At 34.6% G+C, this 68,420-nt stretch overlaps 4 protein-coding genes across 7 annotated transcripts; 2 read left to right on the plus strand and 2 right to left on the minus strand.

The window, feature by feature from the left end:
• Positions 1–4,208: 4,208 nt before the first annotated feature.
• Positions 4,209–6,521, plus strand: LOC110733639. 2 transcript variants are annotated; one of them, XM_021913714.1, is made up of 2 exons: positions 4,209–4,707; positions 4,810–6,521. In XM_021913714.1, the coding sequence occupies exon 2, from the start codon at positions 5,288–5,290 to the stop codon at positions 5,915–5,917; it is 630 nt and encodes a 209-aa protein (XP_021769406.1). In that variant the 5' UTR covers positions 4,209–4,707; positions 4,810–5,287; the 3' UTR covers positions 5,918–6,521. The 2 variants fall into 2 exon arrangements, with proteins under 2 accessions (XP_021769406.1, XP_021769407.1); XM_021913715.1 differs by having other exon boundaries at positions 4,817–6,521.
• A 7,864-nt stretch (positions 6,522–14,385) lies between these two features.
• LOC110733641 (trafficking protein particle complex II-specific subunit 120 homolog) lies at positions 14,386–27,577 on the minus strand. Of its 2 annotated transcripts, none has more exons than XM_021913717.1 (10): positions 26,955–27,577; positions 24,538–24,744; positions 24,250–24,432; positions 23,596–23,705; positions 21,946–22,005; positions 21,036–21,318; positions 19,275–19,567; positions 17,518–18,389; positions 15,387–16,301; positions 14,386–15,036 (listed from the first exon to the last, which is right to left on the minus strand). In XM_021913717.1, exons 1-10 carry the CDS (start codon positions 27,363–27,365, stop codon positions 14,816–14,818), a joined length of 3,555 nt encoding a protein of 1,184 aa, XP_021769409.1. In that variant the 5' UTR covers positions 27,366–27,577; the 3' UTR covers positions 14,386–14,815. The 2 variants fall into 2 exon arrangements, with proteins under 2 accessions (XP_021769409.1, XP_021769408.1); XM_021913716.1 differs by having other exon boundaries at positions 21,036–21,321; positions 26,955–27,576.
• Positions 27,578–29,123: 1,546 nt separating this feature from the next.
• On the plus strand, positions 29,124–43,728 carry LOC110733642 (aberrant root formation protein 4-like). 2 transcript variants are annotated; one of them, XM_021913720.1, is made up of 15 exons: positions 29,124–29,350; positions 29,446–29,622; positions 30,061–30,210; positions 31,389–31,461; positions 31,658–31,833; positions 31,924–31,983; positions 32,202–32,352; positions 32,453–32,512; positions 32,603–32,868; positions 32,943–33,014; positions 33,919–33,996; positions 34,101–34,277; positions 34,466–34,517; positions 42,162–42,381; positions 42,480–43,728. In XM_021913720.1, the coding sequence occupies exons 1-14, from the start codon at positions 29,258–29,260 to the stop codon at positions 42,359–42,361; spliced, it is 1,785 nt and encodes a 594-aa protein (XP_021769412.1). In that variant the 5' UTR covers positions 29,124–29,257; the 3' UTR covers positions 42,362–42,381; positions 42,480–43,728. The 2 variants fall into 2 exon arrangements, with proteins under 2 accessions (XP_021769412.1, XP_021769411.1); XM_021913719.1 differs by having other exon boundaries at positions 42,162–43,728.
• Positions 43,729–44,924: 1,196 nt separating this feature from the next.
• LOC110733643 lies at positions 44,925–49,520 on the minus strand. The gene is made up of 5 exons (XM_021913721.1): positions 48,961–49,520; positions 46,602–46,661; positions 46,369–46,431; positions 46,209–46,277; positions 44,925–45,672 (listed from the first exon to the last, which is right to left on the minus strand). Exons 1-5 carry the CDS (start codon positions 49,279–49,281, stop codon positions 45,433–45,435), a joined length of 753 nt encoding a protein of 250 aa, XP_021769413.1. The 5' UTR covers positions 49,282–49,520; the 3' UTR covers positions 44,925–45,432.
• Positions 49,521–68,420: the final 18,900 nt, after the last annotated feature.

Consider the following 68,420-nt stretch of genomic DNA (forward strand, 5'->3'; position numbering starts at 1 on the left):
CCACTGGAATAGTAATACCGGAATACCGATAAAATTATCTACTCCTTTCATTTCATAATAATTGATACTCCGTAACATACATGTCAATGAATACAAAGTTTTTATTAGAAATTATTTTACAACATGACTGTTAAGCTAGTGATCTGATCATAGAGTAATCGTTTTATTTTTTTAAACACCATTTGCAGGCAAGTATTAGACTAATAGCATTGTTGCATGCTTTAATGAGATTAAATAATATGTGTAATTTTGACATTAGTCAAAATTAAAGAGCTTTGACCTAAAATTAAATGCCCTACTTCAAGTCTACAACCTTAAAAGTTAAGAGATTCAAGAAGATCTAAAACACCATAAATAAGGAATGTGAGTTTCTTATCTTAAATCCTATGTATTGAATTGATTAAAGACTTACCACTCGGTTGTTGGTGCATAGGTGATTGAGGCTATACTTGGTAGGGACGATCGCGTGTATATCCCCTACAACAACAATTGGAAGGGGATTAGAACCTAACCGCCTAGAACTGAGCCTCGAATCCAAATTATCCCAAGCTAAGGTTGCCCAAAATTGCAGTAAGTTAAAAGTATTGTAATTAATTTATTACTCACTAATGACTTTAAGTTTGATTAGAAAGTGTGAATTTTTTTTATTTTTTATTTTTTATGACAAGAGTTTGGTTATTCATTCTTGTTGATCCATCAACTATTTCTATGTATTTATAGTTTATACCTATGAACTATGATATGATGACATGTATGCCATTTTCTTAGACTTATTGAATTGAGATACTCCTTGTTTATACTCCGTCATTTATTAGTTTTATATGAAAATATTTTTGAGGTATTTATCAACATATGTACCCTGTGCTTCTAATATTAATAAGATGGAAAATTTTCTAATTCCATTTTCTAGTTTATATTTCCATTCTCTGATATATTGTAGCTAATAGGATTGGTTTTTCTTGTGTGATTACCTATAAAATACTAATTATATAATTTAATTGGTTGTTGTAGACATACGAGTACATAACTAACCATAAGCATTATTCTTACTACACGTCCCTTTAGTTAAAAGGGTATAAAAGTAGTTGTACAACATAATCTTCCAGTGAAAAAAAAATAAAGAATAACAAGATTCATAAAATTGACATGCTAAAATTTTCAGCTGACATGAAACAGTATAGGTAGCTTTTTTTCTCTATTTGTATAACTTTGGATGAAGATCGACAACGAACCACCCTAACCCTTTTAGCAGTATTCGGTGGTTAGCAAACAAAAATAAAGTACCCTTTTTCAACATGGATGATTAAAAAGATGCATGTATACTTTTTTTTTTTAATTCAATTTAGTCAATTGAAATAATCGAGCTTGTTTGATTGAAATTTTACACTACATTATTGCTAAGAAACAATCAAATTAGATTTATTTTTAATTTTAAGATATACTTCCTCCATTTCTATTTAGTTGACGCGTTTGATTTAGACACATATATTAAGGAGAGGAGAGAGCGAGAGTGAGAGAGAATGAAAAAGCAAATGGGGTAACTTGTAAATGCAAGGTCAAAATTTACCCTAAAAGGGAACGTGTCAACTAAAAAAAACTATAGTACGTTAAAGATGAAGACAGGATTTGATGAGTTGTGCAGGAGTAAACTATAGTAGGAATATAAAAGGAAGTTAAGCATGCATGCTTAAAACTGTACGTAGGTCAGGCTAGGCAGAGGGCGTCTGATATGAGAATGAGAGTGTGAAAATAGGAGGTGCCCGGCTTTTGCTGAGACCGCCGCCGGCCAAAGTTAAGGCACTCTGCCTTCAATTCTGAATAATGAGATCAACTTTACTAATACGATCGAGTAGCTGAATAAGCTTGGTCCACCTCTTCTTCATCTGTATTTTTGTGTTGGAGGACCATATTAAGCTTTTTTACTGCTTTACTGTGCTTTCAGTGGCAGATTAATAGTAACTATTCTAATTTTTGTGTAATCTTGTCGATCATCTTTTTTAGTGTCATAGATCAGTACAATCTTTTCATGCTAGCTTAGGTTCAGAATTTTGGCATGGTACGTAACTGTTATGGTAATAAGCTAAGAGTAAATTGGTTAATTAGTGGTAAGACAGGGTTAAACGATTTTTGTTCGTATGAACGTAAACTAAATTTTTAAAGGGATATGAATCGAGTGACATGCATGTTGAAACTTGAAAGTATGTTTTTTTTATATCTTGATATGCTCCAACTAACTGTAAAATGATACTCCGTAGTATTTACTATCTCCTCTATATGACTCTCATTTAATTTTATTTAGGTCATAAATTTCAATACGGCTTGATAGAGATAATATTACTCCATACCAACAAATTTTAACCTAATTAAAATCCTTAGTTAAACTTGATTGATGAATTAGAAACACTGGACAACCAAAGCTAAGTAGCTAATTCAAATTCTCACCTAGTTAGCTAATCTCAACCCATGATTATTAATGTGATCCGAGAACTAGATCAATCCAACCAAGATTAAATACATAAGAACTTGGAGACCAACTAATTTTGGTAATCGTACAAGAATAATACAAGCACATAGAAATCAAAAAAGAAAAAATAAAAAGATACAATTGAGTCGTCAATTTTTGGTACATAATATAGGCACACACAAAAACTGAGTTTGACAAAGCCCCATTGCTTTCAAATTTTTACAGTAAAGAATAATACTTGGTACGTAGTAGAATTATATTGAAGAAAACATGGTAAGAGAATAATAAAAGGCGTGAGAATTGAATTACATTACATTACATGGTCCCCTACCCTAATTGGAGCGCAGCGTGCCCTTGTGCCAACGGCAATCTTCCACATTCTCACAGTGGTCACGCACGGCCCCCCTTCATCTAAGGTCCCCTCCCTCCCCCTTTTTTTCTTTGTCATCCTCTTGTGCACGTCAATGCTTATTTAGGTCCATCGATTTGAAATACGGGGGCATTTGTTTGATTCCCTTCGCCAAATGCCCCTCTCGCTAAAGGGTATGTGTATACATAAGTGCGTGTGTCACACATGTCGTAGACTGACTCTGTATAGTTGTATATGGTAAGGTATGTAATCAATGATGAATAATGTATGTACTGTGTATACGTGTATTTACGCTATTAGATTCTTCATATCAATTGCCTTTTATATAATTTAATGTCACATGGAGCGAGGTGACTTCTTGTTCTTGTCATACGGTCTGATTAAATTTTTCCGTTTCAATGTAGTATGTATTTTTGCAACTATTTAACTTATCAAAAGAATTTTAACACAAACTTTTTTCAATTAATAAATGTTACAAGTAGTTTTTACTAATTTTGTGTAATTAATTTTTGTTGCATTTTGTATAAACGAGTATATGTATTGAATGATATAATAGAACACATCACCATATGGTCTTATGAGGATTCTCAAAGTACTTTGACCTTTAATTAAAATTAAAGTTGATAAATTTAGACAAAGTTGGATTACAATGCAAGTTTGATAAGTCCAACGAGTAAGTTAATTATTACAAAACATTCTCCTAAATTACAATTACCTTTGGATGGATTTAATATGATAAAATTATTTTTAAATGTGAATATAGGCCCCAATTTGGAAGTGTGTCTGGTCGTACAAAGTCATGCATCCATCTTGAAGTTTGAAATTTGGCAAGCTAGCTAACTACCAAATAATTGAGTGATTAATCACTGTGGTTGTAGGAAAGGGGAACTTGTAGTCTCATAATATCTGATTGATAGTGAGTCAAAGTTCCACATTCATCATCAGATTTGGTAGAATAATACTATTGTACATAATAATTGATTTGTACTCTTATTATGTTATTACAAGGGGAAAAGGAGTTTAGAAAAATTCACCCAAATTTTAATACTTAATAATCTTTCCCTATAATAGTTCAAAAAAAAAAAAAATAATTTAATTCCAATATTTTTATTATTCTCATCCATTTATATTATGTACAAGTTCTTTGTTAGGGGAATTACATATTCATGTGTAATGTACTCATATTATCATACACGCAAGTCTCATTGAAACAATTAAAATTAAAGTAGATTATAATTAATCATGCTAAGTGGTAACTTAAATATGTATAACTCTTACAATGATGACTGATATTATCAAGGTGAACTAGTTACAATATACTTCATATTTAGAATGGCTTTTCGGATGATACATGTCTCACACAGTCACCTATGATGCACGGACACGCCTGCCAAGTGGCGTGTCCGAGTCGACACGCGTGTCGGACACGGACACGCGTGGGACACGGGGGGATACGTCTTGGACACGCGAAAATCCGTGTCCGTTTTTTTTTTTGAATTTCTTCTGTACGGACACGGGCCGTGTCTCACCCAGACACGGTCCGTTTTGTGATGGACACGCAATTACGGCTTTACAAGCCCAACTTCCTCCATTCTCTCTGACTCTCTCACATTCTCAATTCCTCCATTCACAATTCACAAACCTACTGCCTTACTCAAGCTCCCTGAGTCCCAGACCGTCAGCCACTCACCGTCGCGCCGATAACCGCCGTCGCTTCACCTGCTGCTGCTGGTCCAGACCGTCACTCAGTTCACCGTCGCTTCGTCGCCTACAGCCTACTCTCACAGAGACACAGACTTCACTCGCCGCTCGTTGTTCGTCCTCAGCCACCACCCCAGTGTCGCCAGCCACCAGTCCACCAGACCACCACCAGGTAACTCGCTCAACCTAGGTTTCAGGCCGTGGCTTGACTGGCTTCTGTACTTTGTTTTTTTTTTAAATTCAATTAATTCAGTCGCTAACTCACTCAACCTAGGTTTCAGGCTGTCGTTGTTCGTCCTCAGCCACCAGTCCACCACCCAGTACCGTCCGTCGCCACTCGCCAGCCACCAGTCCACCACCAGGTAAGGGTTATGTGACTTCTGTCTTCTGTACTTTGTTTTCTGAAATTCAATTGCTGAATGCTGATGTTAATTGTGAGGTGGAGCCGTGGAGGCAGTATCACTGTAATTCGCAATTGTTAATTGTTAAATGTGATGTTAATTGTTAATTGTGATGTTAATTGTGAGATGGGTTCAGCTGTCAAATTGTATTGTGCCCTGGTTGCTGAAATTGTATTGTATTGTTGACTCGCTGACTTGCTGGTTGCTGAAATTGTATTGCTGAGTTGCTGACTTGCTGGTTGCTGAAATTGTATTGCTGACTTGCTGGTTGCTGAAATTGTATTGTTGTGTTGCTCACTTTGCTGTGTTGTCTTGCTGAAATGTGCTGTTGTGTTGCTGAAATTGTCAGGAATGTCTTCTAGTTCCTCTGCTTCATGCAATGTCAGTGGTAGTAGTAATTCATCTGAGTCAATGAAAGACCTCTACCCTTTGTGGAAGTTTGTTGTTAAGGGTGATAAAATATCGGGAGGTGGAGGAAATTATAATTGGAAATGTAACTTTTGCGGCGAAGTTAAAAATGGTTCATACACTAGAGTGAAAGCTCATTTGCTAGGTGAACAAGGGAAAGGGATTCAAACTTGTAATAAAGTGAAAATTGATGACCTTGCTAAACTAAGATCGCTTCATCGTGAATCCGAGGATTATAAAAAATCTTTGTTACCAAAAGTTCCACCTTTTTCAAATGAACCCATATCTTCTCACACATCAACTGAAGCTACATCAATGAGACTAGGTTCGTTTGATAATGTAAAGAAGAGGAAATCAAAAAATACAATTTCCGATGCTTTTAATGTGAAATCTCGTGGCCACTTGGATTCTGAAATTGCTAGAATGTTTTACACAGGGGGGTTGCCTTTTAATCTTGCTAGAAACCCTTACTATGTTAGTTCATATACAATGGCTGCCAATTCTAATCTCTCTGGTTATAAGCCTCCCGGATACAACAAACTTAGAACAACTTTGCTTTGTAAAGAGACATAAAATGTGGATAGGTTATTACAACCTATGAAAGCCACATGGAAAACAAAAGGTGTTAGCATTGTTAGTGATGGGTGGAGTGATCCACAAAGAAGGCCTTTGATTAACATTATGATTGCTTCTGAAACGGGTCCTATGTTTATGAAAGCTATTGATTACTCGGGTGAGATTAAGGACAAAGATTTCATTGCTACCTTACTAAGTGAGGTGATTGATGAAATTGGAGATCAAAATGTTGTTCAAATAATCACAGATAATGCAAGTAATTGTAAGGCTGCAGGGGAATTGGTTGAGGGTAGGTATCCTCATATATATTGGACACCATGTGTTGTTCATACACTTAATCTTGCAATGAAAAGCATCTGTGCAGCTAAGAATGTGTTGAATAATGTTGAAGTATATGATGAATGTCATTGGATAACGGAAGTTCATGCAGATGCCTTGTTCATTAAAAATTACATAATGAATCATTCGATGAGGCTTTCAATGTTCAATAAGTTTTCGCCATTAAAACTACTTTGCATTGCCGACACTCGTTTTGCTTCAATTGTGTGCATGCTTAAAAGGTTGAAACTCCTTAAAACATCACTTCAATCAATGGTTATTAGTGAGATCTAAGTTGTGGGATGTGGGTGGAGATGAGCATGACAACCTAGGAGAGGTTGGTATTCTAGAGATGGCCGAGCTCTCACTTGATGAACCCGAGATGGAGAATATGATTTTTGATGATGTACTTGGTGATGGTGAAGAATGAAACTATTAGTACTTTTGTTTATTTTATTTATGATTTGTAAAACTATTATTAAGACATGTATTTGGTTTGATGGTTTCTTGATATGTATGAGACTACGTTCGTACACTTTGTTTATTTACTTGTTTTAACAAAATTGTGTGTTTTGAGGCTAATTATTTAGTGTTTTATTGAATAGGTTGTCAAATTCTCGTTTTTTTGATATATTATATGCCTTGTTATATGCCGTACCCGTGTCCCCTATTTCAGGATTGCCGTTTTCCCGTGTCCGTATCGTGTCCGTGTCCGTGTCGGTATCCGTGCAACATAGACAGTCACACGTAGATTATTCGCACATAAGCCAATACCGACTACTCAGTATCTTTTAAATAAGAACGACGTTAAGGTGACATGATGTCAACATAATTAACAGTAATATGATTGTAATCAAAACATAAACTTTAATTGAAATAGAAAGTCTTAAAGTAATACTAACATAAGTTATCAATTCAAGGAGCTAGTTGATTTCGTAGAGGACCTTCTAGCCATTTCCTTGTATACAAATTCTGTTTATGAAAGGCATCGTCGATCCAATCAAAAAGTGCCAAGTATATATGAATATATCCAGAATTATATAGGCCCCTCCACGTATGTGGTTGCACCCCATATCAAACAACATAAGAACTTTATTATGTTGTTATCTATTCATAAGCTAAATTTCATCTAAATTCATCATTCAATAATTAAATTAAGCATATAGTATCTAATAACTTAAACAAATAATTGGTTAGGTTAAAAGTACATTTAATTTGATTTTAAAAAAGGGTTTGGTACGTCAAGATAAACTATAGTATTATATAATTATATTGTATGGGTCCCATTAATACTAGAAATGAAGAACTAGGATTAAAGAAAAGGAAATACTAGAAATGAGGCTTTGATGGAGGAGAAAGTTCACATCATGCATGTTTGTGGACGATAAAAGTCGTATATGTGAGGCTTTGTCTCCATTTGTGCCTCTTTTTAGGGCAAATCTTAATATTTTAATCCTTTATTAACTAAAAATGGATTAAGTGCTAACATCACACTTAAGCACTAGTTGAAATTTTTTAGGTTTAGCTAGATTTTTTGTATATACATTTCTTTTTCAACATGATGATAATGCAAGTTGGAGTTTTTTCTTATCAAACATAAAATACGTGTATTTTTACCAAACATTTATAAAATCAAACGGGTACTTCAAAATAAGTGTAAGAAAGAAATTGTGAAAATAGACTTTAAGCGCTATCCTCATTCTTTGATGCGAAGTATATATATGTCTAGTTGTCCCGTTTGCCTTTTGTAGGTTCTCATTTAATGCAAAAATTTAATTAATTAGCAATCTTTGGTCACATTCTTTGTACCACATGTCTTGCATGCCATCTTAACTAGCTATAATATATGATCTATTCATCCACATAAATATATTTAAATGTATAATAAAAAATAACATCCAAATTAAAAACAAAATAGACTCATATTACTCTTTGTATTCTCTTCAATATTCAACATTATTATATTCTAAAGTATTAATTATTCGAACAAAAATTTTAACACTTTATTAAAAAAAATTCACTCAAAGTAACATCCCAAGGTAATACCCGGATCACACACTAGTTATATTACAAACATATGCTACTAATAGCCACATATATATCAATATGCTACGTACTGTATATAATAAATACATTTACAACTTTTGTACAAAAGTTAGTTATAAGAGTTATTATTTGTCATAATCAAAATCGAATTGATCCACCATATTAAAAATGATAAGTCCTTTTGTTTTCTTTGACATGGTATATGATGTTACTTGATGTACCATTGATGCACTCAAATATGTACTGTATGTGATGATATTAATTAATGATACTTGTATAATTGCATTGGATGATTAAATTTGTTAAACAAATTGTTATAAAATATGGATCTTTATTATACACTGTTAGTATATCACTTTCATATTCGTAATTTCGTAAAGTTATTGGATTTTCATAGATTGTAATAGTATACTTAAACATCTCACAAAATAACAAAGAGATTACTGCTATTAATTAACATAATGTTGAAAATTTTCTTGATTTGTCGATTACTTCTTACAAGCAAATTCATTGCTTCTCTACTGCCAGTCAACCACCGACCAAGAATGTTCAAATCATCTTCGCTTTCGCATACTCTCTTGTATAATCAAACTTTTCTTTCAATTGGTATTTAATGGCTATTCCAGCTATATATTTTTAAATATTTAATAATATTTTTCTATATGTCGCAATGGACAATCTTGTTTTAAAACTTGTGCATAACCTTAAATGTAAAACAGTTGTAGAAGGGAACATAGAAATTAAGAAGCACTCCGTACATTGTAGATAGAATCGACTCAATGTCTTAACATTCTTCTTTGTAATGAAAGTGTGGGAGAATAAAAATGGTTGAAAACATAAGGATGATATGCCCAATATGCTGGATGACTAGAACAAAGAATCAAATAAAAAAAATTCAAAGGAATCTACGACATACATGATACATCCTTAAATAATTGTACACATCGATTATCCCAAACAAACAAACATCCATTTTCCTTGAAATAGAATCAATCTTGAAAAGGGAGCCATCACTATCAACCATACTCAGAGAGTGATGATAAATAGATGGATAAATACATTTTCAATTATTATGACATGTCTTAAAGCTTCGAAGTTGAAAGTAAGAAAAAAAATTCATCCTCCACTTCTTCCTTCTTTTTTAGTAGTTTTTTCATGTTATTCTACCACTTACTTTTGATGCCCTTTATTACTTAAATTCTCTCTTTAAAAGGTTTTGTATTTTTAATTACCTCCAATTATTTTGCTCTTTGGAAAGGGACATGAGGTTGATAATTTGATATATGATTTATTTCCACTTATACAATTAGATAGGTGTACACGCAAGATATTTAGGGTGTAATGATATTTCCGATTGATATTTTGATTTTTTAGTGTACTTTTTCTAGATTCCCTAGGGAATACATGCACTTAAGAGTAGGGTTTCCAAATTTATAGCCAAAGAAAAAAAAATATGAAATGGTACTCATACGTATTATCTAAGGACGATATAATATATTTATTTGATAATTGATATTGAGGTTGCTAGCAAAAAAAAAAAAAAAAAGGTATAGGAGGTCGCTAGCAAAAAAAGTAAGGTATAGATCAAAAGGATGGAGAGTGGCTTCAATTGGTCTGGCTCCAACTAATACATGTTTTAACTTTTAAGAGAGGTTTTTTTTTTTTTTTTTTTTTTTTTTGTGGAATTATTGTGATATTCATAACAAAACAAAAAAATGATAGAAAATTGTGTGTTCGCTTGATTCTAATGGAGCTTGTACGGAGTACTTGTCATAAAAAATTCAAAAAATCATACCCTACATTTTCGTGCAAATCAATAGTTATACATTTTGCAAGTTAGATTATGAACTATTAGGTTTTAGCCTTTTTATCTTAAAATTCAATTTATAACAATAGTACTTGTAGCTTTACACTATTTAGTTTTTTGTCATGTTGTTTTTGTTGCTATTTATTTTTCTTTTATGGGACATTGTAAAAAAACAAATATATTACTTTTAAGTAATGATTAGTCATTTTATGAATAGAATGACTCTTTAAATAGTATCCTGACCGTACTGTATACGACTAATACGAGAAGTTAGGTATCAACAATAATCATAAAAATAAAGAGAAAAATACATTGTAGATTACAAATAATTCCTATCACCCAATTTTCACTATATACATGAATTATTGGCTGTCAATTCTGACTTGGAATTTGAAGGTTGGTTTCCAAAAAATTTGATGGATTGAAGGCAATTTTGGCATTTTTGGGACTAGCTTTATAATTTAAGTAATGTAGCTAGAATATAAAGTAATAAATAGACCAAAATAAAATAACCTTTTCTCATTCATGCTAACGTATACAAGAAGGAAATTGCTTTATTGGTTCGAATGAATGAATTCATTGTATTTTTAGAGTATTAATCTTCATCACGCGTGACAATTTGTTTGTCCCACTAACTTGACATGATCTATCCTCTTATCCGCATACAAGAAGAATGATATTATCGGGTGATCGTTTAGTTTATATTAAAGTGTATGGAACGAAATTACATTAAAGTATTTTACGTTATAGCAAATATAACTAAGAAATTATGTGTTGATAATCATTTTGATTTATGTCAACTCAACCAAAAAAAATAAGCATTAATTATCGAATTTCTAAAGTTGAAATGGTTTCAAGAATTAAAAAACATTATATGATATTGTTGGATAGGTTGCTTGGGAACCTAGCTCTACCACTACTTAATGGTCATCAAACCTTAACTTGTTAGATAGGTACACCATTATAAGATATCGATTATTAGTGTATTTCAAGACTATGCTAGTTGTTTGATTACAGGTACAACATGCATGTTTAATTAAGGTCGTTCAGGTTGGCATCGGGCCATCAACATCGTCTATAGAAGCGGTTATGTTATATTATTAATTAAGGATAACTATATTATTAGAAGCTAATCAAGTTAGAGTTGAAGATGACAAATTAACGATTATAAACATCTTGTAAGATATTTTTCGTGTTCATATGGATGACCTAGTTGATAATCCAACCCGGTCTACATACATATGTTTACCCTTAACCTTGTACTCAAACGTATATCCGGTATAAAATACACTGGGATCACGCAAGTAGAATCTAATTTGATTCACCAACCCCTACAAAATGTAAAACTCGTATCATAAAACAGTTTGGAGCTCAAACGTGATCAATCATAATTCATTAACAAAATCAAAATCAGATAATAATTTTACATATGCTTATCAATAATCAATGCCATTATTTTGTGATTATAATTTGCTTGAACGTTGAGATACATTACATATATAGTCATAATAGTAGAAAATATCGATATTATTAGTAGGCCAAAAATATTTCATGTGGTACCGTTAATATGCAAATGCACCAGTACTGTATAATATGGTGGACGCAAAATAATAAAGAAGGGTTTTTATTTGAGTTTCAATCATCAAGGGAATTTCTACAAGGTGGGCTCCCAAATTTATGCTCCTTCACCTATGATAATTGACTTTACAATTATTTCTCGCGTAGTTTTTCCGGATTCTTTCATCAACATTTTCTGTCTAATTACCTTTAATTTTTCTATAGATGTCATTGATTGGTTTTTAAGGTTCATAGATAGCCATGGGAACAAATGATTAGACGAGATTTGATTGCAGACATTATATTGGTGCTCTTACATGCAAAATTACGGGATATTTTGCTTGATAAAATGTAAAATATTTAATGAAATATAATGATAATTATGTGTTACTTCTTCGTAGATAAAGAAAAACAAGTGTAGACAAAGTAAATTGCAAAGTAATTTGTATAAAATTACTCAAATTTTTTGGTTAGTGACGACTTATGTATGTATATTACGTTTTTTTCCCTTTTATATTCGCTTTAAGATAATTTAACACAAGATATTTACCTTTAATAGATGGGTTCAACTATTATATATAATACTTTCTCTCCTATTTTTGTTCATTTATTATTAATTATGTGCTCAGATTACCATTTATAATCTTAAAATAAATAATGTAAATCGGCCTTCAATTAATCAGTACAGTATGTACTAAAATTTTATTTCTCGAGAGAAGCGGGGTAAGAATAATACAGAAAAAGCGAAAGGTCGGATTAAATGAAGGAATGCGATAGATTTGGCATTTACTCAAAGGGATAAATTAACATGACAGCTTTAGATTTTTATAGGAAGGAGTATATATATGAGGTTTATAATTGATGAAAATGAAGCTTTAAATTTGTTCGAATGGGTGGGCATTAATATCCATAAACCCAATTGCCCACCTTATGTTCCTTACTTTGCCACCTTGTTTTCTCTTAGGTTGCTTTCCAAAATTTGGACCACTTTACCACTTCTAAATTTAAACCCTTTTTATTCATGGACCACTTTACCACTTTCTCTCTCTTCTTTTACAAGAACCTGAAATCTCAACAGTCTCAATAAGAGCTTCCTGCTCACACACACACACATACACAGTCCAGCTCATAAATCATTGATACCCCATGAGATCATTATGGCCAATACCAAACCAATCCTACCTTTTATTATTCCTCTTTATCTAATTTAATGTTCCACATTTTTATCATAATTATAATATGGTGTGAGTGAATTCGTGCTAATATATTAGTTTGGGTTTATTAGAGAAGAATAATCAATACTGATTGAGATAACGTGTAATACTGATCTAGTTAAGTCTGTCTGGGTAGGTTGTCAAGTCTACTAAAGATATGAACGGTGTGATTAATTTAAGACTTGGGCTTATCACTTAAGTGGGTCATCGTTGGATAAGTGTCGTACACTCGTTTCATCTAACAAGTAATAGAATTTTAGGGTGGGAAAAAAACAGAAATTTTAAATGCATAGGTATATATCAATGTCAAATTCAATCCTTAATACTTGGAAGAATATGGTCTAAATTATGACTATTGAAGTGAAAGGGATAGAACCTTAACCCCACATAAGAAAATCCTTGTATTGTAGGTTAATTGACAAGATAAGCTAAGTTGAAAACATGATGAAAGATAAAATAAAAGAAAAAGGAGGAAGAGATAATGAGCTTTATATGAAATTAGCTAACATGATAATATGTTTCATTTTGCCATTTTATGTGATGTCACACTCTTTTTGTTAATGGACTATGAATTAAAGAGTAGGTAAAACATAAAAATTAAAGTTAAAAACCATAGTCTATAAATTTATATTCCTATTTTATTTTCTTAACTTCCTGTTGGTTGATGTTGATGACTCTTTGTATGGCATGGGAGAATATTTGATATTTCATTGTTTATTGATTTGATGTAACAAAAATTCAAATCGGGCCTTACCATTGGGCAAATTACAACTACTCGTTGTCCTATTAGCCCAATAAGGGACCCAATACATGAATTTGGGCTTTTTATTTATTTATTTTATTTATTTATAATGATTTAAGACTTTATTTTGGATGCTTTCAAAAAGGAAAAAAAAAATAATAATAATCAACTGGCAAGTTCGTCAATAATCCAACAGTTAGGAATTAGGATAATTGGCTTCAAGCAATAGACCTGGGTTCGACTCCCAGCTGATGCATTTTAATTTCTAGTTTTGTCTTTTTAATATTTTAGATTTAGATTCATCATGAAGCTTTAACTAACTGAGAATGACATTAGAGAAGCTTTCATACGATTTTTTGCATTTTCTCTAAGTTCAAAAAGTCATTTAATATTAAAGTGATAAGACATTCTATGGGGATGATAATAAGTGTTTAATACGGAGTATATAAGTTATAGGTATTATTATTCTTTATTCCTTTACAACATTCTAATATATTTAATACAAGTACTCCCTCTATCCCTTTATGTTTACGCCATGTTACTCATAAAGCTCACATAAAGTAAGCCCGTGATGCAAATAAAAGGAGACGGAGAAAATATACCAAGTATGTTAAGTTTTTGTTTTCTTTTAGTAGTGTTATTATTGTGTGCACAAATTATAAACACTATATTTTCTATTAAAAAATATGGCTCAAACTATTAAATTGAGCACCTGTTTTGAATAGTCGGAAAATCATGCACATATCGCATGATTAATTGTGTATCATGATTAATTATCATCTTCAAGTAACAAGTATCTGAATTTTGACTATTATTTCAAATATTGGTGCAGTCTAACAATGAAACATTTCAATTAAAAAAAATGCTCAATCAATTTTTCCAAAAATTTGGAAGATGAGATAGTTATCAGAGTAGCCCAGAGAATTCTAAAAGGAACTACCCAAAAAAAAAAAAAAAAACCCAGAATTCGAATCATAATGATACATGTATACAACCTAATAGGCTTTCACACCTAGCTGTATGCCCATATGCTGATCACCAAAGTTCCAACTCAACAACCCCTAGAGCAGCAAAATTATGCAACAACGGGTACAAACTCAAATGATGTCTGCAACGGGACCCAAAAGCCGGATTTGTATTCAATTACAATGTATAAAGTAACCTGCTAATCTCAGCCTAATTACCGGCAATCAATTTCAGCAAACCACCAATCATGCCGCCCCACAAACATTGATGTGAACAGGAGGTCCTCGACAGAAAATTGGTTCGGTGGGTGAATCACTTCTTGCACGTGCCCTAAGGATCTCGTTAGCATCATTGATCACTGAGGCAGCAACTAAGGTGTATTCACCAGGTACGAGGAAATACAATGAGAATTGGTGCTTAATTTCCTGAAGCGGAGGTACTTCCAAAGTAATTCCAGAGAGAACACCTAAACAAAAGCAGCAATGCAATAAGAATCAGTAATCGGCCTAACAGGCTAACTGGCACAAACTCACCCCTTGTGTTTAGCATTTCATTTAGTACGAAATGCATGTTTACAAACTTACACTAGACCATATACAAGGAGCTTCTATCTTTAAGTAGACAATTAACAGTGGTCATTTTTCAGCAAACAACACATCTGGTTCAATGTAAAGTTGAAATACTAGCATAATTAATTTCCGTAACAGTTAATGACAAATTCACCAAATAAGATTGTACTAGTACTTCTTTGCTCTCCAAAATCACCACCATAAAAAGAAAAATATACGAGAAGAAATGCTCCAAAGTTCTACTTACCAGCCCACAATACAGTAGCGTTGGGACCCTCAAGACAGTTCTCTCCAGCTACGTCTCTGCATGTAATGCTGAGATTCATCTTGATCAATTCCTTGGTATTATTACGAACCAGAACTTCCATAGGAGTCATGTCATGTGCTAACACTGAGCTCTCTGTTGCAGAACTCTGTAGATCATCTCCTAAACCACCCCGAGCAAGCCGAAAGGCAAAAGTCAAGGGATCAGGGAGCAGCACATCCATAACAGATGATTGAAGGGCCGCTCGCATTGCATCCTTGATATTCAGTTCTCCAGTGTTGTTCCTTCCAGATTCCCATCGGACTTTAATCCTTGATATCAAGTTCTTTATACAAGCATTTAGCTCGGCTTTAGCACTCTTCTCTGAATAGCTTGAATTTCTACCACTAGAAGTTCTATCAACCAAACGCTCCTTAATAAAAAAGGAAGCATCAAGAACTGGTAACTTAAAATGTTCCAGTGGTATCAGCACTCTAGCAGAGGAATCCCTATCAATGGTGGTTTTTGGATAGCCAAACTCAGCAGGTTCTTGGTCAGTAGAACTATCCTCGTTACTAGAATTTTCGAGCAGAACAGAAACGCTAATATCAAATACAACATCAGTAGGATTAGACAGCTCAAGTTCAAGGAAACGCAGTCCCCAAGTACCCCTATATGGATCCTTTTTCACCAATCTTTCAATTCTGTTAGAGCCTGAAGATAGCTCAGTATCATTGTCTGCTATAGATGGTTTAGGAATGTTTTTGCCAACATGAGCAGGAATCTCCATTGACAACATACGAGCCTTCACAAAACATAATCCCTGTGAAACACAGACATTCAATGGCACAACTAAGCGTCTTCCAGGAGGTACAATGGTATTGTCTGCTGCAGACTCCATGTCACATCCCGAGGGCCCTGGCAAAGAGATCCATTTGTAAAATAGAATAATAAATCTATTGGATCTTTTCAATTAACACGAAAGGAAGAAAGAAGGGGAGTGGGAAGAGGGGGGGGGGGTTAATAAGAGCTTGTGGCTGGTGTTCCGATTTTTTTTCAAATATTTGGAAAAAACTAAGATGGATAATTTAAAGGAGATTCATGACGAGGCATGTGAATGTGCAGCAATTAAGTCATAACCATACAATACAGACGTGAGCAGAACCATGAACACCAAGGCAACCACTCAAGTACCACACAGAAATAGTAAAGCAAAAGGAAGCATGCAGAGCAGAATTTTGTCTCCACTAAAAAAAAAAAAAAAAAAAAAAAAAAAAAACCCTACAAGCTAAAGCAACAATCTTCATGCACCATAAGCCATTCATGAAGGTTTGCATTGGCTAAAATAATTTATAAAAAGGGGGAGAAGGGTTTGCTGGAGCTAAACAGAAGTTGTTCATTAGAAAATCAACAAACTTGGTTAATAGGGTGAGCAAGTTCAATCATTGATCAAGCAACATTGAAAAATGTGTAAGTTGTTTATAAACAAAAATTCAATATTATGCTGAGACCTAATCAAACACCCAATATGTTTATTAAACATTATCAAGTAACTTATGTAGAAAAGAGAAAATAGAAGAGAGGGAAATGAAAAAAAATTATATATCGATCATGAATGTGAAGAATTTTTTTTATTCTGGATGAAAAGGGAGAACAAAATGTGAAAATGATGCAGAGGAGATCAAAAGGAGGGAAAGGGAAGAATAACTCCTTTATATTTTCTTATTTTTGTGTACAGCGATAGTTGGCCTATGAATTCATAGCTATTTCTCTAGAATTACATACGAGGACATATCTATATACTTATACAGCTGTACTAAAGCAGAGTTTTTTCGGAGAGAATTCTCTCCTAAACTCTTTACTTTTTTTTTTTTTTTAGATGTTAGCAGAATTATTAATTTGCATAGGAACTTTATGATTTAATTATTTATGTTACGCACATTTTTCTAGGCACTTCTATATTTGAATTTCACTTGCCATTAATTTTAAAAACCGAGCATGGCTCAGGAGTTATCTAGTTTAGATTATACTGGAAGAGTAGTGCCAAGTGGTAACTAGACTTGTGTTTAGAATAGAAATGCTGACAAAAATCATGCCAATCTGCAATCTCAATGTCTCATGACTAAATACATACCTGCATAATGAATCATCAACATCGGGCTGGTCCCATCTTTTGACTGTCGTCCAAAACCCCCAGACCTCCCTGCAGCAGTATCAAAGTCCACAGTGGTATGTTGCCAGGCTCTGATCGTCACTGGTAAAGTGATCTCTGCACCTGGTTTAAGTGGAAGGGCAGATTTCAAATTTTCATATGCAATTGAAACAACAGCATCTTGGTTTTTCCCAGACAATGATATATGTGCTTGCTCAACTGGAACTGTCCCTGCATTGGCCAGGCTTATACACACATCACGAATTTCACCTTCATATAAAATGACAGCGCCATCACCACCTACAACATGAGAGACAAGCAATGGCAGAGGTGAAACCACGGAAACATTTGGGACTGATACATTTCTCAAAGTTGGGGAGCCACTGCTGCGGAAAGGATCAGACAAAACAAGCCCTTGTGCTGCACCAAGCAGCAGGTTATCAACGTCTCTAAAAAGATGTTCAGTGATAACTCCAAAGCAGTGAACAATGCATCCTGGAACTGTTATGGGTCCCACAGATGTAGGAATTCCAGATAATGCAATAACTTTTGATGAATTAGAGGAAAGAGTCACACTGATGGGGAAAGCATCAAAGTTTCCAGTAGGAACTGAGAGATAAATACTATCGACAACCAAATCAAAACCACATGGGTTGGCCAATTCAACAAGCACCTGAACTGGTTCACCAACAACCCAAATCAGCTCTTGCTTACTGTTAATATTAGTGTCCCCTTTGCTAAATGGAGTGTAAATAAAAGGTCCTGAAGGAGCAGCACCCGCCCACCAATCTTCTCTTCCAGAAGTGCGCTTCACAATATCCGTCTGAGATGGACTGATTGGGAAAGAATGTAACCTGCATCCAAACAAACACTTCAACATAAACCAAACTTATACTTGATATATATAGATAGGTAGCAAATGTGCAAGCTGTCACTGCAAGGTTTAAATTTTAAGATGATCTAGTACATTCAAAATAGCTTTTAGATTACTATCATACATTGATTGATCCCATCAACTTTACACCGGATGTGGGAGCAATAGTTCTTCACCAACCTCCACCTTAAAGGTAGACAGCAGATTGAGAGCATCAAGATAAATGAGAACAAGTCATCAACACGTCCAACTTAAGCTAAAACATGTAGCCTATTCCTACGTAAGATGCTAGATATGTGTTCAATAAAGGTTCTGCAACTGAAACATAGGGGCAGGCGATGTAAAAGTAAATGAACAAGTTGTGGCAATTAGCATAGAGATAAACATATAGAAGCATACAATGTAACAATAGCACAAAAAGCTACAGAGTAACTTAAGTTGGCTTAACATTTAACAGTCCAACAGCTAAAACATGAAGCAAATAAAGAACACAGAAAAAATAATCATAAAAAAATTTAAATAACGTGATGGGTTTCTGAGATTGCCATGGTTGTAATTACTATTTTTATAAAAGCAACTCAAAATTTTACAAAAGAACAAGAAACTACATGAGATCACACAGATTGATTCAGAAAACATATACAATTATACAATGAATAATATTGCTGTAACATCCATATTAGTGTCAAGGTTTATTTTCTTATTTTTAGAGTATGGCACGATACTGAAATCACTTTGCAGATTAAAAACACATTTGGCACCACTTCTGCAGGCTGGGCTAACTATCAAGTTTCACAGGAATCTGAAGATGCCAATTCTGCCATGCATAAACAAAATGAAAAAGACAATTATGGCCAGAATTTACCGAATGAAAGGCAAAGCAGGGTCAGCAGAGCGAGTCCCTGAAGGAAGCCTAGCTGCTGAGTTCGTTAGAGCAGTTGCAAGACCATCTTGACCAGCTGGTGTAATAAGAGGATAGTAACTTCTCAACAGTCGCGCAGCCGCACTCCATGCAGCAAGAGGATCACCTGCTCGCACAGAAGATTGAAGAATTTCTCTAAGCACAACCATCTGTAGAGTGCTCCACTGGGACTCGAATAGTGAAACTATAGAATTGAGATTCATCTTTCCACCATCCACAGGACTTGATCCATTTTCCTATCATCAACAAACGGTAGACAGTTGAAAGAAAGTGAAGGACAATTTTAACAGCTCAAGTCTTACAGAAAAAGAGGGGGTGGGGGGGAGGGGAAGGAAAAAAAAGAGAGAGAGTTATAAGGCAGCAAAAAAAAAGAAGTTATTTTCCTTAACAAAGTCACAAGAACAATACTAAACAAAGTTTTGCAGCTTCTAGCCTAAAGACAAACTACATGAGCATTTAATAGAGACTCGTTGAATATACAAGATGCAATATGTACAAGATATAATTTAGGAAGGGCTGAAGGGCTCCTCTGATGTCGTAATGAAACAAATTTGCCATCTAATTTATCGTAAGACTATAAAGTTATTCACCTTTACAGGATATTACAAGAATATCACTAAAATACAGAGTGCTGCTCCCAGCTCAATCAATTTGAATGAGAATTAGAGGTTTAAGTCCAATAGGCACATTAAAACAGAGATAATAGGTATACAATATAAAATTTTAAACAATATCAGAAATATTATATTATTAGAAGGAAAAGTTTGAGCTTTAGATTCCACAAAGAACAAACTGAAACAAAAGTCCTCACTAAGCACAGTAATAAGGCTACATAGAAATGTCACTAAGCACGATAAATTGCCTATTTGATCAAGGGCCTATAGAGTATAGATCCCCTTGCGACTAATATGGCAACATAATTCTAAATTAACCACCCTCCCCCCAAAAAAACATATCCTAGCTATGAGTCCCACTAAAGGCATAAACAACGCTACAATATGCAAAGAATTCAATAGGTATGAGCAGTAATTGCAGCTTATCGCATTGCAAGCTCATTTGACATCGTTCTCTAGGAACAATGAGTGCAGGAAACTAGAAATTCATTCAAAGAGGAGAGAAATAAATATCACATAATTGGCAATAGTTCCAAATGGGTAGAAGACAGAAATTGCCACATTTTCATAATGTAAAAAAATCTCCGAGAAAATACAGCCATAAAAAGCAAATTTCTTCTCCTCCATGCATACAGATTGCTCGAGTTACATGAGATGATTTTCATTAAAAAAAATTATGTCATGGGATGACACAGGACTCAATCAGATTATCAGACTAAAATATTACATTCAAACTAAAAGCAATCAGCCAATACCCTAAGAAGAACTGGAAAATAAGCAGTAGCTGAAGTCAGCTTATTCCCTCATTAACTCTTTCAACATATATGAAGCCATGCTTACCTGCACAGCTTGCACTCCATAATTGTCTACTTGTACTCCTTACTGTGGACGCACAATTACAGTACATTCTCTCACATTTGAGAGCAAGAAGACAACTTGGAAGTGTTGATCAACATTCTGATCATACAGAGGAAGGTGCTAATAACATATATTATTCTTCGTTTTCAAAACAACAGCTTCAATACAAGATACTAGTTTAAGAACAAGCTTTGCAACGATCAAACTTTAATATAAGCCATTAATTACTCACAGGAAGCGGATCTCTGGCCCTAGATGCTTTGCTTTCAACACGATAAGCTTTTGTTGATATAGCCAACACTTGCAAGGCACTTATAGCAGCAAATCTATTATCCTGTTGCAGATACAGCTGTGCTACCAGCCTTGAGAAGAAGGCGGCTTTTCTCTCATACCCAAGCCTTGCATAAAGTCGAGCTATCTCAACATATAGTACTAATCGATCAGTGGCATCAATCAAGGATTTTGCGCCATCTGCTGCATTTGTCAGTAGTTCTACTACGTCTTTAGATTGTTCCCTTCTGACAAAATGAAATAATTTGCAAGGACCAAGATTAAAAAATCACGAGGGAAGGAGCAGAATACAACTTCCAATCTTAGACTATAAAATCCAAACCATCACCAGGTAAACAAAAACAAGTATAAAAAGATCTACCAGTTGTGCAGAATAGAAAATATAAAGACCATCAGCTTCAACCATTTCAGGTACAGCCCTTAATGGCTCAAAATATATTACAGAGTGGAACTTAATTTCTATACTACCAGCATTACAAGGCCAAGATGTAGCGGGTAACCATCCATCGCAACTATACTAAAAACATATAATGATGCATACTCTATAACAACAGAATCAATATTTAGAGCAGCGTAATTGAAATTAACTTTAAGATATAAACAATTGTATCCGTCTAGTAATACTTTAAAAACTGAAGGTAGCATTCCAACTACTGAGATAAAGTTTGTTTAATATAGTCATCAAAAGGAATAAACATCACTTCTAGATTCCATTATGCAACAACATAAATAACAGAGAATATTTACTCACTAATCTGATTTTTCAACCTCAGACCATTTGGAATTTTCACAAACAAATTATATCAAGGTCAGCAAGATGATTAGGAAAAAATATCCCATAAAGGAATCACCTGCAAAGGAATCGGGCCAGCCTCAAAGTAGCCTCAAGTTCAAAGCTCACAGGTGAAACTCTGCAAGAGAGTAACAAGACTGTAGGTCAGGCTAACACATCAAAGGGGTTTTTTCATTTTCAAAGATTATATCAATATACATCAAAAGCTGAAATGTGCAAGAATAGAGTACAAACAATTTCTTTGCAACTATGAACTCTAATAAATATTATGAACCCTGTGGCCATTTTGCCATCAATCCATTCTTGTGAGCTCAAATTCCATTGGAATGAACATTCCATCTATTCTCCTTATAACCAAAACCATTAAAAAAAAAATTAAAAAAAAAGAAAGTTGAATTATCAACTTTTCCAACCTCACTCTTAGACTCTTAGCTTTATAAAAAGTGCCTGAGAGAAGGAGGGGGGGGGGGGCACTGAACTTCAGGCCTAATTGCTTCTTTGGAAAACAGGGTGTAGCAACTTACAAGGCTGCAATAGGTGCAGGGATGTGCACGCCTTCCAAAAACCCTTTGTGCTTTGCGACACAGCCTTCTGTAAACTAAGCCCTTTGCTTAAGAAAGTTAATACTTTGTTCCATAACATACTAGCATATGTTCTCTTCATCTAGAATAAATTGTTTGGAGGTCTGGTTTTCTATGTTTTGGATTTTAATGGTTTGGTATGATCATGTCTTGTTCGACAGAAGTTTGACCATATTTTTACGCTAATATATAAGGAAATGCATCATCAAGTAAGATCTTGTTAGATTCATTTCAATGTATATAGTCTAAACATTCAAATATTTTTGGTCTGATCTAAGCTAGTATGTTGATTAGATCATATAATAAGTAATAAGTTTGGATCATATTCAATCAGAAAAAAGACATTCATATTAGATCATAGATCACAAAAAGACCAATTTTGATCATACCAAATAAGCAACATTCAAGTGAACTGAGGCTTTTTCTCTTCACCTTAAATAAAGGTATGAATTCTGTCAGCTGAAATATACGTTCAAGTCTGATTAGATCTCCAGTTTTGACTAGATTTTGACTAATTAAAATGATATTTGTCCAAAACTCATAATAGCCTCCCATGTTCACATCTAAAATCTATTCCAAAGTGGACAAATTTATAAATGACTTAAAGATAGGATTATTAGCTAGAAATAAACCAAAGTGAGGATCAAAATACTGCCCTCACCGGTGCACATATTACATAAAACACACTTTTTAGTACCTGCGCTCACATCAAAAATCTTTAGAAAATCTCTGTCAATGAACTTAAATATTAATTTAACTGTTGTTTCCCCAAAAGTATCAACATCCCTTTTCCCTTTTTTTCCAAGTTCAACCCATTTTAATTGCTTCTTTGCTAGGGGAAAATATAGGAGCAATTGGAGAAATGGCTATAAATAATAAACATAATTTCACACACATATTTGATTTTTTACCAGCAAAAACAATGACAAGGTGATGCTCTGTATGCAAACTAAGAGTTAAGGGTGATTACATATAATATAATTGATTTCTACCAAATATGATGAGCATCTGATTAGAAGCCCACTTCATAGTGATTAATTCTCCCTCTTAAAAAAAAAAATGTGCCAACTATTCTTATAGATAACAATCATAACATAAAGACAAAGCAAGTATAGAGTAGATTGTACCTCTGTGAATTGTCCTGTATGAATGACTTCCTATAGTGTACAATGACACTATTATACCGATACTTCACCTCGTCCTCCAAAACTGGATCCCTCTGGCCTATACGATCCATCTATTCACACACACAATTAAACAAAAAGTAAACAATCAAAAGCTGGATCACAGAAAAAATAAAACAGCCAACAGTAAGTAAAGATTATACCAGCTTAGATTTATACAAACTAAATGATGACCTTGTCGCAGACGTCACCAATATACGAAGGGCTAAAATCCCTTTCTTCAAAAAGAAAGGGAAGAGACTATGCACAGGAATTAACTAGGAGAAAAAAAAAATACTCCCTAGAGCGAAAATGAAGATTCACAATACAAACTACAGGCTGATAAAGTGATAATACATCTACTTGATGATAAACATACAATTTAAGTGATTTCAAGTCAGTTCCATCCTCATTAGAACAGACTATGGAGTTAGTAATCACTTGCATTCCACGGAAGCCTGATTGTAATATGGTTCTCTACTATATAAGGGATAAAAGACACATATCTTGAAACATACTTTTGCTTAACAGATATACCCAGAATAGACTAAAAATAATGCCGCGCAAAATATAATATAATTGACATATAATGAGACAGCTAGTGGGCCCAAAGATTACCATTAATGCACAAACACTGCCCTCAAGCGCCCCAGCGTACCAGAAAAAGTCCCCTGTCAATCTGGCAAGTTCTAAAGCAGTATTGTAGTGGGCATTGGCATCAACAGGTGAACCGGCTAAAAGACAGTAATCTCCTATGGTTTTCTGTGCACGGCCAAGTCTCCGCTTTTTTGCCTTGATCACCTGCTTCCAACACACAAGTCAGATACAATCACTGGGAAGGGGCAACCAGGCTACAGAGCAAGAAAATTTAAAATCTAAATCCATGTAAACACCTAAACCATAAACCTCCTCTGAGCTGAGACTGGCTTGTGAATCCAGAGGTGTCTTGACAATTGTCCCAGCAGATTCTGCTTTGAGGACCCATTTCTCGAATTCCATCAACAATGAAGCAGCGATATCCTGCATCATTGTGTGCATATGCATCTCCAGAGTCTGTCTATCGGCAGGAGGAAACAAATTCAAATTGTCCTGTCTTCTATTGCCATCTTTAAGCTGCACGAGAAGATATAGGCCCCATTAAACAAAGCATCTACAAGTAAAGAGGATGAAAAGAAGGGATCAAGGAAGCAGGACACATGGAATTTAATAGGACAACTGGACAGCTAGTTCCACACTTTAAATTTGTAGCAAGACCAGTTGATAATTGTGTGACCCTTCATAGTTTTTGTCTCCATAAAAGATACTCAGAAAATTCCACTGTAACACAGTAACACCTTTAAAATGTACAGAGCTACTAAATGTATTTATACCCCCAAATCAAAGATTCAAATCTGGTACTTTTTGGAGTTTAGGGAAACACTGAGTCACTTGTATAACAAATACAATTTCAAGGCACAAGCAGACTCTACACTATAATGTCCATGTAATCCAGAAAGCTTAAATATTGAACAATCAAATGCAAATGAATCAAACATAAGTACATGGAAAATAAAACTGAACCTATGAAAAAGATGACATTCTGGATTCCACCTCTACATGAACATATATAAAAACCAAAATTCAATCTTATAAGAAATTCAAGATCACTGTTATCTAAATGCAAGGCTCAAACTCTGTCCTCAGTAACATAATATACAAACAACCAAATGTTGTCCATTTCCACAAAATTAAAAGAGACCACAGTAGACAATATTACAACTATGGTAGACAATGTTTCAGCTTATAATCATTGGTCAATAACCCTATTCCTATCAAAGATTAACTAATAGTTGGTAAATCAACTGCCTTTAGAGTTTAGAATCAAGGTCTAACAAGAATAGCCTCTTTCCTTTGACAAAATTGCTTAAAGAGACCAACGCAATCCCGCATGTGTAACTAACTAACAATGAAACCCCCATCATGACAACATCCTATTACCCTAGGTTAAAGCCCCTTCACACGCATCTTGATGGTGGTATAGTTAAATTTTGAGCCAAGTGAGTGATGAAAATATTAAATATTTATATTCAAAGTCAAACTCCTAACATCTCAAAATGGCTGCCATTCTGACCAAAATTATTTGCCTACCACTATCCTTGTCACGGTACAATTTCACTGGTTATTCCAAATCCTCTATGTAATATTCATGTAAATTTTAAAATTCCAATGTAATAATCAACAAATTTTTATATGTATGTGTAAACCTCAATATGACTTAATTTGGGATGGAGTAAAAGAAAAATTAAGACTAACAACCTTGCATTCATCTATTATGAGTCATTGTGCCCAAATTAATCTTATCAAACATAATCACAATTCTATCAGCAACCTAAGAATCACATTTTAAAACAACAGCAATCAGGATAGGCCAATGCCACTGCATTGAATTATCGATGTGCCAAGTTGCCAATATTTTGTTGTGGCAAAGGGCACATTTCCACCTCCCATTTCAACACCCCCGGTTCATCTTTAACATTTCCTACAGTATTGTAGACTAAAAAAACAATAGGAATGCGTGGATAAAAAATTCTCAAACATATCAAACCCTGCCTCTGACACAAGATCATGGATAAACTTGCAAGAGATTTGGAACACTGAATAACAAATAATAGTCCAAGTCCATTTGTAATACTGATAATCAATACTAAAAGCATAAGGATTTTTTAAACAGACCAAGCAACGTTACAGACTTGCAGCTGAACAACTCATAGTCTCAACTAAGAGTACTATGGCTTAGAATTGCTTAAAACACAAAATCCTGATTTACGGAAAAAGAAGTCCAATTTGAACCCAATTCATACCTATGATCCAGCTTAACAAACTGCACATAATCTAGCAAGCAGATATATTGATCAAATAACACATAAACCCAGGTGAACATATAAGGCAACTATATGAAATGATGCATTTCATTGAACATAAGATCTGCCAACCTGAACACAAAATCTAACTTACCATAAAATTAACAACTAAATGGGAAATTACATTAATAATTATAGTAATATTACCTGGTCCTATACATAATAGGACATTCCATTAAAAAGGTTCATATCCAAATCCAAAGTAACCATAAAATCAACAATTTCCCAAATGCAGTTATCACATAATAATTACAGGTATACCACAATATCAACTCCTCATCCCACAACAATATGACATTTTTATCCAAATCACCCACAAAATACTCGAGACCTCGGATCAAATCCCGTTTACATAACTACCTTTGCAGGACTCTACATGATAGTTACATAAGAATCACATTGAAAGTAAAATAGATCAAATACCTGCTCATCACTAGGGCAAAACCCAAAGCACTTCTGAGACAAAGAAGAGTTATACCCCTTACAAACAATGTTAAACTGATCATTGACAGAATCAAGATCAGGGGAAGAAGGGCAATGAAAGATCCCGATTACAGAAAGGATTTTACGATTGGATTGAAAATCTTCCCAAGGGCTAGGAGGTGACCCACCAAGAATGAACTTAAAACGAAGACACCCAGAATCCCAAGGTTGATGGGTAAAGGGGGATTTCTGGTGTTCAGTGTAGAATGAACTGATTGATGAAAGATCGATTTTTGAGTGAAGGGTTAACAGAGAAGCGTATTCTCTGAAAAGGGATGGTGAGATTTGGCCGATTGGAAGCACTGCTATTCGGATCGTGCACATTGACTCAATGCTTACATCTGGTTCCATTTTTGGGGGAGTGTGAAGGTGGAAGATTGAGATTGTAGGAGAGAGGATTTTAACTGTTTGAAGGTGGATCGGAGATGGTTTTGTGTTTTTGGTATGTTTTCTGCAAAATGAATGATGTCGAATTGTTGGGAAGGAAGGGCTAAAGGGAATAGTAAAATAAAATACTCGTAATAAAAAAAAGATGTTGCTGAAAAACGTCTCGAGACTTTAGTAAAATCACAAATCTTATACTTCCTCCGTTCTTTTTTTATCGCATCACTTACTACTTTAGAAAGTTTATTTATTATTGCATCATTTCCTTTTTAAGATAAAAAATAATTATGTTCACACTGTAAATACCCAACATACCCTTACTTTTTCACACTTACTTTTTATTTTATCTTACATTACATGGACAATTTTGTATTTTTATGTTTCTCTCTCTTACTTTTTCCCACTACCAAATTTTGCCTCCAAAACCCCTATGATGCAATAAAAAAAAACGGAGGAAGTATGTGGCTGGTCACACGGTGTGGCCAGTCACTATAGGGGTTACTTTGCTAGTGTAATGGGGGTTATTTGATTAATGTTAAAGGGGTTACTTCATCATTGTTATAGAGTTACTCGGTCAGTGTTACAGGGGTTACTTGATTGGTATTACAAGGGTTACCTGATCAATGTTATAAGGGTTACTTTAAGTGGTCAAACGGTGTGGCCGGCCGCACACAAGACGAGCCGTAGTAAAATAATAATAATAATTATTTTTTTTAGGGGATGGAGTTTTACTTTAAATAATATTAAATTTGAAATGTATGGCAAAATCATATGTCGATCAGTGTAAATTGCTAATTTAGTTATAATATTTCCACATTTAATTTTCTTATCTAACGTCCTGGAACGTTCGTTACCTTTTGCCTAATAAAAATACACAATTGGTGAAAGTAACACCCAATTTAACGAGTAAAATTAGAGGTATCAATTCCGTCAAGCAATAAGATAAACAATTTGTTAAAGCTATTAAGAAGAATTGTGTTCATAAGTCAACATAATATAATGATTAAGAAACATGTTTCACATGTTAATAGTATAATTATAAGATAACAAAATAAGAATTTTTAAAAATTACATAACAAATAAAAAGGAAAAAAAATGAAATGTAAGGTAAGATAAGGATGAAGTACTCCGTATAAGTAAAGATAAACGAAGAGTCGAAGACAAAAGGGTTTTAAAAACCAATTTATAAGAGTAAACTAAAAGCACACGTTTATAATGGTAGCCGTTGAAAAACAAAGTCAATCCAAATACCATTATTAATATTTTTTTATAGCACTGTATTAAAGTACTTGCTCACAAACCACGGCATAAAAAAATCCATGAATTTTTGACAATTTTGCTATAAATCTTGTGCAAATTAGCATTTACTAACATACATATTGATCAAGTTTTCAAAGTTTGACCCAAAAATTGGCCATGAGGCAAAAAATAAAGGGACAGGGGGAGTAGGTGCTATGTGCCAAGAGTTGATTCAACCCGACTTAGACACTAGAATTTCACACCTCTGCCTTATTTTCCATGTGTCCTTTATTTTTATCTCATTTGACTTTGTGTAGTATCCAATACACTTGTTAAAACATTTATATAACTATTTTCATACGTGTAAAAATTACAAAAAGTTAATATTAATTAAATTTATAATATAGACTAATCAAACAAGATTCAACATTACTGTATTTCCTTTTTGTAGATTACGGTAACAGTTTTCAAAATTTGACCCATATTTTGGCAATGGTGTTACCCAAAAAAAAAAAACGGGTGTATGTCATCTTCCCGCGAATTCACTGGAAACTTTACTCCAAAATCCCAAAATTGAGCAGCAATAGAATCGCGCTAAAACTCAGCACAAAGCTTCAATAATGTCAGCACCATCAGAAGAAACATCTACAGCTTCTCCTTCTTCGCAACCCTTGATTCTTCGCCTCCAACAATTCCTCGACTCCTGCTCCAAGGTTTTCACTTTCATCCCTTTTCGCATTTGATCAGAAAGTTTAAACACCCATTTCAGCTGTTTTTACATGTACCCTTTATTGATTCTTTGTTGTAGGCAGTAGAAGATGGTGATATTCGTCAATCGGAAGAAGTAATTTCTGGGACTGTTGAGTTTCTCAGCTCAATTTCTGACGCTGCTATTTCAGATCCTGATGATGAAGGAAATCGAAACAATTCAATTGTTGTTCTTACTCATATTCATTCTTTCCTCTCAAATCCTTCTCTTGATCAGGTACTATTTTCTGTTTCTCTCTACAAAATCTGGGGTTTGGAGGTTTGATTTTGAATTTGTGTGAATAGGGTTTTGTGGGCATGTGTTACATTGAAGATTGAAGAACAAATTTAGCAGAAATTAGGAAAAGGGTATTGTTGGGGTTTAGTTGAAGAAATTACTTTTATGTTTTGGATGTGTTATGAGCTGTTTAATTGAGTTGTTTGATTATTGTTGTTACTGAAAGAACCCTTTTAAATACATTTTGAGAACGTTGCTATACATGTTATGGATCATCTACCATTCTACATCAACAACATCATCCCTATGCCTTTAATCTAACTCTTGCCATTGGCGGGGTAAGGGGGGTTGGACGTATCTAATTAACTATGTAAGTACTAAGTAGCCTTGCCCGGCCCCGTCTAGTGAGGATACCTTTAACAAGTTGGTTTTTAACAGGCTATTGTTGATGCACTTTCATTTGAGATGCCCAAGGCTATTGCCAAGTTTGCAGGAGTGTCCCAGAGGTGCCGTGAAATTGTTGAAAGTGTTATTGATCACTTCACAACAAAGTGTAGCCCACGCGACATGATTTCAGTGTTCTCTGAGGTATATACTTTTAAACCTGTGTGCTTCATTTGGTGTAAAATTTTCCATAAACATGCATTGGAATCACCCCCCCCCCCCCACTCTTGTATGATTCAGTTCGTAAGCTATATTATTTCTTACGTGTTATTAACTGATTTAGCAAATGTTTGTGAACTAGCTGTCTAGCACACAGTGTTACTGCATACTTCGTATAATTGAATCCCTTTTTTGATTTCTATAGCATAATAGATTGAAAAAGGATTAGTAGGGAGTCTGGAAACATGAGCATAATGTTTGGACATATTTATTGTAGTTTAAGCAAATTGCCTAATGTCCTCACTCGTCCATTTGTCCTAGTCCTTTTTTTCCTTCTTCATTTACCTTTCTCTTCGGTGTCAGGGTTAAGAGGGGAAGTCAAAGTAGTGATAACACAAAGCTGCCTCGAAACGATTGGAATTTCTGTAATTCTAGAGGGAAATGTGCTCTCAAAATAAGGAGCAAAGAAACAAAAACTGAGAGTGCCAAGCTATGAGGATAGTAGGAATACATAATTTTTCCATGAGAAAGGGACACTGTGGTACCAAGCATCGTTATATTTCTGTAATTACAGCAAGGCTAAAGTCTCAAAATACCTGAAAGGCATTTGATTGGCTCCCCTGTGTATTACTTGTATTGATTAATTTACTTTCCTGACTTTCAGCTTGCTATCTTTGTCTATTGATGGAAAAAAAGAAAAAAAAAATTTCTTTTGGAATCTATCGGTCATTTTTTTTTTCTCAGTAAAATATTTGTTAACGTTTTCAAGAATTTATAAATCACAAAATTATTGTTTATAATTACCTAAGTGACAATAGAAATCATAGTTCATAGCCTGTTAGCTCTTACTCTGAAGTTATACGGCTAAAGAATAGTCCATAATTTAGTGTCTATGCCAGAGCAACTCTTTCTTCCTCAAAAACTAACTTTCAGTTTCATATGTTGTGATGTTGCTTTTCAGAAGTGTTATTGGCATGGCTATGGTCTGCTTCAGATTGCATGGAAATACTTGTGTGCTTAATCATCTATTTATCTCATGCTTAATTGGAGAATTAGAATGATTGTTGGCCACATCTTGTTGATGATGGATGTGTTAATTATTCTACTGTGCTATTGTTTCGTGTTGATTTTACATTTCTGACAACTTGATATCATTGGAGCAGGCATTGGATTCCTATGGGAAAACAACTGATGCATCTGGTTATGTTTCTGCTCTTCTACGCGGGGTCTCTAAAGGTGCCTACTGTATGCCTTGAGCACACACTTCTTCAAAGGAAAAAAGGAGTGTTTTTTACTTTGATGCAACATTTTTCTTCTAATTGTAGATTTTGACTTTAATTATAATTCAATTTCAATATACAAGTGTCAATAGTTTGAAATGTCCAAATATTCTTCATTGGGCTGGAAGAATAATGAATTTTTTTTTCCCCAGCATTTCTCTCCATAAGTAGACGTCAGGCTGAACAAATTAAAGTTGCTCTTCCCATCATCCTTAATGCTGTGAAGGCTGCGTCTTTCGATTTGGATGATAGAGATATAGGCTTCAAGGATTTGTTTGAAGGGGCTATTAGCATTGCCAATTCCATGCTAGGAACATGTAAAAAATTGGTCTGTTAATCTATGACTTGTGAAATTTATCATACTTTCTCGGTCCAATCTCGATCTGGCTAATCAATTTGATTAATTCTTGACCAACAGGAGGATGGAGCAAATGGACAACTTCGTGGCTTACTCAGCTTGTATGTAATGCAAATCATGGTTGGTACTCATCTCCTAATTTTATGTTTCTGTAATATCTTCAATTCATTAATTGAGATATAAGTTCCATCTCTTACCTATTTTTGAGAACCCATTGCTTATAAGCCTTAACTTCATTGTTAATAACATTTATTTTTGGCTTTCATCTCCATTTTGTTTCCTTCACTTTAGCAGGCTTTACTATGTTATGTAATGCTGGTTTATTACGTGTCCTGCAGACTGTTGTTTCGATCAGCGCGGGGGATGAAGTTTCGTCTAGTCTTTCCTTTGTTCAAACATTATCAAGCTTCTTTCCGTATTGTGGTTTATCATATGCGGATCTTGTATGTGGCCTTGGAGTTGATCCACTTATCAATCTTATACGTGGTGGTGAGCTATCAACTTCATCTGCCCTCTTCCTTGTCAACTTTCCATTTATCTTGGCATCTGTCGTGGTGATTCCTTTTCTCTTCCCATCTATGATGTCCAGATGAAATGGATGATTATATGGATTGCTTTTGCTATGTCAAACATGGAGCAGTGCTTTCAAGTGAGTATTTGTCATGATTATTCTACTGTACTATCTTCTCAAGTACTGTCCTGTTTCATTGCTACACTTCTTTCTCGTCTTTTGATCCAGTGATTTGGGGGCATATATCTGATGAAGTCTCTCAGGCAGCTGGGCAGGATGTCAGTCTTCTTAAGAATGATCTTAGGACCTCCCAAAGTAGAAGATGGTCAACTATAGGCATGATGAAGTACATATTCTCTTTAGGTGAGCTGCCTTGGGTCCTAAAGAAGCATGCAACAGACTTCTTGCTGGTCATCACAGAAAACAGTAAACAAGATGTGAATGAAGACATGATATGCTCATCCTTTACACCCAGTCTTATTTCTACTCTGCAGGTATTCTCCTGCCATGTCCCAATAAATCATGAATCATTTCCTCTGATCTCTTGCTGATGTTAGAAAATTTTCAGGCTATTCTGTCAGTCATCATGTATGCTCCGGATGCTGAGTTAAGAAAGATGGCTTTTGCTACCTTAAAAAGGGTGAGATCTCTCTAGAGCCCTGTGTATTTTCATTCCTTGTTCGCATTATGTTTTCACATAATCAAACATTCAAGTATACAAACTCTTAGTATGTTTGTGGAAATATTCTTATGTTCATTCATGACATGTGGTTGCGTGATGTGCCATAGCAGACTAGAGGCTTTCCTATAGCAGACTAGAGGCTTTCCTATAGCAGACTAGAGGCTTTCCTATGAAGTTCAGTTCTAAACCACTCTATAAAAATGAAGCCCTAGAATGATCTGTTCAAAATTCTCTCTCTTTATTTAATCTATAGAAGGCTGTTACCAAAACCTTACTCCTTTGCTAGCCCTCCATTAAAAGTGCTGGGATGTCATGGGCCCAAGTCCGTACTGTGACAGTCCCTCCACCACTCAGTGGTTGGGATATGAACCTCAATCACATGATTAGGGGATCCCAAGTGAAATCTTTTGGTCTATGGCTTATAGAGTGAGCCATATGCTTAGTACCCTATCAATAGAACTCCACATCTCACTCAGAGATGAGTAAAATGTTAGCAACTACTAAATTTGGAGGTTAAAAAAAAAATTGTGTGCCAGTTGTCCCAGTTTTCCTCCCCACTTTTTTGTAACATGTTTATTGTAGTGTGCTCTGCTATTTCTTATGGCAAAGAATTCTTGCACTTGAAGAGCTTGCAGTTTATAGGGCTGGTGGCTTGATGCACCTTATTGCCCTGTTTGCTGCATATCTTTGTTTCTTTTTTCCTTGAGCTAAAGATGTTGAATTATTATATATTGTGTCTTTCATCTTATAGATTGTATCTCATATTATATATTAAAACATCGTGGTGCTAAGTCTTTTGTTATATACATACTTAAGAATGTTAATCATTTCGTCATTCTCCTGGGATCTGATCAAATGACAGGTGCTTGCTGATAATCCAGCTTCTTTAAGGCTTGACATAATGCAGGTCTTGGTTAAATCTAGCACCTCTTCATCCATGGTTAGACTTTGTCTCCTTATTTCTGTAGTTACATTGATCTATAATCCCACTATCGACATAGTGGACTCTGCATCACTCATCTAGCCAGTTGGTACTTTTTGCAGGTGGCAATACTTTTAGATTGCGTTAGGGAGAATCTTCGAAATGATTATCTTAAACTGCGAGAAGAGAAAGTGTCTTCTAGCTGCACTTTCTGGAATGCTAGCATACTTGAATTGGTAGAATTTGTTTTGAGACCCCCCAATGGAGGACCACCTTCTCTCCCTGAGCAAAGTGATGCGGTATTACTATTACATTCCTTAACTTTAATGATTTTTTAATTGGCTTCTTGGTTATTTTATATTGTTTCTGATCCTGGTACTCTTATTCTGTTCCTCTTATGATGTCTTGGGAAGAATGGGCAGACTGTATGTTCCTATATATCTTCTGATTCCACTTTGTTGTCATTAATTTAATTCGTAAATTGCAGGTTCTTTCAGCTCTTAACCTGTATAGATATGTTCTAATAGCAGAGAAAACAGGTGAGCATATTGCTTATACTTGAATCAATTTGTCTCTATGAGTGGCTTGCTTTGTATCTGTACATATGAATTGACTTCATTCTTCTGTGTTACTACTATCTCTCACCTGCAGTATGACTGAACCAATGCGTGTAACTCACAGGCTCACTGCTGTCAAGTGACCTTAAATATGATAATCTTGGCATGTCTTAGATGTGAGATATGTAGGTCACCCTGGCCCTTAGAGGCTTAGGGTGATGTTTGCAAAAAATTGCATGTATGGTGAGATTTGCCTATATCACAAACATTCACGAAAATGGAGGTCAATAGATCCAGATTTAAGGTTAATTAAGTGTTATAAGCTTATAACCACTTTGTCCCTGGTCTTGACACACGCTGGACAAATGTTGGAGTATAACTCATGATCGCGGAGTGTCTTAGAACCATTAAAGTCAAGTAAGATAGTGAAAATTTCCTTGATTTCTAGATTTCAAAGATCAAAGTATAGTCTTTGGATCTGAGAAGCAATTGGCATAGCTGAACTAAGGAAAATCCATAAATACAATCACAAAGTATCCATAAATACCGCACATGGTCAATTCCAAATCATAGGAGTTTGTGCTGCAATATTTTATTTTAAGATTAAGACTTTGTTACCATGATTGAGGTAAAGACTATACATATGTGCCTTGAGAATCTCTCAACAGTATGATTCCTCTGATTTGCATGGTCTGCTACACTGCGGGAGTGAGAATTTACAACTAGAATCTAGTGAACCTTATTTATAACTATGAACCTTTTCTTATTGTAGGAGAGTAAGCTTGGCACAGTGGGTGGGTTTTGGGGGTTCTAAGTGATTTTGCTTGGATGCACCGATCCTAGAGTTTTCCTGTGTCATTTGGGATTCTGCAGCTCACGGGGATGGTGATCTATTAAATGTTAAACATGTCGATCATAGACAAGATGGGAAAGACTCTTGGCTGTGTGAATATCTTGGACTAGGAATGATGATTGATGAGTCTCAATACAGCTCTAAAATTTCTATATCCTCAACAATCTATGTAAACTAGAACCGACAAAAGTTGACCCGACCCGAAATACAGACTCAAAACCGATTATTAAGCGACCCATCTGAACTCGAAAAAATGGTGACCTAAACCCGACCTGAAACCAACCCTAGGCCCGAGTTGACCCGAGTATGTGAGACCTGAACCCGAACATGAACGCACCCGGAGATGACCCGACCCGAATGTAACCCATAAATTATAGTCCTGAGCCGAACTCGAGTTTACCATGGTCCCTAATACCATGGTCCCTAATACCCTCCGGGAGTCCAATCGGATGGGTGGAACCATCCAATTTGCCTTTATAAGGCCAATTAACCGATTTACAACTTGCACCGATTTCATTAATTCAAGCCTACCACGAACATTTATTACAACATATGATGATCATATATGGTTCCAAACGGCATTATATGACCTCGAGATATATCTTCTAAAATCTCAAGCCTTTTCGACACCTGGCCCGAAACCTCAAAATTATCTCAACAAGCGTGAATTTTGGAAATTTTTGACTTTTTTCGCCCAGAAATAAAAATTGCCGAAATGTATACCATGGTCCCTAATACCATCCGAGAGTCCATTTGGGTGGATGGAACCATCCAATTTGCCTTTAAACGGCCAATTTACCGGTTTACAACTTGAACCGATTTCATTAACTCAAGCCTACCGCAAACATTTATGACAACATATAATGATCATTTTACATCGAAACGGCATTATATGACCCCGAGATGCATCCCCTAAAATCTCATTTCATTTCGAACCAGCTCCGAAACCTTAAAATTTCTCAAAAAGCGTGGATATTAGCCTTCAATATTGGAATTTTTTAGACATTTTTCGCCCGAAAATAAAAATTGCTGAAATTTTTACCATGATCCCTAATACCCTCCGAGAGTCCAATTGGGTAGCCGGAACCATCTAATTGGCCTTTAATCGGCCAATTTACCGGTTTACAACTTGCACCGATTTCATTAACTCATGCCTACCACGAACTTTTATGACAACATATAATTAATCATTTATGGTTTCAGACGGCATTATATGACCCCGAGATGTATCACCTAAAATCTTATTTCATTTCGACACCAGCTCCAAAACCTTCGAAATTTCTCAAAAAGCATGAATATTAGCTTTCAATTTTGGAATTTTTATACTTTTTTCGCCCGGAAATAAAAATTGCCGAAATGTTTACCATGGTCCCTAATACCATCCGAGAGTCCATTTGGGTGGGTGGAACCATCCAATTTGCCTTTAAACGACCAATTTACCGGTTTAAAACTTGAACCGATTTCATTAATTCAAGCCTACCGCGAACATTTATGACAACATATAATGATCATTTATGCATCCAAACGGCATTATATGACCCAAAGATGCATCCCCTAAAATCTCATTTCATTTCGAACCAACTCCGAAACCTCCAAAATTTCTCAAAAACGGTGGATATTACCTTCAATTTTGGAGTTTTTCGACTTTTTTTTTGCCCGAAAATAAAAATTGCCGAAATGTTTACCATGGTCCCTAATACCCTATGGGAGTCTTATTGGTTAGTTAGAACCATCCAATTTGCCTTTAAACGACCAATTTACCGAATTAGAACTTGCACCGATTTCATTAATTCCAACCTACTACGAACATTTATGACAACATATAATGATCAAATATGGTTCCAAACGGCATTATATGACTCCGAGATGTATCATCTAAAATCTCAAGCCTTTTCGATACCAGGCCCCTAAAACCAAGATTTCTCAAAAAGTGTGGAATTAGCCAATGTTTACCATGGTCCCTAATACCCTCCGAGAGTCCAATAGGGTGGCTGTAACCATCTAATTGGCCTTTAATCGGCCAATTTACTGGTTTACAACTTGCACCGATTTCATTAACTCATGCCTACCACGAACTTTTATGACAACATATAATAAATCATTTATGGTTTCAGACGGCATTATATGACCCCGAGATGTATCACCTAAAATCTTATTTCATTTCGACACCAGCTCCAAAACCTTCGAAATTTCTCAAAAAGCATGAATATTAGCTTTCAATTTTGGAATTTTTATACTTTTTTCGCCCGGAAATAAAAATTGCCGAAATGTTTACCATGGTCCCTATTATCCTCCGGGAGTCCAATCGGATGGGTGGAACCATCCAATTTGCCTTTATAAGGCCAATTTACCGAATTACAATTTGCACCGATTTCATTAATTCAAGCCTACCACGAACATTTATAACAACATATGATGATCATATATGGTTCCAAACGGCCTTATATGACCTCGAGATGTATCTTCTAAAATCTCAAGCCTTTTCGACACCTGGCCCCAAAACCTCAAAATTATCTTAAAAAACGTGAATATTAGACTTCAATTTTGGAAATTTTAGACTATTTTCGCCCGGAAATAAAAATTGCCGAAATGTTTACCATGGTCCCTAATACCATCCGAGAGTCCATTTGGGTGGGTGGAACCATCCAATTTGCCTTTAAACGACCAATTTACCGGTTTAAAACTTGAACCGATTTCATTAATTCAAGCCTACCGCGAACATTTATGACAACATATAATGATCATTTATGCATCCAAACGGCATTATATGACCCAAAGATGCATCCCCTAAAATCTCATTTCATTTCGAACCAACTCCGAAACCTCCAAAATTTCTCAAAAACGGTGGATATTACCTTCAATTTTGGAGTTTTTCGACTTTTTTTTTGCCCGAAAATAAAAATTGCCGAAATGTTTACCATGGTCCCTAATACCCTATGGGAGTCTTATTGGTTAGGTTGAACCATCCAATTTGCCTTTAAACGACCAATTTACCGAATTACAACTTGCACCGATATCATTAATTCAAACCTACAACGAACATTTATGACAACATATAATGATCAAATATGGTTCCAAACGGCATTATATGACTCCGAGATGTATCCTCTAAAATCTCAAGCCTTTTCGATACCAGGCCCCTAAAACCTTCAAGATTTCTCAAAAAGTGTGGATATTAGCCTTCAATTTTGGAATTTTTTTGACTTTTTTTCGCTCGACAATAAAAATTGCCAAAATGTTTACCATGGTCCCTATTATCCTCAGGGAGTCCAATTGGGTGGGTGGAACCATCCAAGTTGTCTTTAAACGACCATTTTACCGATTTACAACTTGCACCGATTAAATTAATTAATTCAAGTCTACGACGAACATTTATGATGACATATAATGATCATATATGGTTCCAAACGGCATTATATGACCTCGAGATATATCTCCTAAAATCTCAAGCCTTTTCGAAACCTAGCCCCGCAACCTCAAAAATTTCTCAAAAAACGTGGATATTAGCCTTCAATATTTGAATTTTTTAGACATTTTTCGCTCGAAAAATAAAAATTGGTGAAATGTTTACCATGGTCCCTAATACCGTCCGAGAGTCCAATTGGGTGGCTGGAACCATCTAATTGACCTTTAATCGGCCAATTTACCGGTTTACAACTTGCACCGATTTCATTAACTCATGCCCACCACGAACTTTTATGACAACATATAATAAATCATTTATGGTTTCAGACGGCATTATATGACCCCGAGATGTATAACCTAAAATCTTATTTCATTTCGACACCAGCTCCAAAACCTTCGAAATTTCTCAAAAAGCATGAATATTAGCCTTCAATTTTGAAATTTGTATACTTTTTTCGCCCGGAAATAAAAATTTCCGAAATGTTTACCATGGTCCCTAATACCCTCCGGGAGTCCAATCGGATGGGTGGAACCATCCTACTTGCCTTTGTAAGGCCAATTTATCGAATTACAACTTGCACCGATTTCATTAATTCAAGCCTACCACGAACATTTATGACAACATATGATGATCATATATGGTTCCAAACGGCATTATATGACCTCGAGATGTATCTTCTAAAATCTCAAGCCTTTTCGATTCCTGGCCCCTAAACATCAAAATTATCTCAAAAAGCGTGAATATTAGACTTCAATTTTGGAAATTTTTGACTTTTTTCGCCCAGAAATAAAAGTCGCCGAAATGTATACCATGGCCCCTAATACCATCTGAGAGTCCATTTGGGTGGGTTGAACCATCCAATTTGCCTTTAAACGCCCAATTACCGGTTTACAACTTGAACCGATTTCATTAACTCAAGCCTACAACGAACATTTATGACAACATATAATGATCATTTATTCATCCAAACGGCATTATATGACTCTGAGATGCATCCCCTAAATTCTCATTTCATTTCGAACCAGCTCTGAAACCTCCAAAATTTCTCAAAAAGTGTGGATATTAGCCTTCAATTTTGGAATTTTTCGACTTTTTTTTTGCCCGAAAATAAAAATTGCCGAAATGTTTACCATGGTCCCTTATACCCTCCCGAAGACCAATTGGTTAGGTGGAACCATCCAATTTGCCTTTTAATGACCAATTTACCGATTTACAACTTGAATCTATTTCATTAATTCAAGTTTACCACGAACATTTATGTCAACAAATAATAATCATATATGGTTCAAAACGACATTATATGATCTCGAGATGTACCTCCTAAAATCTCAAATCTTTTTGACACCTATCCCCAAACATCAAAAATTTCTCAAAAAGTTAAATTATTTTCGAATTTTTTGGACTTTTTTTCGTCTGAAAATAAAAATTGCCGAAATGTTTACCTTGGTAGCTAATACCCTCCGAGAGTCTAATTGGGTGGGTGGAACCATCCAATTTACCTTTAATTGACCAATTTACCGATTTACAACTTGCACCGATTTTATTAACTCATACCTGCCACGAACATTTATGACAACATATAATGATCATTTATAGTTCCAAACGGCAAATTATTGTCTTGAACCGAACCTGAGAATCACCCTTACCCGTGAAAACCCGAACTAAAACCGACTTATTGTTTACCCGACCCGAATGTAACCTGACATGTTATTAACCTGACCTAAACCCGACCCAAACCCGATAAGAAGTATGATTGACGTGACCCGACTCAAGCATGACCCAACCCAAACCTGACCCGCATAGGTTATGGAATTAATCTGAATTGACCTGACCCGAGTTGACCCGACCCAAACCCGACCGGTTTACCCGAATTGACAGCTCTAATGTAAACAAGTATTTTACATGTTTGGGCTTGCTAACCCTCTTCAGCAAACCAATACCTACAACGCTTATAATCATTGTTGTGGATAAGGGACAACGTTGGCTTGTGCCTGAGAAGTGCCAACAGCCTGCCATTTGCCCATTTGCTTGTACCCATGCCAGGTTTGCATAGGGTATGAAGTGCAGTTGGACTAAGGGGGGAAAAAAAAAAAAAAACTTGTCAATTAAAGGGTCTTAAGTGCTTAGGGATCATTTGCAGGCCCACCACTCACCAGGCCTTAGTACTGTTTGGCTGGAAGCTATCCTTTACTCATGGTTGTCAAGTTTTGGTGTAATTTTTGCGAGATATCTTATCAACAAGTAGGATGAATTTTAACCTTTTTTTTCCCTAATTTTGAGAATCTGAGTAGTTAGCTCCTGCATTCTCTAAAGTCTATAGAACTAGTGTTTGGTCAGATTATCAGAATTTAGGGTAACATGGGTATACCTGGTCTGTTGTTCATTAGTGTGGTTACACAAAGATGCAAGATCTTGCCACATGTTATTATGTTAAGAGTAGTCTCTGAGGGCTACCTTGGATGCCAAGAGCCTATATGACCAGTTAATTCAATGGCAGTTACTAGGAGGCTACATGCAGATTCCAAGGCAAAACTTTATTTAGTCGTGGGCTATTGGTTTCCAAGGGCTTCTGGGCTAAGAGGTATTATGATTGACCCAGGATTGATGTTATCCCCTCAATCAAGCGTTTTAATCTTATTTATGCCCGGCCAGAAACCTGCAATAACTGGATATGTTATGGAATCCCTTTCTGAACCTTGGATTGAGCCAGGCTGCCGATAAGTTTGATATCACTTATGCAGGGACCTGTCACTGTGGTTCTAGGACATGTGTGATGCCAGAACCCAACTAGGCACCAGTATGGCTTTGCTCTAAGTTCCTAACAGCAACCATGTACTTCTTTCTTAGCCTGCTGCACAGCTTTTCATAGCCTATAAAGCACTCAGATGCCACAATTATTACTTTGCTCTCACCAAGCTTAGCTTGACTTACTGCATCACTTAATAATGTGTTTTGTTAGCATTAATGGTGGAAAGGGGAGGGTATGGAAATAAGGGTAAGGGTGATGAGTGGAGAAAAGGACGAAAAGGATTATGCTTCCATTTCCTTAAAATTCTTTATAATAGTGAAAGGATATGTTGATTAAAAGGGGATGGAAAATGGATCCATCCTATTCTTTTCTGTTCTTTGTTCCATATCCCGTGTCCTAAAATAGTAAAATAGATCCCTATCTTTGACTACCCATTCCTCCAACAAAAATGAGCATGTGATGGCATTTCATAGTAGTAAAAAGTTTATATTAACATCTCAGTATCCCTTAAATTTCCAGACCAATAATTTTTTTTTGCATAATTTGTTTCTGTATCTGTACGAGACTATGAATTTTGTTTCAAAAATTTTGATGCCAGAATATTGACTGCTGATACAGGGAACACAAACTACACAGGTGTCGTGTCTAGAAACAAATTAGAGGAGGTGTACAGAAAATGGCTCTTGCCTCTAAGAACTTTGGTGATGAGCATAAATGCAGAAAACAAGAATGGTGATGAGCAACTTGCAACGGACATAATGTGCGGATTGAACCCTCTTGAGCTCGTTTTGTACCACTGTATTGAACTTGTTGAATAGACCATTAGACAGTCATGATGGTTGGTGACTCAAACCTGAATGTCCCCCCCCCCCTATCTTGGCTGTTTTCATTACATTTATATAAATATTGTTCTTTTGTGTTTCCCCTTGTTATCAGGATTAGTTGGGGGTTAGATTATTAAACTCTTCAAGATACCTCTGTTGTTAAAGCTATCAACATTACTCATCATTGATTCTTTACATAATGAGTGGAACAATTGATTTTTGAAATTTGAAGGTCTTTTTCTTTTGCTTTAATTATATTCTTTTATAAGTTTTGCATTTTCTGTATCTTCTTACCCTCTATTTCCATTCATTCTTGAATTTGCTGGGCTCTTTTTTTTTTTTTTTTTTTTTAGAAGGTAAACCTTTCAGGCCTTACAAGAATGCAAGGAAGCTGTAGCCGAGAGTCCGAGCTCGATTATAGCTGTAAGCACCGTCCTGTAGTAGACTTGTGAACAATTCTAAAACATTTGTATCTTTTTTTCACCTTTGGTTTTGTGTAAGACAGGTATAAGAGGGATAAGTTTTTATTATATTTGTCAGGAAATAAAAAGTATAGGTTATAGACAAATTCATGATTCCGAGAGGGTGAGCAGCTTACCTGACATGATATACAAAATCAATCATGATTCCCGCCCCCTTATATAAAATACATCTTTATCAGCCATTATATACCTACTTGCAACAATATGCTTAGAGAGTGGATTTGTTTCCATTTTATAAACTTTAGACTCAAGCAATGTCTAGTTGACTCCAGATCTATAATCTTATTCTTTGTGGGGATCTAAGTTGGTAAATGTTTGTACTTTCTCTACCGTGAAAGCTTAATGTTAAGCGGTTACTTCCTCCGCTCCAAATACTAGTCTCTTTTTTACTTGGGATAAAAATGTAGAGAGTGACAGAGAGAGTGTGTGTGTGTTTTTTTTTTTTGGTTAGAATGTTGGGATTAAGTTACCAGCTATATAAAATAGTTTATCGTGATTCTTGTTTGTCACATTTTGACGGGATTGAGTATATATTGTTTACCTTGACTTATTAAAAAAAAAAATGGCAAAAACTAACGAATGAGGAGTTGGATAAAATAACTAAAAATAAAAATATTAAATTAAAATGAACATTTATTACAACGATCGACGCGTGATTTTGACATGAATTCTTAAATTAATACTAGGAAATATTTCAAATGCTAAACTAACACTCCGGAGGTGTTCATTTGCAAGATCCTAATTCAAAAGTGATATAAAAAGTCAATATGAGTACATGAAAAACAATATAAAAATTGAGATAATAGTACTAGGTGAAAAAATAAAAAACAATTAGCCATATATTGCATTATTTATTAGAGTTAGAATGTAAAAGGGAGATCCGACATACCAGTAATTAGAAATGAATTTTGGGAAATGAAGGGTAAGATTTCAAGTCAACCAACAAATAAAACATTTACTCTATTAAATTTTATTTAATGATTTATGCAAGTGTTTGTGGATGTTTTCATGTTGTCTTGTTTACTTTACCCTTTCCTTTCTACTTTTAAATTTTTAATAGTCGGTGGTAGCTCAACTGTCGGACTCAAAAACGGGTCAAAACTGATTTATTACCCATTTTTTATTTCAACTTTTCCAACTATTACCATGGTTGAATACAGCTCTCACACACACACACACAGGCCCATTTGAGGCCCAAAGAATTCCCGACAATAAGCCCAATAGGAGAAAGGCCCAAATGTAGCAATTAATGGCATGAAAGCTTCCACAAGGTGGGGAACACCATGACAATTGGTCAGCTGTTCCACGCCACCTAGACCATTTCAAAAGTCATATTTGGACCACACTATTTTTAATGTTATTTTGACATATTCTTACAAATACACGTATTAATTTATTAATATAAATGTGAAATATGAATGAAAATTAATGGTCAACTTTTTACTCACGAGATTCAAATGTTTTTCTTTGTGCAACCAGCATCTCTTGTTTGATGGTTACCAATAAACATACCAAATATGCCTATCTAAATAGATACAAATTTAAAGGTAGGTCTTTGAATTGTTATGAAAATCTTTTGACTAATACTATCTTCCCCTTCACACACTATCCAGCCACAATTAGGACAGGATAGATAATAAAACAATGTAGTCGGAAAGGAATCTACAGTTAGGCATACAATATTTACCAATACGCCGAATCAACTTTTGCAAGGGTGCTATCTATCTTCACCCTCTGTTACAACATTTGAAATAAAAATGGACCGAGTTCGAATCTAAGTAGCTCAAACACATCACCAAGGCGGAGTATCAATGATTGTATGATTGTATCCATGTACAAACAAATTCCATACAGATACATCCTAAGGAACTTGAAGAGTTGCATAATCAAACCATCTTTTATCTTACATTCAAATTTGTAAGCTACAAAACAAAGGAAAGAATCCAATAGACCATAAACTTTGTCTATATTATCTTGTAAATAATATAGAATTCATTGTACCGACTGGAACTATCTGTAAAGCTGAATATATTGAATCCAAAATTGGGTACTCAGGCAGCTCCTGATGCTGATAATATCATGCAACAGAAAACCGTATATTTTCTCAAGTTAGAAAGAAATTAAATTATGTCATGAAATTAGATAGATTCTAACATCTATTGTACAACTGCCCATAAGACATAAATACCTAATTAAGGAAAGAATATAATGGCACAGAATACATTAAGTAACGTATTTTGTTCTAGATGCAAAGAAGTGAAAGGGCTTACCCCAACGAATTTTTGGAGCAGTAGCGAGCAAAGATGGTAGAAAATCTGACCGAAAAAGGAAAAAAGAACGAACATTTGAGTATCTGTATATTATCTAACTATGAATACTAAGCTTATCGTAGATTGCCCAGATTTGTATTAGCATCTGGGCAGTAAATAACCAAGTGAATCCCCTAAGTCCTGCTGTAATTACACCTGTCTGATGGAGGGCTCTTCAGTCATCGCACAGTTGAACAAAGCGCCAACCAGAAGTAAACCTTAGAAACTGTTAGCTTCAAATTTTGGAAAATGAGGTAATGGAAACTTCGTTTCATCAGCTCATTCCAACGACTGCATCCTCATCTGGCACCACATTTAGATCAGGTAGCATAAATAGGGAATCATGCGATGTTGCACATTTCTGTGATAATGAATCAGGCTCTGAAGCATCCTCAATTTTATTTTGTCTTGATACACTCGAAGAGGCTGCTTCTGATATTCCATTGTTCGTGTTATTACGTTCATCAACTGAATTTGCTTCTGATTTTATTCTGGATTCTACTTTAAGGTCAAGCTGTAGAACAAGTCAAAGAATAGAATTAGTATCTTATACACCAAATGAAGACTTCAATAATCACTAAAAGAACAATTCTATCATTTGAAACAATTCCCTTAGTAAAGTTACATAAGCATCAGCATTCACAAGCATATGTGCAGTTCAATCAACAGTCTAGAAGTTGAACACAGAAGCACTCGAAGCCATTAAGAATCAATTTTTACTCAGTTTCCAACTAAACAACCTTTCAAAATTTGACAATGAAATTCAAAGTATCTACTAAACCTCCATTCCAAATTCCAACAAATAGTTGTCATTTCATAATAGAAAAATTATAGGGGCAGTGAAATTTCAAAATAGTGAGGCAACCAGTAAGTTTGGAATGTGACTTTTCTAATCAGTATATCAGCTTGTGTCAATCTTTATGCAATCTTTTACATAGTACAGGGTTAAGACTAGAAAACAAAATGAAGAAAGCACACCAGAAAGGACTCAGGGTTAACTTCTAAGTTCAAGACAAACAGAAGGTCGCATCAGGGGAAATAAAAACATACCTTAATTCTCTTTAGATTCTCATTTATTGATCTCTCCTGTTTCAAGGTTACGCGTAATGAAGCCAACTCCTGTTAAGAGATATAAAAATATCATCAGTAAATTACTTCCAGAAAAAAGAACAAGCTAGCTAAGACTCTGACCAAGTTCAACAATACAAACCTTTTTCAAATATGTCCGCTCCTTCATCAATGAATTTTCCTCCTCTTTTAGTTCAGCAAATGTCTAACAAAAGTTGACAAAATCACGCATAAGATCATCACAGCATATGAAACAGAATAATCATTTCAATAAGGAAATGAAAACAACTGTGTGGTGCATCAGAGGGTGCATCGATTCGACACACCAGTGATAATAGAAAAGTAAGGCTTAAATGGCCATAAGAGATGCAATACCTTCTTCCTCCTAGGTCTTTTGCTGGTCGTGGTGGCCGGGGTTTCAGTGGAAGCTGAAATCTGTAACAACCAACCATGAAGAAGAGGTCAGATTTTATACACGTACAAGAATCCAAAATCAGATGAAACAACTCATGCTACAATTTAAGCAAGTAATTAAGACAATGATTTGGTGACCAACTTGAGAATGCTATAACTGTCATTTGATACAAAAAATAGAAAGAATGTCCCCCCATATAACATTAGTCATTACTCCAATTAGATCAATTCCACATTACTCCAAGCTCTTATACCAGCATTGCTAGTTTTAGCATTAGATCCACATGATTATAAACCGATATTTAGAATGAGGGCCCACTTAAAAGTGATTTAAAAGGGAAGGAGGTGTTCAATCAAAAGTTCATAAATTTGGAAATTCCATAACATTTTTTTTACATACAACTAATCATAATAATAATAATAATGTTTGTAATTTGCAACATAATTTCAACTCAAAATCCCGCAAATTAACTTCAAAATCTAAAGATAGATTAAAAAGATTCAAACTTTGGCCTACCTAACAAGATTTTAAAAGCTTTGAGAAAATTAAGAAAAAAAATGATTTGTAAAAAAGAGTGGGGCCTAGATTATTGGATAAGCAACTAATTCCCACCCATGACCCATCCATCACTCACATGAAACTTCAAACCACCATCTTCCAAATATTAACACCCTCTTAAAGTGGGACCCCAGATAATCCCAACCGTCAATCACCATCATAAACCCCACTAAACAATTCCCCCTCAAGTCATGGACGGCTCAGATTTAAGGATCATCATAAGATCAGTAGAACTGGCAAACACTAGATTAAAACAAAAGTATAGCACCTTCAAAAATGTCAGCAGCCACGTGGAAGGCTGCTACTAGTCACCGGCAACCGTTAACCGCCAGCCCAACAAAGCTGATAACATAACCGCTGTCTTTAAGCCACGTGACCGACTCCAACCGGTGGCACTACTATCACGTGAGATTCATGGCCCCCACATTCATATCCTCACGTGACTTCTTCCTCTCCATTCCCTTAACGCGTGGGATTGTACTAGTGGTTCCTTGCACACTACTACACTCCACGAACCCCATTATAATTTTTTTAATTATTAAAAAAATAAGTTAAAATAATACTCTTTAAAGTTTTTTTTTTTCAAAAGCTAAGGGCGTGTCACAAAGGCAAACACATTTGAACTTGTACACTTATAACCATAAGATTTAGTCTTGTAGGTGACTCGCAAAAGTAGACTTAAGATGATAAGATGTTTGTTTGACTTGCGAAAAACCCGAAAAATGAGGAGCGGCGCATGGGAACAGAGATGAGCGCGTGAAGAGAGGATAAAAACCAAGTAAGTTTGAAGAGGAGAGAGAAAGTATAGCATCTAGTAAAAACACCATTTAAAACCAAAAACCAAACGCGGACCTAACGCCACACACCAACAACTTACAACCCCCTCTCTTTCTTTTTCTTCTATGGTTCAATCTACTTGGGTCCCACGCCCAAACTACATCCCCCATTCCATTTAAATGACCTTTATGCCCTTGATAAAGGTGAAAACAGTAGAATGCCATTTAGGGTACTTAGCTAGGGTAAATACGTCATTTGAGGAGAGAGAAGGAGGAGGCGTTGGGTGGAAGTTTCCTAAACACAAGTAAAAAGTAAGTCATCCAATGACTAATGTCTCTTTTTTCTGACAATATTGTCCTTGTAACTTCTTAAACCCTTTTACAAGGGTACTTCCGACAAATCCAACCTCCACCCACTTCTCCTAAATTAAATTAAAATTAAAAAGGTAAGTTAAAGAAAACAAGTTTTTCTTTTTTTTTTTATTTTTCCTAAAAAAGAAAAATAAAAATTTTAGTAGCGGAAAACAAGAATGACAGCTGACCGGGAAAGTGGTGGCGACGAGAAAACTGAATAAACGTGACAACACTTTATCTCTCCTTCTTCTTCATCTTCTTCTTCTTCAGATTAAACAGACACGCTCCTACTCACGTGACATGTAATTACATAAATCTGGAAAGGGTAATCTAGCCGTGTTTACACTACTCTCTCTCCGGAGGGTCCCCCTCCAGCTGACACGTCATAGGTAGCCGGAGAGGAAGATCCGGGATGCTGACAAGGGTATTTTGGTAAATCCGTCCTCAAAAGGACAAAAAAATGTGAATTTATGTTTTCGAAAAAAAATACACTCAAAAAAGGAAGGAAATACTGTTGAGAAAAATTGAAAAGAATGTTTTAGGAAAAAAACGGAATTAGAGTGACGGACAGCGTGGACAAAGGGGAGTTAAAAAAATTAATGGGAAAATGAAAATTAAGTGAGTGACTAACCTTGGATCTGAACCGATCGAACGGCTGAGGATGAAGGTGGTTGGTATGAAATGAGAGAGACTCGTCGCAACCTTCACTGGGAGATGCGGCGCAAGTCCAGGAGAGGGGTGTCGTGGGACTCCGGCGAGTTTCTCGCTTTTTGTCGGCGGAGGAAGAAGAAGACGGCGGTTTGGAGCGGCGTTGACGGAGGCCCCATGACGGCGGAAGAGGCTTGAGGATGAAGGAAGAAGAAGAAGAGGTTGGAGATTCTTTGAGGCGGAGTAGAAGGTCTGCTACTACGGTGTCGTCGATGATTGCTGCTCTTAACCACTCGTCTTTCATGGTGGCGGAGAGAGAAAGCGAAAGGGAAAGGAGGGTGAGAAGAGAGAGAGAGAGAGAGGAGAAAATGAGGAGAGAGAAAATAAGGAGAGCGAAAATGAGGGGGAATGGATGGAAAGATGGGATGAGTGTTGTGTTGTATTGTGTTGGGTGAAGGGCTGAATATTATGGAAATTCGTGGGTTTTTTCTTTTCTTTTTTATTGTGGAAATCATTTTTTTTATTTTTTTATTTTTTAATCGTACTCTGTACATAGGTAAGAAGAGTGTGTCCTATCGTATGTAAAACCTTGCACAAGTTAATCAAACCCGAGCTCACGACCTAACGAGCAAAGATAACTTAGGAGTCGGGTGGATGAGTAAGAGAGTTCAGACATCCTTTGATGCTAGAGCCCTCATATAATGGTTACTCGCATAAACTCAAAGTTGTGAGATACAAACTACAATCCTAACTTTATTTTAGATCGATAATTTTATGTTTATTTTATAAGGGGGTTAGTAGGTCTGAGAGTGGCTGACTCTCTCTTTATGTGGGTTCAATGAGAAGTGGGGTCCATTAAGGATATATACGTGGCAAGTGACATTAGTTATACCCAGTGGTTTTTTTGGTTTCACTTCAATTTCTATATTTTTCTTCCGTTTACTTCTTTTTCAGTGGTTTTAAAAATGTTTTAGGGTTTGGTTTCGGGTATTCGGGTAATTTGATTGGAATCGGGTATGGGTATTGATGGTATAGCCGTATAGTGGGAATGGCCCAATAAGGGAGACGAAAATGTTAGGCGTGGGGTGGATGCATTCATCATCAAAGGCTGACCTGTCAAAATTGTTGAGAAATGATAATCATATCAAAAAATATGGTTCCATTTCACATTTCAAACTTAAACTCACTAGTCACTACAGTACTTTATGCACTGTACTTTGTTTAAATTCTAAACTTCCCAAACTTGCCAACTACTCCTTGTGCCAATTATACCATAGATAACGTTTTTAAAACTAGTTATAGTATCAAAATAACCTTAGTTGTTTATTTGTATGTAAGATTATTCCAAAATCTGGATTTAATAATTTAGGATATTTGATTCAGTATTTATTTTGAATCGAAAAGTTTCGGACATTGGATACCTGAAAAGTTATTATTATACGAGTATTGATTTTATGATAGCCAAAAAATATCATTGGTATTATAATTATAGATCTTAGGTAATTAGTGGATATCTTATTCAAATATAAGAGTTCCATAAAATATCTGTCAAAAAAAAAAAAGTGTGTAGTAATTTAAAAAAATAAAAATAAAAAATAGGTGTCTTAACATTATTTGTTAAAAAAAAAAAGTGTACCAACATACAAGTATGACAGACCAATTCATCGATCACCTATCGATCATTTTAGGATGAAACTCTTTCCCTCGGTTTTATATCTTATTACTACGTATCTAAATACTACTGAGAGTGAGGGATATGCTCAAGTAGTTAGAGCTTCCCTCCTGATCTAAAGAGATTTTGGGATCGATTCCGTTTCTTATAAAGTACGTATTATGTTACAAAGGGGTATAATTTGTGAGGCGAAATATAAAATATTTATTTGTTGCATATAATAAGAAACATAGCTAAGTAATAACTTGGCTCCAAAATTGAAAGGGGTGACACCACTTTAAAACAAGGGCAAACAAAAACTACACTTGATTGCTGAAGGGGTCAAACCATTACAAAAATAAAACCAATTTTTAAATATCTCTAATTTCAAAACTTAAAATGAAACATGATTAATCGATTGCATGGTAAAAGGAAAACTACTCAAATGACCGGATGAAAACTTTAAAAATTGGATCCTGATTAACCTTACACTAAAAATTTAAATCTAAATCAAGTGAAGCAAATAGTGTAAAGTACAAAGAACAGATTTGTCTAATATTTCCCTGTAAAACCCATACTCATTCCTTTTTTCATTCTTTAGTAAGCTATAAAGCAAAAAGAGCAGTTAAATGCAACAAAAGAAAGTGTGTTTGCATCAGTTTTTATCACCTTCTTTCTCTTTAGAATTTTTCTTTTTTTGGGTAAGATCTTTTTCTTTATTGTTAGTATTATTATTAATAGGAGTATTAATTATTTATAGGTCTATGATAAATATTTACCTTTTTAATCTTGAAGAATCTTGACTAAAAGTTGAATAGTCTTTGGCTGTGACTTGTGTGTGTACTAAACGTGAAACAAATGAGCGTCAAACAATACGGTCCATGATGATGTATTATAACAGCAAATACAATAATACGGAGAACGGAGATATAGCTGGGGACTTTAAGGGATGGAAAAAGTAAATTAATGGCATTTATTTTATAGAAATTTATAATTTGAAATAAATGAATTTTCTTTTTGCCATGCAAATGGACTTAGATTTGTTGTAAATGCAAAATAAGTAAAACTCAAATGGACTTGCATGCATTTCTGAGTAAATCTATGTTCCAAGTATAATCTAGTACAAAATATAGAAATTGAAGCTCGAGTTAACTTAAGTCTGGAGATTAACTTACGGCATATTCTCTTCAACTTATTTTCAGTTCAGTTCAGTTTTTATATTAATTTCCTTATCTCATAAGATATCCAGTTCAGCTCCAATAAGTTTAGTTTAGTTCAACTCAGTTCAGTCAATCTTTTGAGTTGTTATGCATGTTTTGCTTTGCTCTGTCTTGCTTTGTTCAACTGAAATCTATTATGATCTGCAATGTGTTGGAAGTTCTGTTCTACTGTGCTGAAATTTGTTCTGCCCTGCTAATATTTGTTCTGCTCTGTTCAGCTAACTCCATCTCTGCTCTATCTAGAAGCTCAAAAAATAGGGTCTTAGCTTATTTGCCCCAAGTGCCAATTAAACATGTAATGACACAAGGTATATATTGCTCGCCTCACACCTAATAATAAGTTATGTGTAGATACCTAAGTTCGTTGCAAATGAACATAAATTATGAGCCCAAAGAGAACAATGCAGTTTATATAACTAATTAAGGCTCTGTTTGATTCAACTTATTATTTTGTTTCAATTAAACTTATTTGAATTGTATAAACTTTAAAAGTTGAACCTATTTTGGCTAGTTAATTTTATTTTTATTTAAATAAGCCTTGTTTATGTGCATAAACTAATTAAGGCTCCGTCTGATTCAACTTATTTTGTTTCAATTTAACTTAATTGAATTTTATAAACTTAAAAAGTTGAACCTATTTTGGCTAGTTAATTTTTTTATTTTTATTTAAATTATAAGCCTTGTTGTGTGCATACGAAAATTATCTAACCTATTTTATTTGACCTTTTTAAAGAAACTTATTTAGTAAGAATATCCGTGTGAAAAAAAGAAATGATATTTTAGAAAAGAAACTTATTTAGTTAAATTCTTAAATTGAAGGCTAATATCCATGTTTTTTTTTGAAATTTCGAAGGTTTCGGGCCGGTGTCGAAAATAAATGATATTTTAGGGGATACATTTCGGGGTCATATAATGCCGTTTGGAATCATAAATTATCATTATATAATGTCATAAATGTTCGTGGTAGGTTTGAGTTAATGAAATCGTTGCAAGTTGTAAACCGGTAAATTAGTTGTTTAAAGGCAAATTGGATGGTTTCAACCACCTAATTGTACTCTCGAAGGGTATTAGGAACCATGATAAACATTTTGGAAATTTTTATTTCCGGGTGAAAAAAAGTAAAAAATTCCAAAATTGAAGGCTCATATCCACGCATTTTGAGAAAATTTTGAGGTTTCAGGGCCACGTGTCCGAAAAGGCTTGATATTTTAGGAGATACACCCTGGGGGTCATATAATGTCGTTTGGAACCATATATGATCGTTATATGTTGTCATAAATGTTCGTTGTAGGCTTGAATGACTGAAATCGGTGCAAGTTGTAAATCGGTAAATTGGTCGTTTAAAAGCAAATTGGATGGTTCCACCCACCCAATTGGACTCCCAGAGGGTATTAAGGACCATGGTTAACATTTCGGCAATTTTTTATAACCGGGCAAAAAAAAAGTCAAAAATTCCAAAATTGAAGACTAATATCCACACTTTTTTAGAAATTTTGGAGGTTTCGGGGTCGGGTGTCGAAAAGTCTTAAAACTCTAGGGATATATCTCGGGGTCATATAATGCCGTCTGGATTCATATATGTTCACTATTTGTTGTTATAAATGTTCGTGGTAGGCTTGAGTTAATGAAATTGGTGCAAGTTGTAAATTGGTAAATTGGTCATTTAAAGCCAAATTAGATGCTTCCACCCACCCAATTGGACTCCTGGCGGGTATTAGGGACCATTGTAGACATTTCGGAAATTAAACTTTTATTTTCGGGCGACAAAAAGTAAAAAAAATTCCAAAATTGAGGCTAATATCCTTGCTTTTTGAGAAATTTCGAAGGTTTCGGGGCTGGTGTCGAAATGAAATGAGATTTTAGGGAATACATTTCGGGGTCATATAATGTCATTTGGAACCATAAATGATCATTATATGTTGTCATAATTTAAATGTTCGTGGTAGGCTTGAGTTAATAAAATCGGTGCAAGTTGTAAACTGGTAAATTGGTCGTTTAAAGGTAAATACGATGGTTCCACCCACCCAATTGGGCTCCTGGAGGGTATAAGCTAAGGGACCATGGTAAATATTTCGGCCATTTTTATTTCCGGGCGAAGAAAAGTAAAAAAAAAAAATTCCAAAATTGAAGGCTAATATCCACGCTTTTTGAGAATTTTCGGAGGTTTCGGGGCCTAGTGTCGAAAAGCCTTTAGATTTAAGGGGATACATCTCGGGATCATATAATGCCGTTTTGAACCATATATGATCATTATATGTTGTTATAAATGTTTGTGGTAGCTTGAGTTAAAGAAATCGGCGCAAGTTGTAAACCGGTAAATTGACCATTTAAAGGCAAATTGGATGGTGTCACCCACCCAATTGGACTCCCGAAGGTTATTATAGACCATGGTAAACATTTCGGCAATTTTCGTTTCAAGGAGAAAAAAAGTCAAAAAAATTCAAAAATTAAAGGTTATATATAAGCTTTTTTAGAATTTTTAGAGTCTTTGGGGCTTGGTGTTGAAAAATCTTGAAATTCTAGGGAATACATCTCGGGGTCATATAATGTCGTTTGGATCCATATATGATCATTATTTGTTGCCATAAATGTTCGTGATAGGTTTGAATTAATGAAATCGGTGTAAGGTGTAAACTGGTAAATTAGTCGTTTAAAGGCAAATTGAATGGTTCCATCCACCCAATTGGACTCCTGGAGGGTATTTGGAGCCATGATAAACATTTCGACAATTTTTATATTCGGGCGAAAAAAAGTCTAAAAATTCCAAAATTGAAGGCTAATATTCACGCTTTTTGAAAAATTTCGAATGTATCGGGGCCTAGTGTCGAAAATCATTGAGATTTTTGGGGATACATCTCAGGGTCATATAATGTCGTTTGGATCCATATATGGTCATTATATGTTGACATAAATGTTTGTGGTAAGCTTGAGTTAATGAAATCGATGCAAGTTGTAAACCGGTAAATTGGTTGTTTAAAGGCAAATTGGTTGGTTCCATACTTCCATCCAACCAATTGGACTCCTGGAGGGTATTAGGGACCCTGGTAAATATTTCGAAAATTTTATTTTTGGGTGAAAAAAAATCAAAAAATTCTAAAATTGAAGGCTAATATTCACGTTTTTTGAGAAATTTTGGAGGTTTCGGACTTCCAACCAATAATCAACATCCCAACCCCTTATTGCAAAGTACTTAAATAAAGGTCACAATTTTAATAGGAAATTTTGTCAATAACTACCAATTAAAGCACGTGTTTCGAAAACAACTAGCTATTAAATTTTTTTTTTAAAAGAATTATCACAAAGATATAAAAAGTTTAACTAGCACTACCACTTTAACAATTTTAGCTAAAATCTCAGGTATTTGGGTCTCACTTTTTACCTTTATGAAGGGTAATTTAGTTAATTTAGAAGATGATTTTATGAGGTAATGGTAAAAAGTAGAACCTACATGCCGAATATTCTAGTTGGAATTATTAAAGTGGTAGTGCTACTTAAACTTTTTACAACTTTGTGGTAGTTCTTTTAATTTTTTTTTTTAATAGGTAGTTGTTTTCAAAACACGCACTTTAATTGGTAATTTTTGACAAAATTTCCATTTTAATACTAAGCATTCACCGCTCCACTTTTATCAAATTCATTTATGCAGAGTTAAGCATATATAAAAAGTACGACGGCCTAAAGTTATCAAATATAATTCATGTACCACCAACCAATATGATAATTATAATCATAACTCATAAGCAATACTATATCATTTAAACAAATTTTTATACATGTAGTTTGATTATCATATACTGATATACCTAGTAAACATGCATGAATTAGCTAAGGTACCTAAATAATTATAATTATGAAAATCATCAAAACAGTGATATGATAAGTAGTAACACCAAACACATGTTATTCCTGAGGTAGGAAGTACAACACATTGTTGAAAATAATACAAGCATCGCACTTGCTCAAATATAATCTTTCTTGTGCTCAATTTATATGCTTCCATTTTCGTAGGATATTATAATAGGACTTGATTTTGAGTCATGAGACTTGATGCCATACTTATTATGATACTCAGGAGTTTATTATGGCATGATCCGAGAGTAATTGTGTTGAGGTACTTAATTAATGAGACTCTATTAATGTACTCGTAGTATTTGCATTTTTTTTAGAAAAAAAAAACCTTTTCGTAACTTGCATGAGTTTATACTGGTATTTTGATATTATCCACATTTCCTAGATCTCTATAATATAATGACGCATTTCCAATATATGAATGTATATACATATCTGATATCTCCAAAATTCATTGACCAACATGGCTAATATATGAATGTATATACATATCTGATATCTCCAAAATTCATTGACCAACATGGCTAATATGGAGTACAAAATAACAAGTACACTTGTGTAGTTGTATTTTCTTTTTCCTTTTTCTTGTTTTAAGGGGGATGGGTTTGATGCTTTGACTCATACCATACGAGTCAAGCTTATCCATATTTTAATGGCCTAAAAACAATTTACTCCGTAGTAGCTAGCTCTAATCAATATATAATAAATTGAAATAGAATTGGGAGAGGTCTTGAAAGACGAAAAGTGTTTGACTAAATCTTTAAATACATAACATTATTTTAGTTGCATATGATTAGAAATTATAATGTGAATTTAATATTGAGACAAATCTAAAAGGACATAGTTTACTCATGGTTAACGTAACTAACGTTTTACTTCGTATTAGTAGTAAAATAAACAAACAAACAAAAATAAATACAAAGTACATGAGTACATCCCTAAATTATTCAATTCAAGTATCACTAAAAGCATCCTTAAGATCAATTATAAATTACTTGTAAAACATAAGGAATTAACGATACAACATATTTTTAACAAATATTGGAGTATAAACTAGCTTCAAAAATGGAATTAATTTTACATATTTGGATCTAACCGAACGCAGAAGAAGTGATAAAAAGTGGTTCAAGGGTTATAAGTATCAACACGTAAAGAAAAAAGGCAAAAATTAGTGGAGTAGCACCCACAGAAATATCATTGAATTTGAAAAAAATGCTTTATTTCTTTTTTTTAGGGTATGTTTTACGTCTTCAATTCTCAGAATCCAGAAGACAATGACATACTTCCAAAATGGTGGCTGCTGTGGACCGTTTTTTATAAAGGAGGTGCTTAATACGGAGTATTATTAACCCAATATTTTTTGGACCTAACTTTTTCCTTATAACTATTTTTTTTTGGTAATGGTCCACACGACCACACTACGTTATTGGACTGCGTTGAAAAAAGTTTGTACTAGTACTTGGGCTTGAATTGTTTCATAACTAGGCCCTGAATTTGGCCCAATAGCCCATTAAATTTGAGATGTATATAACTCAACTTTAAAGGTATTTTTTTTTTTTTTTTTTCTAATACGTCGTCTTATTTATTCATTTCAATATGTGAAAAACATTTGTTGGATGTGAATATTAGAAACAAATAAGTAAAGCTAACAATTTGTTTGCTTGACTCCGTCCAATATAGGAGTACCAAGATTACCACCAACCAATTGGATAGATTATGAGTAACATTCTCACATCTATCCATCTACCTATTAAAATTGGGTCCAACCGTGATAAGGTGTCTTTTTCTTAATAAATAAAATAAATGTAAATATTAATACAAGTACTAATTACTGATAGATCAAAGTTTAGCTTAATGGTGCCCACAACATCTTAATGGAGTACCTCAAAGGAGTGGTTGGGCTTGATATTACTTTCATAAAAGTCCTTAATTAAGTCTAAAGCCCACTGCATATATTATGAAACTTTGTTTCCGTCATTATTTGCCACCATAACATTTTCTGTTTTATGAGCAAAACCATCATTTCATGGCATTGAGAGCTCCCGTTAACTTCCTTAGACAATTTTAAGGTCTGCTTAGACCTACATGCTTTGCCAATAAGCGCTAGGCCAAATGGGCACACGGTCTTGAACCATATTGGCTTGTGTCGACGAGTAGTATACAATGTGTAAGCTGCATTGATCTTCAGTACGTATGCAAATGCAACAAGTCAATCTATAGATGGTTACCATCTTGCCTTCTTAATAACAGCGCAAGAGAGTCTGCTTTTAGGCAATTTTCATGATAAAAATTGAATATTGTGTACTAAATTGATGTTCATGGGTTGTGGGGTTCAAATGATAAAAATATGTTCTAAAATATTTATGAAGTATTTCGTAAATTCAAGAGAAGTTTACTTCATCTTAAATAAAACATGTAAAATCTTGCTAACAGTTTATATACAATCAGTTGTATCCGTGTATCGTGTACGTACAACATATCCAGTTGTACAATGAGCATGATGAAAAAGCTAGGTCCTTAATTCCATGGCTACCACAAGATTGAACATTAAATTCTGACCAGCTGCTACAACTCTTCTCCCATCTTGTTAGATACGGTACAAAGAAATAGTCACATACTTGGTACAACGGCTATTAAATTGGCTTACCTTGCCCTTCCTCCAAAGGAAAGGTCATCTTGTTTTTGACAATTGTAAAATGGGTAATGCTATATGCAGCCCTTAGGGCTGCATATAAGCATTTAAATATACTTCATTTTTTAGTATTAAGTTGAGAATTTATCGACAATTCACGAGTAAATCGGTGTAATAAATGGTTATTTATTGTTTTTCCTTTCTATTTTTAGCTTCTTATATGCTGCATATATCTTTTTCCTTGTAAAATTTCTATGAGTTTGATTACCTACATCCTTATCCATCCAATTTATTACACCTCAGCTTTAAAGATTAGATTTTTTACTCCCACACATTTTTAATTTTAATCAATTACTCATATAAAGTAAATTATAATTAAATCAATCGATTCTACATTTTAATTTATGGAAAAAATGAATAAATACTCAAATTGAAGCCTAATTCCTAAATGGATGGGATTAACTTTGATAATTCCAAAATTCAATCTTCATAAAATTTATTTGATTTCTTGTTTGTTTATCATCTTGAAATCTGAATTAAGTTATTATCACAAAAATGGTAAATCTATGATCAATATTCCCAAAGATGTGGCATGAAGAAGACGTACTCAAACTTAAACTTGAGGTTATTCTAATTAAAAGATGAATATAGGAATAAATAAATTCAGTACTGTCCATACCACCAAAGTACCAAACTAGTCCCTTAACTGAAGAGCCAATTTTAAGCTTACAAAATCACTTGGAATTATAACTCAACACGTTAATAAAATCACAAGAACAAGGACGAAGTTCAAACTTAAAATTAGAACCAATTCAACACGCTTATCATGATGTTATTCTTTATAGAAAGTTGTATTCTATTCCGCAAGATTTTCTTTAAATTAACAGTTAGATACAATTGATATTGAAAAGCTAAAATAAAATAAAGCAAAGAACACAAACAAAAATTAAAATAAAGCAAAGAACAAAAACAAAAATTAAAAAAAATCACAATCAACATCATATGAACTGTTATCAAGTCAATTTTTAAGCCACAAAATTTCTGAAAAATAATTAACCCAACAAACCACTACCACCGATCAAGAAATTAGAAATTTTGATTAGTCGGAATCTGATAGCATAGCAAGCATAAATTAAAAGGAAAAATAATCATAAATTTCTTGACTATGAATCACTAGTACTTTTTCTTGATTGAAAATAAAACAAACTTACATGAGGTAAGTAATATACCTTAGATTAATATTACAACCCATAAAAATTAAATACAATAACTTGAACAAATTGAACTACCCACATACTCTGTATGATTCTTGAACCCCAAAACCTATACATATAATCATATCCCACAAAACTATATGTAAAAGATTATGCTAAAGATTAAATACCCAAATTAATAATAAAAATAAACTAGTGACCCTAAAAGCATTATTTACTACTTAAAAAACAAGCTAAACCTTTGCACCCAAATAAATCCGATTTTCCTACTGGAAAAAATACGAGGAATTTCTCGGATTATTTCTGCAAAAAAGCTTAACCTCTCTTCTACACCTGAACCCATTTAATTAATTAAAACTTACTCCAAATTAAAGATTATTATAAACTTCTTCCCTAAACTTCCGACCTTTACTTTTTTTCTTTCCTTCAACCAAACACCCCCTTAACTTCTGTACCATATGAAATACCAGATTTACCCTTTACTCCTTTTTTTTCCTTGTTTCAACATTGAAGCTTGAGAACTCTCCTTAACTCACACGCGATCTCTTGGTTGTGAGCTTCACCGCAGTTTCTCCTCGTAAAGAACGCCGGCAAAGGAAGTTCGCTAGGCGGTGGTGACGTCACGAAAGCTGAACCGGCATAAAACCCGTCAAGAACCGGGCCGGAAAAGGACCGGAGCTCCGGTTCGGATTTCTTCGCTGGATGAGGTAGAGGAAGGCTGATTTCTTCACCCCGTTTCAAGATCCGGATCTGCCCTAAACTAGGCGGGCTTTTGGGGCGGGCCTGTTGGGGTTTACCCGAAGGGGGAGGCGAGTTACGTCTTCTACGGTTAGATCTAGGGTTAGAGTTAAGGTTATTAGGTTTAGCCGCCGGAGATATGAGTTGACGGCGGTGGTTATGGTGTCTTTTGAGGCAATCATACGGCTGAAGGGTGGCTACTTCCATCGTAAAATTATGAGAAAATAGATGGATCTAGAAATTGATTGGTTGTTGGTTGAAGATGAATTGTGTGTTTGGGTTTGATGAATTTTTAACAGCGGAAATACAGAAGAAGATAACTGTACACGAAAGAGGAAGAAGAAGAAGAGGAGAGAGAAAAGATAGGGTTTAAATGTGAGGGGAAGAAGTAAGGAGGAGAGAGAATATATAGAAGGGCAAAGAGGAAGGGTAATGGTGGGGTAAAGGGGAATTGCGAGGCAATACCTCAATGGCAACTTGGATTAGGTTTCGTTACGCGCTTTTATTAGGCTCGTGTTTTTGGGAGTTTAGGTTGGATTGAATTTTTAATTGGTGAGGATGTGTCATCAATCACATAGTTTTGGAGTATTTTATAAGGAAGGAAACAAAGGTTCGGATTAAATTAGGATTTGTTTGCTTGTCTTCTTGATTTGCAAATCAATTAAAGGTAATCCTATTAGATTTATTTTTTTATTAATAAAAATGTTATATATAAGCCTTTAATATACTTCTTTTTTAAAATATTTTCTCTATTTTATTTTTGTTTAGTTGCATCACTTTTTTAAAAAGGAAAGTAATTTTAAATTAGTTATATTACTTTTATTTTTAAACTAAAGTTATCTTTATTTCTGGGTTCAAAAAAAAAAAAATTATCTTTATTTCTCATCTACCACATGACCCTATTATTTTGACCATATGAATAGAGAGAAAATAGACATTTACTTTTCCCGTTTTTTTTATTAAGGATCTTGCTAACCAACGCCCCTGAGGCGTTGGATATGCATTTAAAATCATACCTAAAGTAGTATTAATTTGGGAAAGCATGACAAAATCACGCGTCGATTGGTGAAATTATGTTAGTTTTAATTTAGTCTTATAACTAGTTTATCCAACGCCCCCATGGTGTTCGTTAGCATTTTTCTTTTATTAAATGTACCGCTTTTGATGTATAGAATTTTTAAAGGGGGGTGTTAAATACCGCCATCCAAAATTATCAAAACCGCCAACATTTAGTGTGATGGACAATCATGTCCTTCTTCACTACTATCTTCCCTCTTGCCATCAATCACTAACACCTTGACACCACCATCCTAATTGACAACTAACACCACCACCACCACCACCACACTGACCGGCGACGATCACCACTGCACTAGCGACCCACCACCTTCCCTCCTTTTTTTTTATTTTTAACTTTCAGATTTTCAGGCAATCGCAGTAACCAAAGCCCAAAATCAATTACCGTGTATGGTAAACGGAGCCCAATATCGGTTACCGTGCACCTTAATCGATTCTATGGTAACCGGAGCCCAAAAGCGATTACCATGCATGGTAACCGGTTTTGGGCTCCGGTTACCATAGAATCGATTAAGGTTCATGGTAACTGGAGCCCAAAACCGGTTACCGTGCTTGGTAATCGGAGCCCAAAACCGGTTACCATGGCGGTTTTGGGCTCCGGTTACCACGCACGGTAACCGGTTTTGGGTTCCGGTTACCACGGGTGCCTAAAATAAAATATAAAAAAACCACCACCTTCACGCGCGACCAGGGAAGGTGGTGGGTTGTCATAGAGGAGGGGTGTGGTGGGTCGTCGGTCAAAAGGGGTTGTGGGTTGCTGGAAGGATGAAGGGATGGTGAAGTAGTAAGGGTATGATTGTCCATTCACACCAAATGTTGGCGGTGGTGATCATTTTTGTTGGCGGTGTTTAACGATTCACTTTTTAAATTTAGATGCGTCACTTTCCTGTTTAATCAATAAATTCTCTCTATTTCTCTTATATCATATGAGTCCTTTTTATTTTTTCTCCGCGTTTCTCTATACTCCAAAAATTGCCTTCAGTCTGCAATTTCAAAAGTGATGCTTAAAACACGGAAGTATGTATCATTGCTCTTTTGACTGAACTAGAATGAAATAGAATAATGAATTATGCTGATTATTGTTAATTGCTACCCTATAATTGTGTATACACTGCCATTGAAGTTAATCAGAAAAATGGAAGGAATTATATAGTTATTCTAAATTATTTCCAATACCATAAGTTATTATGATCAAAACACAAAAATTGATATTAATAGTCTCGTAATAACTTTATTATGGTCAATGATACTCCCTCCGTCCCTAAATTACATTTATCTTCCTCTCTATTATGTAAGGAATAAATGCTAGAAAATTTAGGGATGGAGTACCTTTTTTGAAGATTATTTTTTAATTTGTACATTACTCGCCAAGTCGCCATGCACACATCATTGATATCAATAATACTCGGGCAGCTAATATGCTTAGCCCATAACACACTTGCTGAGCTGCGTGCATATACTGAGGAGGCAACAACTACCTCTGTTAGATTGGGAATCATTTAAGAATATCCTTATGTTGTATGGAGATCATGTGTGATCAAGGGATTAAAAAAAATTGTATTTTTCTATATATACTTTTTATTTTTATTATATCTTAGACAATCAAATTTTTACCTATAAATAGCTCGTGAATTTACAATTTTGGCTATCAAGGAGTATAACAGTTTATGTTTCACATATAATACCCCAACTTTATTGTAAATAATATGACATAAAAATAGTATGCAATCATCATACAACAAGGGGGTAGCTTCTCAAGGGGAAATGATTTTGGCACACCCCCAATTGATTTTGGCACACCCCTATGTGAGAACACAGTTTTCTATGCTCTTCTCACATAGGGGTGTGCCAAAATCAATAAAGGGTGTGCCAAAATCAATTTCCCTTCTCAAACTGTATACAAGGTTTATTGAAAATTTCATCTTCTTTAATGTATTACATAAGTACAATATGGGGTTCGACAATGAAAGTACAACTTTGTTTGACCATAGTGTTCTCACATAGGGGTGTGCCAAAATCATTTCCCTTCTCAAACTGCTAAGCATACAAGGTTTATTGAAAATTTCATCTTCTTTAATGTATTACATAAGTACAATATGGGGTTCGACAATGAAAGTACAACTTTGTTTGACCATAGACCAACCTTAAATTCCTTTATCTTTTCAATTAATTTATAGTTTCATTATCAATAACTCTTAATAATTTTCAATCCAAATACATTGTTCACACGTACTCCTAATGCATTGACAGACACATAAAACAATCCATTAAATGTTACAAGTACACACTAGCTTCACACGGTGTAAACATAACTCAATGTGTAAGTTATAACAGAAGCACCATTCTCAATACTCATCAATGTCTTGACCTAATTTGAAGACATGGATATATTGCGTTGGTCACAATGGCATCGGAGCTTTTAAGGAGTAAGCAATGTATTATGGGTTAATTAAAATAAATCAACAAATTCTAAAATAATACTCCGTAATTCAAACGATGAATAGAAGCGCGTAGGGAACATAGCGTGTGGGGATAAGACCGAACCGGCATAGGCCCATCTGACGTGGGTGCCAATCAAACGGTTCCCATTAATAATCTTGCTAGAAATTTACAATTTCACCCTTCTGGTTTCTCCAATACTACGAAACTGCCATCGATTGGAACTAGTGGAAACAGGGGTTCGTCATGTGTGGGACCCATACTGTATTAAATTTATTTTCTTTGATGAAAAAATCTAAATTAAATCGTAAAAAGAAGGGGAGAAATGAAAGGGACGTGTTTGTTTCCTAAAAAAAGGAAAATTGGGAAATGAGGAGAGAGAGGGAATGAGAACCGTAGATTTGTTCTACACGCGTCAGTTAATAACTGGATTGATGTTCACAGGTTGACAATGACAAGATAGCTTCTTTTTTTTTTTTGGCCTTTATTGTTTAGGATTGGAATTAAAAACATAAAATACTCCTAATTAAAAAAATTGCGTTAATGTTGGGTTGAGAAAGGTTGACTATTCTCCTTTGGCTGCTTGCTCGTAATGAATCAATTACACCAACCATACGAAAGGTTCATGCCTTCTTCCTTCTTGTATGAACTTGGACGGTCCGTTTGGTAAATGGTTATGAATTTATGATAAAAAAAATACATTTAATTAACATTTGATAAGCAAGATTATATTGTCCATATTAATGTCTAATTTTATCTTTATATTTGTGTAAGCAAGATCATATTGTCCATATTACTGTATAATTATCTTCATATTTGTGACATTGTTTGTAAAAACCACATAAATTTTTAAAGAATTAGATGTACACTATATATTTGTTGTAACATTTCCTTAAAATAATTAAAAGTTAAACTTATCCATTAACATTCTATCAAGATTAAAGCTACACTAAGCATGTATTCTATTCACATTATATATTAATGGGATGAAGGGAAGTATTACTTAATATATAAGGGGATTCCAAAATTGATTTAGGCTGCAACCAACTAATAACGTTCTTGTTAGAATATTAGTGTTTATTTTTTTATTGATTACTCCGTATCACATTTACAAAGTCTTAGTTATTCATGTACTCGTTAGTTTACCACGTCACGCAAATCAATCTAAGCTATAACTCGAATAACTTAGGTCACATACATATTAGGTTTGGTCCTTTAAAATTTCATTAATCTTTATAAAGTCAACACTCTCGGTCGGCGGGCGGTTAGGGTCCAGTCCCCTCCCGATTGTTGTTGCGGGGGATCGAACACGAGTTCCCCTACTAAGTGTAATCCTAATCACCACTACATCAACAACCAATAATAAAAGAACCGATAAACCTTATATTTGAACATAGTAAACAAAATATGTATATATATAACTTATCATTTCTTTCAATCACACCTATGCCGTGTGGCTCTCTAAAAAAAAAAAAAACATTTCTTTCAATCTCTAAGTGTTCAACCTTTGAACAGAATACTTTTTATTTTTCCTCCTTTTGGCGAATATAACTAGTTTAGTGGGTTGACGAAGCCTTGTGTAATTGATTCTCCATATTAATTAATCATCTGACCAAAAATTTATTCAATAATTCTGTTTTCATTCTAAGAATTTCGTCGTTGTTGTCCTAGAAAAGTTTCATTGGACTACTTAAACTTGTTGACTCGTAAATAAAACGCGGGTTGACTTGGTTTGTCAACAAGCCATTGACAAATCTTCTTTTCTATTTGGACCTTAATTTCAATGTTCGGCCCATACAAAAGGTCCTCAAAATATAAAGTCCATTAACAAGGCCCATAAACTCTTTGGGCTTCTGCGAGTCTGCAACAATCAATAACACTTCATTCGAATTTTTTAGAAATTTCAAAACTTTGCTACCTCCGTATTAATCACGGGATTCATGAAGACATCCACTAGATTAGCCCTTGTCAATCTTTAAATTTAATTTTTTTTTCCCCTAAATTTATCTTATTACTCTGTAGAGTTTATTTGAATTTATTTTTCCCGTAATAAATAAAAGAGAAGGTAAACAAATCATGCCCTTGTTTAAACAATTGTGTATTTGTTAATCATAGTACGTTTTGTAAACTTAAATAATGATTTTTTTATTTATTATTTATAGTATTATTTTTTGCATTGTGTATTTGCGTTTAGTTAATTTCGATTTGACTTAATTAGAATAGGATAGGATGTTTTAGGAAGATTGAATTGCCAATTCACTTTTACTCCCTCCATTCTTCTTGATGTTCTTACTTGGAGATTTGCTACTATAAAATGTTCTGATCCACTTGTAAATTATATACAATGTAACAAAAAGCATATTTATTCGTGACCTTGATTATTGATTGTTTCAATAAGTGCTTTAAGAATGTCAATTTTTTTAACTGCTTAGTAATACAATATGAGATTCGAGATTAATATTTTTATAACTGTTGAGTGTTCACATATAGTGGCTAGGAGTATTTTGTTGCAAGTAGACAAGATTTTCTTTTACGTACAAAAAAGAACAAGAAAAAGATAATGGAAGATGTCCCTACAAATTACATCAAAATGTGTTGATTTTAGCTGTCTAATCACAAATAAAGGGTTTAATCATGAAGAAAAAAAAGAAAGTTGGATTAAGACGCACGGGCTGTACGTAGTGCTTATAGCGAACAAGCTTACAAGCCCAGGCCCCAGGGTAGCCTTTGTGGGCTATTAAGTAGTATTGGCATGAGGGATTGATGAAGTGCATATTTATGCATCTTTTGGATAAAAACTGTTGATGTTGATTGTAGACTTGGTGGTTTTTCGTCGGTGGCATGAGTATGATATAGCTACAAATAGTATGTACTCGTAATTGTTTTACTATTTGTTCATTCAAATTGGATTATTAGTTAGGGTGGTCCATTATTATTTGGAGCCTTATCTGTTTAATTACACTCTTATAAAAATCGTGAGACACGCACGTACGGGACTCATCATACAATCGTGAATCGCCCCAACCATATGCACTTCATGCCAATACTACTTAATAGCCCACAAAGGCTACCCTGGGGCCTGGGCTTGTAAGCTTGTTCGCTATAAGCACTACGTACAGCCCGTGCGTCTTAGACTTGACTTGGACCTTGTGTAATGTGTGAAGCGTAGTGTGGTATGCTAAATTTGTCATTGTATCGGTTAAAATTATAATCTTGTTAATTATGGACCTGGGCTGCACTAACCATCATTAAAGAGAGTTCAGTGTATTGCATAAAAGTTAATGGAAGTTTCATTTTGGCCAAACCTAGAGGTGATCAGAGTTAGCCCGGCCCGATTTTGGGGAGAATTTTTAAGCCCGTTTTTTTTTTTTGTCGGGTTTGGGAATGCATTTTTTTTATGCATATTTAGGACCAGTTATCTTCAACTTCATTTCAATTTAGTTAAGTTCTTATTCCTTCTCTTATAAACAATTTAATTCAGCTTTGTTCAATTCAGTAAATAAGAACAGACCTTTAATTAATTTTTTAGGCTTAACATGAAAAGGCCCGACCAATTTGGGTAGAAAAAATCCGGCCCGAAGATTGAATAGACCCGCCTCGAGAAGTGGACTTAGTTTTTTTAGTTTCGGCCCAGTAAGATTTCGGCCCGACCCGCCCAATAATCACCTCTAGCCAAAACTATATATATGGCAATAATAATATATACAAGTATAAGCCAAGAAACTAACTCTCGATCACTTCCTTTATCAACGTGGGACGCTCAAACGTGTTATTTGAAATGAATAAGCTTTAACAAATAGGGTATGAATAACATACAAAGCAAGTGTAGTAGGCAATAAGTAATAAATTAAACACTACTATAATTCTATGACTCTAGACCTAATTCAAAAAATATACATAGTCAAAGCAACTCCAGTATTTTAGACGACTTGAACAATGGGGTAATTAATTAACTTTATGTATTTTCAATTTAAAAGAAGATTTGTAAGTATCAATCAAACCAGGCCATGTTTTCCTTTTTATATTAATGCATACGCTCCTCAGTCAATTCCAATTTCCACTTTAACTTAGAAATACAATATATTCTTAGGTCATGCACTCATGCATGCTCATATCAAGTTAGAAAATGTCCTACTATTTTCATGTGGGACAAATAAATACTCTTCTAAGAAAAATATACACCCACTTATTATTGCCAATTAATAATAACTCTAAGTCTCTAATAATAATAATAATAATAATAATCAATTTTTGTAAAAAAAAAAAAGTTGAAAAGAAAAAGGCCGGTGGACGTCATTTATACATGCATGCATCCATGCATGACGAGGTAGATCATATATTGTGATCTGACGTGCCGAGTTTGTGATCATAATTGGATGACAATATTGACAACAGTAAGATATGTTGGGGACAGTGGACCCCACTTAGCTATCTACCTTACCTAATTAATTTGGGGCTGTTAATTCTATATTTCCGAATCCAGCTGATCTAGCTGGAGCACAAATGTAATTAGTCTAAGGCCACTCGTAGTGCATACTACATTTATTTTGAGTAAGGTTTGATTTGGACATTTGATGCAAATGTAATGCTATAAAATAGAATGCAAATTATTGTCTTATTATT

The sequence above is a fragment of the Chenopodium quinoa genome, unplaced genomic scaffold, assembly GCF_001683475.1.
Source record: "Chenopodium quinoa cultivar QQ74 unplaced genomic scaffold, ASM168347v1, whole genome shotgun sequence".
NCBI classification, from domain to species: Eukaryota; Viridiplantae; Streptophyta; class Magnoliopsida; order Caryophyllales; family Amaranthaceae; genus Chenopodium; species Chenopodium quinoa.

What these genes read in the sequence shown, in the direction of transcription:
- LOC110733641 (XM_021913716.1), bottom strand. Translation starts at nt 27,365, where the DNA reads ATGGAACCAGATGTAAGCATTGAGTCAATGTGCACGATCCGAATAGCA. An exon ending in GCAGTGTTTGTGCATTAATG is followed by an intron (nt 23,706 to 24,249) that starts GTAATCTTTGGG and finishes GTGTGTGAATAG; the next exon opens with ATGGATCGTATAGGCCAGAG. An exon ending in GTTGATGATTCATTATGCAG is followed by an intron (nt 16,302 to 17,517) that starts GTATGTATTTAG and finishes TCTCTTTGCCAG; the next exon opens with GGCCCTCGGGATGTGACATG.
- LOC110733643 (XM_021913721.1), bottom strand. Translation starts at nt 49,281, where the DNA reads ATGAAAGACGAGTGGTTAAGAGCAGCAATCATCGACGACACCGTAGTA. An exon ending in AAAGACCTAGGAGGAAGAAG is followed by an intron (nt 46,432 to 46,601) that starts GTATTGCATCTC and finishes AACTTTTGTTAG; the next exon opens with ACATTTGCTGAACTAAAAGA. An exon ending in AGAATCTAAAGAGAATTAAG is followed by an intron (nt 45,673 to 46,208) that starts GTATGTTTTTAT and finishes CTTGTTCTACAG; the next exon opens with CTTGACCTTAAAGTAGAATC.
- LOC110733642 (XM_021913719.1), top strand. Translation starts at nt 29,258, where the DNA reads ATGTCAGCACCATCAGAAGAAACATCTACAGCTTCTCCTTCTTCGCAA. An exon ending in CTAGCACCTCTTCATCCATG is followed by an intron (nt 33,997 to 34,100) that starts GTTAGACTTTGT and finishes TACTTTTTGCAG; the next exon opens with GTGGCAATACTTTTAGATTG. An exon ending in TCTAATAGCAGAGAAAACAG is followed by an intron (nt 34,518 to 42,161) that starts GTGAGCATATTG and finishes CTGCTGATACAG; the next exon opens with GGAACACAAACTACACAGGT.
- LOC110733639 (XM_021913714.1), top strand. Translation starts at nt 5,288, where the DNA reads ATGTCTTCTAGTTCCTCTGCTTCATGCAATGTCAGTGGTAGTAGTAAT.